Source organism: Strongylocentrotus purpuratus, unplaced genomic scaffold (genome assembly GCF_000002235.5).
Source record: "Strongylocentrotus purpuratus isolate Spur 01 unplaced genomic scaffold, Spur_5.0 spur5_scaffold_6, whole genome shotgun sequence".
Taxonomy (NCBI): domain Eukaryota; kingdom Metazoa; phylum Echinodermata; class Echinoidea; order Camarodonta; family Strongylocentrotidae; genus Strongylocentrotus; species Strongylocentrotus purpuratus.
The window spans coordinates 38,059,768-38,131,856 of record NW_022145612.1 but is presented as its reverse complement, the minus strand read 5'-3'; the positions used below and the strand labels follow the sequence as shown (position 1 = coordinate 38,131,856).

The window sequence follows — 72,089 nt, the reverse complement described above, 5'->3', positions numbered from 1 at the left end:
TGCAGTATTGCAAACGCACTTCTTCGCAAATTATGATTCAAATGCAATTATGAATTCCCCTTTTGCATGTCATTGATGTATATTATGTCAGGGACGTCTCAATCATTAATGAAAAGGACGAGGAGAATGCAAAATAATGTAGATGGAGCATTGTTACCCCCTCCCTCAAATAAGAGAACAAGAAGGAAGGCAAATTGGAGGAAATTATGCAAATGAATGCAGTGTTTGACAGGAATACTAGAAACTAATGCTGCACTGACTATGAGTTGGATATATTTAGATATCGGTACAGATTGGAAACAAACCATGTTACCGTTACCAGTGTACATTACGAGACACGTCGAAACCATGACTTGTGATGGACAACATTGGACAAAAATGTCGTAAAAACTCGAGATAACGGGTAACTATCACGGGGCGGCTTCTCTTTGCTTCCACCTGCATTATCGCAAGGTCACTGAAAATAGAGTAAACACGAGGAGAGGAACTCGAGGAAATCCGCTTCGATTTTTACTGCATCGTCACAGTCATGTTAATAATGTAACGGTACTAATGTTATATCGGATCACTACAGACACTGTCTACTTCAGTGCAGTAGGGAACTCCCTGTTCGGGGAGTGATAGTGGTACATGAATGTTTTCATGGTGGTCTTCTCTCATACGAAAGGATATCTAGATCAGTCATGTTATTGAATACAGTCCTACCTGTAATGTTACATCAATATTTTAGATTTTGTTAAATAGCATAATTTATTCTTCCTTTTTTATTCCTTAATGAAGAAAACTTTTTCAGTAATAATGTAATTTGAGTTGATTCTCAAATAAATCCAAAAAAATACAAAAAGGAACACAAAAAACTGAAATCGGTCCATTCGCCAAATATAGATTCGTCCCTCTTAAAGTCTAAAGTATTTTTTTGTTTCAAGATGTAAATACATACGCCTATTTGTTGTATTCAAACTTCCTAATTCAATTTTGCATTAAGTTTGTTTATTTATTTACTTTTTCAAATCTACATCTACTTTCGTTTCTTTCTTTTTTGTCTGGGAGGGAGGAGGGAGGGGGGGGGGCGGCGACCAGAATTTAAAAAAAATACTTTTATTTACGTACATGTAGATTTTTTTTGTTATGTCATTGTATCACGGAATTTGTATGCATTCCTTTAATGTGCTTTCTCTCTCTCAGTCGGAGAGTGCAATTGTTGAATTACGACCAAAATGCCAGCAACAAATTGCATAAGCTTTCTTTGGTCGCAAAGTTGTTCGATGAACACAAGAATGAGCCGACTGGCCTCGTGTAGGCCTACTACCTAGCGATTGCTTTTATTATCTTCTTCTCCTATTTCTCCTTCTTCTTCTTCTTCTTCTTCTTTTTCTTCTTCTCCTTCTCCTTCTTCTTCTTCTTCTTCTTCTTCTTCTTCAATTATTTATTTTTCTTCTCCATCATTATCATCATTATCATCGGCGTCGTCGTCGTCATCCGTCGTCATCTCCACTTCCTCGTCCTTCTTCTTCTCTTCCTTCTTCTTTTACTTCAACTCTTCTTTTTTAAATTTATCACGTTGTTTTGTCCTGTGTTTCGTTTTGTTTCGTTAGTTTATTTCATTTGTTATGTTGTTATTACCACCCCTCCCCCTCAAAAAGGAGTCTACGGCATTTGGATTAAATCGGTTGATAATCAGAGCTGAAACAAAAGTCAGCCATTTTCTATGGTGCGTTTCTAATGATCTATTAGGCCTTGAAATTATATCATTTCTTTCTTGGCTTTTCCAATGTCCAGTATGAAATGCTTTGATTTAGCTATTGGCAATATTCCATTTTCTATACAGAATTCGACATAGGCCTGCATAGTTGCGGTTGTTATTCTATGAAAACAAAAACGAGCCCGTGTTTTGTCCAGGAAAAGGTATTATATTCGCTATTCACGACTGTCGGCCGCAGTCTAGCAAAGTTTTGACGAGAGTCTCAACTTTGACAAGTGCGTGCGCCGTCTGCGCTCGTAAAACCGACTTTACGATGCTCCCCGAATTGTAACAACCGCTCGGCGAGGCCGCTTTGATCTTCGCCGCCTCGAGCTCTGATTGGCTGAACCCGCGGACAGCGCCAATAACTTTTTGACCGTATAAGGAAACACAGAGACCAGACCGCTTGTCTTTTTACAGTTGGTCGATTTTATGTGCGTCTGAGTGCGTTGCTGAGGAATAGTAAGCGACGGGGATCTAAACTTGGGGACACAGAGGTGACGCTCTGCGATGAAAAAGACTTTTGTCATGGTTGGAATGTATATAAATGAATAATTCGAACAGTCCGGATAATACACTGATTTCAATGTTGGCTCCGCCTGCTCGATACAAGCGCAGTGAACCAATTTGACACATGGTGAACCGCACTATGTCCAACAGAAATTAATCATCATAATCGAACAACAAACATTGATAATTACTGGGGAAGGGGGTGGTATTCTTTCTAGATAATTTGGCGCCTCTTTGAGATGACCGATCTACATCGCCCTTACACATCCATCAAAATAATTTGGCTTTCTCAATACCCCTGTTAATGTCTATGTATCTAGTTCACACCTGTCATTTTCACATTATCGTAGTTTGTTTTGGTGGTCGAAATTATTTCTTAGGAATACGAGGGAGAGAGAGAGAGAGAGAGAGAGATAAAAGAGAGAAAGAGAGAATGGGATATACACATCATGTATTGGGGGGGGGGGTATTCCTTGTGGCGTAATATGTAATTGAGAGGAAAGTACTAATCGGTCCATTTCTCTAAAGCATAATCATGATTATTGAATTTCGATGTGTAAACCAGAACCCTGAACATAATCAATGCTTCCATCAGTCTTTTACCATGTTTATGTCAGGGTCCATCTACAGGACAAGTGAAAATTGTAAATTGAACAGGATCACAAGCATGGCGAGTATTTAAGAAGAAGAATCGTTTATAAAATATCAATAAACATTACTGTATTGCCATAGACATTCGGATGCAGTTATGTAATAGGCAACAACAAAACGTATTTATAGATTTCAACTGTCAAAACGTTCACCGTCCCTGGTACATTTTTATCTTTTCAAGTTTTTGTCACACGCATTATGGCTACCTTTTTATATACGGACTTTAAAGTTTTATGTGGCAATTTAACAGCAAAGTTATTGCTCATTTCCACTTTAGTTTCAAATGTCCCTCAAAAAGTCAATAAAGTCCAATCTTTTCGACCATTAATTCTTCCTCATAATAGTCAGTTAAATCAGTAACAATATTCTGTTTACGTGTTGCAGGACGGGTTTTAAAATTCACTTCAACTGGAATATTCAAGCAGATGCAGTGGCCAAACTTTTCTCTAGTTGAAATGACCGCTTTGCCATCTTTTCTTGAGTCTGGCAAGGAGACATCGTAGTACTTTAAAGAGAAAAGCAAGAAAGGAAACAACGTTTCGAATTCTATAAACTTAACTGTATAAGGTAAGCCTTTCAATTACGTCCTTTCCATTCTTGTTCGCTCTGATCCAGCCTATATAATTATTTGATCGTAGATGTAGATGAATAGACATACATATAGATTTCAGATGTGTTCCAAGAGAATAATGGGATTTCATAAGTAAGGTTTGCACAAACTTGAATATTGAGTAAATTATTCTGCAAAAAGAGGGTGAGTTTATGTAACAAGTTAAGGTTTTTCATACTTATTGATTACAGAATATGGAATGCATTTAATTTCGTGTGTTTCTGTATTCAATCATGAAACAGGAAAGATGCCATGAACGTTGAATGATATTAATCATTGATGATAATGTTTACCGTATTTAATGAGATATGTTGTTCACTGTTATGCACAACATACTATAAGATGGGGACGAATTTTCACTAACGTTGCATCCCTACACAGTGGACGAGGTTTCGTAGTACAAACCTGGACCCTGTTTTGTTTCTCAACATATATATGTCTTGGGTTATCTATTAATATTATTTGTTATGATAACCTCAGAATGTGTTTGATGATGGTGATCTTATGAACATTCAGATAATTTACAATGGTTTAGTTCACTCGACCTGTCTGACAAGCCCGCGGTTACCGCTTTATTCTTATTTTTCGTACATCGATAGCTATAGAATATGTTACTTTGGGTGCAGCTCACGAGACCGATTGTGCTATGGTCTTTATGAAAATTTATCCGAAAGCTTAAGACCAACATGTCAGTCTTGTTGGCCATTTATACATTATTCAACAGGGTTAAATCATGCAAAATTAGGAATTTCTCTTGGCAAGGTTACCACAAAACGTAATTCCAGAACTCAAGATGGGCCTTACCATTGTCAAGGCACTCATTAAGGCCCGTCTGTCCTAGTTTGGCCAGGGGATTAGATCTCCCTGCGTGGTCACTGGCAGGTGGTTATCTCATCAAATCAGCTCTCAATTAACATTTAAAAAAGGGGACCATGGGGGATCAACGGGTACCGCTTAGGCATTGTTGGCTATATAGAGGGCGCAAGTAGCTACAAGTAGTGCAGTCCTGCATTAAAATTACTTACATGAGTCATTTATCGTATTTTGAGGTGAACCTTTCCCATCTTCAAGTTCCAACACGGATTCATGAGCTGGGTGGTCTTTCGCTGCCTTCATCACATTCTACCACCCTGACAAATCGCTTTTGTCACCTTTTTCAAGTTTTTATTGATTTCTGCAGGCTTCAACCGTAAACTTTATGACTCAAATTTTGTGCTGAAATATTAAAAAACGAACGACTTCTAAAGTTTGGACCATGAAAGTTATACCCAGGGTCGCTCAACACCAAGCCCCATTCTCACCGGGAACTGGTCACAGCTGCGTTAGTGTGCAGAAGGACTAATCAGTTTCATTATTGATTTTATTAATGAGTTTTCTTCTATTCAGTTGGCCAAGATATATCTCTTTAAAAAATGAGCCAATTTTTCATTCAAACCTGGACTAAAGATCTGTCTTTAAGTGGGAGGTTAAATTAGTGTGTATCATATAGGCCTACCTTGAAGAAAAAAGAGACACAAATAAAAATAAAAGATCATAAGATATCACTGATGCATTTTGCATAATGAATTGGTTTTATTTAATTGCCGCTAAAATATACCGAGCCATAATTTTGTATGATATCATTCACGCGGTTGTTCAAATAATCATCGGGAACATCAAACAAATTAGAAATTATAAATTGATAGATGTGCATTTAGGAATAAATACCGAATATCAGGGGAGAGCGAGAGAGAGAAAGAGAGAGAGAGTGAGAGAAGGAGAAAGAAATAGAGAGAAAGAGAAAGAGAGAGAGAGAGAAAGAGAGAGAGAGAGTGAAAGAAGGAGAGATAGATAGAGAGAGAGAGAGAGAGAGAGAGAGAGAGAGAGAGAGGGGGAATGGAATATAGCATTAAAACTTTACTTTTTCATAAATATGAAATAAATGGGCCTCTCCTTAGAAAACAAGTGTTTGTTTTGAAACACACGAAACAGGAGTGCAAGGTTGCATCATAACAATTAACCTTTCTTCATTTGTATCCAGTAGACAAGTCATACCTATTATGTTAATTAATTACTCTATGCCACATGGACCAAAGACATTATAGTGCCCTAAATTGCCTCATTTTTCATGATTAATGACTTTTAATCAAATTCATCCCCTCCACTTGAAGCCCGATTGCTTGGGCCCCGTCCCGGAGTTCTCCTAATAAGCAACGCATGACTAATAGGCACGGAATCTCGAGTAGCGCTGCTAAAATCTTGGGGTTTCCCTCTCTTAATAAAGCGACGATCCTCTTAATTAGGTAGATACAATGATTAACCGTCTTAGTATTCTCAGCTGTATTGAAGATGAGCTTTCCAAGATGGCGGTCGGCCAAGCGAGACGTTAGTCATGTTAGTCACCGCCGTGTATTGATCATGCACTTGAGTTTGATAAGAAATACCGGCTACCTCGTATTAACGCAGCCCGAGACATGGGCCTAGTAAACTGAGTCAACGGGGGTTTAATGCCTGTCACAATTTTTTAGTGTAGGACTTTTTCGTTTGAGAGCGAAATATGAACTCAATTGACTATTTGTTGTTGTTGTTATCTTGTACTTTTTCTTTTTAAATTCGTTTTTCTTTCTTCTTTGGTTTACTTTGATATATATTTTTTTATAGCAATGTTAGGTAATATTTCTAATCTCTCTCTTATTTCTAATCTCTCGAAATGGTTGAAAAGCTGATGGAAGTTTTATCATATTCAAAAAGAAGATGTAATGGATTAACAGAAAGGAGAAAGAAAATATATTGGCCTACAATGTAGACTCACAATAATATTCATAAAACTGTAAATGTGCTAGTGAAGAAGTGAAACAAAATCAATAGAATAGGGGTAAGCTAAAGATTTTTAATTGGCAAAAGCAGAATGAGAACTTAATGTCCCTCCCGCTATTGGGCATTAAAAAAAGAAAACATTTCTTGTAATCTGTATGGTGCAGCATAACTCATCGTAAAATTATTAAAGAAAGAAATATCAATGAACAAAAAATGACTACGATAACTGAAATATACACAAGCTGTTCAATGTTGTATGGCAAGATATAAAATATTAGTCAGGCTTTAAAGAAAAGATGTTGTATTGCCCTTTGCATCTTAAGATTTAAAGTTTCTTTTTCCTTTTTTTAGAAGAAAAAATGTTCAATGAACCAATAAATATGTTTTAAAGCATTTAAAATTGAAAAAAATATCAGCCCAAAAGAGGGGAAAAAAGCACCCCCAAAAAAATTAAAAATCGACCGACGGACCCATGCGCAGGCACTTCGTTAAATAGGCCTAAGCCGAAAATAAGTGTTGAAATCACTTTTAAATGATAATTTTCTTTTTCGCTTGAAAATTCACATTATTTTGAACAAAATATATGTTAATAACATTTACATGATAATTATATTATACCGACCTAACAACTGATTTATTTATACTACTTTTTTTTCCCCTCTTTGTGTGTGTGTGCTTTTCGTTACTCAAGAATGAAAGGTGGACTGGTTAAATTAGGGCCTTTGTTTACTATATACGAGTAATTCTTGATGTAAGCTTAAATATGCCACATTCTCTAGAAACATGAATCGGGAAAATCCACTTTTTTACATACACAAATAATTACAAAATTTAGCGAGGGTATGAATAATTTAGTTGTTAATTGTATTATGACGTCATAATAGTCTTTTCATAACATGTTTCATGTTGACTTGGAACACCTGACGTAAGTACCAACCGAATCTCCCAACATAGATTGTTTGTGAGACTTGATTCGTGACAATACCAAATCTCGAGGAAGTAGACATTTCGCAAAAATACCATACTTTCCTCACTATAACCTCAATTTTGACACCAATACACTACTTTAGACCTCAATAACCATTCCCCTTCCTTCCTTTGATTCTTGCAATTCAACGCTTGTATTCATTATTCCCGGATCTCGTATGAACCCAATATTAAGTAGGTCGTTTTATCATTTATATAATTGTCCGAAATATACCCTCCTATAGCATTATTGTGGTCAAACCGAATTCAAAGTAATACATCAGTGGTTCATTGTATGTATGCACGCATATTTAGATCGGTTACAAGTTGAGTTAGAGTTCTTCATAACCTTTCCCCCAGTAAACGTTTAACCTGCATCGGTTTCATACTGTTTATCAATATGCAGGCTACGAACTAGTTTACAAATCTGTAAACATTCATTAAAAAATATTCAGCGCATGGGAAGAGGAATATTATCCCTTGTAATGACCCCCATTATACAACTTATCTGTCAAATTGGCATGCTTATACCAGTACTTCTTAAAATATTATTTTCCCTTCCATTGATGTGTCAATGGTATACCTTTTATAATGGTATACCTTTTATATACCAATCCAATTTTGTTCATCTCACCCCCCCCCCCCCCTCCCCCACACTGTCCTCCCCTCTTTTTATACGATGTCTCAAAATATTCCTACCTTCTAGAATCTATAATTTTCAACGTTTAAACTGAAAACTGACCTCATCATATTATTTTATCCACACACTAAAAAGGATAACCATGAAACGTGCGAGATTGTATGCTGCTAATAGACGAGTTCGGCAGGTGAAGAGGGGTATTAATTATCTCACATGTTTACCCTGTAATCCACCGGCCCTAATGACAGATAAAAGTACATTTTGGTGTGACCCCCGAAGATTAAAACATTCACCTCGCCCCCAAAATGGCGAGGACAGAAGCATGATCCCCCTTTAAAACTCTTTTCATTTTTTTTTACGAGAGAGGTTTTATTATCGACCCATTGGCGCCTAATAAATCCAATTTTATTATTTTTCTCGACTGTTATTTCTGCTATTCAATGTGATACATTTATTTAGTTGAGACCCCGTTTTGTGACGTTTTGAACAAAAGAGGATGAGCAAAAATCCACCCCGGGAATGTAAGCCAAACAAATTCACTCCTTCGAGTTGAATTGTTCGCTCCCAGCGGAGATAATTATTGTTTGCTATTTTCCACAAAGAGAAAATAATACAAGATGGGTGCGGTCTGCTTGCGTTCTCATAATATTATTATTTGAATGAGAAAACAATGTTTTCACACGCTCCAGCCACCAATCAACCTTATTTATCTGATTATCTCTCACTCTCAAAAAGGAAAACTCGATTTGTCATTCTGGATATCATTCTGTACCATGTCCACTGATCATCATCATCATCATCATAATCGCCATCATCAACATACCAATCCTACAGGATGTATTTGTTCCGAATGATGAATGATACGGCTATTGTTTTACTGTTCTCAGGTATTCCAGGGATGTAGTGTCTTCCACAGTGGCTACTGTTTATCCAGCGGTTAACCACCGGCCGAGGTAAGTCCTTTTGCTAACCTGGTCTCTGTTGACGTTGCCACCTCGTAAACAAGTGTTGACAAAACGGGCCATTGTTTTTGTTTAGTTTACGGTTGCTATTGTCTTTGACAAGCACGTTATGTGTCATCCAATACATAGTGATAAGACATCCGTGTCAAGTGAAGTCCAAAGCTGACGTCATGCTGAACTTGAAATGAACTTTAGTTTTTGTATTAATTAATTGATAATCTGAAATGTTACTCATGCTATTGTTGATCGGATTCTTGTGTGTAACTTTGTATGCATAAGTGAAGAAAGAAGAATTATTGGAGGCAGAATAACACAGAGAAGAAGAACGAAACGTTCTTCTGAAGTCAGGTCCCTTTCCCCATATTTATACTATTGGTAAACTAGGCTAAAACCTTTTGTGAATAATTCATATATCTGTGGTGTTCAATTATTATATTCATTAACATTTTTGGGGGGATTTTGATAGATGTTTTTAATATCAATCGGAATGTGTTATGTGAAGAAAATAACCTGTAGTAGCTGTGCATCTAAAGGCAACATGTGCAATGTTGCCTTTAGTAGTGAAGATAATTATACGCACACTAGTCAAACAAAATTGTCACAACACGAAAGAAAGGTGGGGGAAAACAACAAAAGAAGAAGTAGAGATAATGAATACAAAATTGTTAGTTTAGGTTCAAAGTCATAATTTGTTCTAAAGTGGAATGGAGTAAAAACCCAAGCCCACCGGCTTAATTTATTGAGAACTATACTTCCTATGCTAGCAGTAACAAAAGACATATAACTTTATTCTCTGCGATTGAAAAGAAAGGAACGTACGTACGATTCTTCAAATTTATATTACAGTACTTCTTTAAATTGCGACCAAATAATTCTGACCAAAACAAACACTTGACTCTATTTAAGAGTCTATATAATCAGAAATGGATGCTCTATACTTTTTTTTTTTATCAACACAATATATTTGAAGGATTTAAAATACAATTGCTTTCCCCTCTCTCATCCACATAAAAAGGAAGAAAATAGACAACATTGCAATAAAGATGTACTGAATGGATATATGAAATTAGATATGTTACTCTACTTTTAAATCCTAAATCTTACGTCAATTATTCATATATTTAATGTGTAAATAGCAATAAAAAAAACAATCGAGAATACATTCCATCAACGCTTATCCAAAAGAAGAGAAAGGTCGTTGTTAATTTTAATTTTAACTGAAATCGGTACCGAGGTGGGGCTCGAGGTGAGATGTGAGGCCGGTGGGCGCGGCTTGACTGATCAGTAGAGTTCCGTTCGATCAACCTTATTTCCGTGTCGTGTTCAGCTTTTGGCGAGTCGGTTTACAGCTTTATAGAACAATATCTTATTCTTAATCGAACGAAAAATCCAGTCTTTTACAAAAATTATAATTTGTTCAATTTCCTAAAGTAACACGCATACATTAATTATCATACTGTAGGTTATGAAAACGCTACCGAAATATATGAATACGTTCTGATATATTCACTCTACATGACGTATATCAATTTTGCAGTTAATGTATCAATGTGATTCGATGTAACTGGAAAAAAAGATATAACCTAATTTTTTTTTATTAACACTGATATTTGTCAGTTTTTGTTTGTGTTTATTCCCCCGCATTTTTCTCGGCTTAATTATTGACGACGTAATATGGAGCACAATTGTGTTTTACAGTTTGATATACATGTACATGTAACCGAATTTCATCGTCACTTTTATTCTCTTTCAGATGATTTGCAATAATGAGGCAGGCTTATTCGATTTGGAATGTAATCGACTATTCTTATACCGTGCCGTTTTTTCTGAAAGCAAAATATTTTCCACGTTTTTCTGACATAATACAGGCTATGAAGAAATAATTTTAATAAAATGAAAGAGTATGGCTTCGCCTTTCCTTATCCCGACGACATGCTGCTAGCAAAATAATTTATCTTATAATATAACCTACCTAGACTATACTTCTCTTCAAATTGCAGATTTAAAAAAATGAAATAAAAGCAAAACATCTTGTGACAACAAAATATTAATACCACTTTCTGGTCGGTACTCCACATTCTATCTTTTGAAAATTCGTCGTTGGCCTATTTCATATCAAAGAATCTCTGTAGCTCGGTAGCCTTCCTTTGTTCAGGTAAAATTGTATTCACAGTCTCAGGATCGTTTTTGACCAATGCTTTACTTAAGTTTTCTGAAGTGTCTTATAAAGTATCTTTCAAAAATCTATTTATAATCTACAAGAATTAAAACAAATTATTCACTTTAATTTTTGGTAAGAAGTGCTAGATGTTGTTTGTATACACTCGTATTCGCAATCTACGAATTCAATATTAACTTTCTGGTCAATATTGATCATTATGAACAGAAAATAATCACATCATCTTGCAGTTTATTAATCTTATGCCAAAATTGAACTTTAATGTTGATAATTTTAATACTCTTTAAATCGTTTTGCTACTCTGTAGAAAAATCCTTCTGTCTCATGTTTTGGTCATTATCCTACATATTCACTTTGAAATATCACATTTAACATCTTAAGAATTTATGACAAATGCCTCATTTTAGAAAGTGAAGCATTAAAGTGAAGCATTACCAACAAACTTAAAAGGTTGTATTCACGATATTGAGACCTTTGTGGCCAATTCTTGACTTTGATTTCTCTTTAGTATATACCATTTTACCACTTGAAAATCGTTTTTACAATCCAGAAGACATATTTCTTGACCAAAACTTCTCCTTTATTATTCGTCCAGTCTTTTCTTTCGTCTTTTATTAACAAAAATGGTAATCTCAATCAACAAAACTTATGATAAATACTTTTTTTATTTTCGGTCGGCCGGGTAATTTACATTTTTATCTTTAAAAATCATGTTTACAGCCAAAAGAAGATTATTATAAAAGTTTCACTTTAATCTTTGGTTAGTAGTTTACAATTTGCCGCCCGTCCTTTTCTCTTGGATGAAAAAATAAACAAACGGGCTTAATTTATCATCATTTGATTTGCAATGACAAAGTTAAAACAATCAACTCGTACATTCATCTCGTGTTATTTTGGGATGGCGGGGGATAGATACATTGCTAAAGGGACACCGATCGTGCGTAATACATCAATGTTTTTGAGCCATCTTCAATAAACACGTCGTGTGGATTTACGATGGACTCTAGCATCGCTTCATTTCAATTTCTTCCCGAGTCGAATAACCCTCCTCCTCTCCCTCTCTCTTTCCAACGATGTATCTGAAAATAGAACAGAAATGTGTGCTTTCTTGTCACCAACGTAAGAAATATTGCATCTGAAGGTAGAAATAAGAAGCAAATATAAGATCCGCTGATCGAAATTTGTTGGGAGAATGTTAGAAAGGAACCCGAATATGCCTAATCCATTATGAGACGGTGTCTAAAATATGGTTTTCGAGAAGACGCCCCCGAGGTTTCGGCCGAGATGGCCTTGTGATTCCGAACAGAGCGCTCCTGAGTTGAAAAGACGGGCTGGCGTTTAAAATCGTCATTTTGTCTCTCAGCGGATTAACATATTTGACAGTATGAAATACAGGAAAATAAGGAACTAAACAACCAAAATCATTCACTGGGTTTTTATCGGTTATTTTTGTTGATATGGCATCTTTGCTACAAAACCAGCAACGTTGTTTGGGTTTGACCTTTTGCAAATAGTTTTGTGTTAATGGACTTGTTTAGACTATTCATTTAATGCGTTTGTTATAGTCAGTAAAACAACTTGATTGATGAAATATAACTTATATTTAACAATTAAATTATTCATGTACCCCTTGTAAATGTGATGCTTTTTGTGTTTCGTAAATCAAGATTGAAAGATAGACTGGTTGAATTGGGGCCTTTGTTGAATACCTTTAGATGTAAGATTTAATATGCCAGGCTGTGACATTCTCAACTCTCTAGTAACACAAATCGGGACAATTTAGTTTTTCACATACTTATAAAATCGCCAAACACGGTAAGGGTATAAATAATTTAGTTGTTAACTGGCATGACTATTTATAAACATTAACAAATAAAATATCTATCCTGATCAAATGATAATACATTTTAATATTGGTTTTATTGCTTTAATCCTCATCCTTCTTCTACTGACATACCTAATTAAATTAAATTCGTGGATTTCTTTTAATGGAAATGACTAAGGTATGGTTAATTTCTTTGTTACGAATAAATTACTTTGTTCTACATGTATTTGTATAATTGAACTATATACTGAACACCATTATAAATATATGGGTGTTTGCTTCTCTGTTATTAATACCTCCTCGTCCTTCTTCTTCATGTAAGTCAAATCAATCTTGCCATTTAGGCTTACGGCTGTTTAACAGCACTTTATTACAAACAAAATGTTATTTTATACCTGTCTTCCTCCTTTCCCACAATCCCTTCACTAAGTCTGAATACGTGCATTTCCCCCTCTTTTTTTGTATCCGTTATTATCAGTAATGCTGTCAAACATATGAATATATACAAAATGAGAAGAATATGTGAATGGTTGTCGATTTTTGTTGAACGGAAACACCCTTATTCACACTCAACTGCCTATCTGTATTGCGTTAGTGTTGATTACACTGACTTGGAGAACAGAATGTGGCGACTATAAAGAAGATAATTGCATTCCCAATTATCTGTCATCGCTGTGTATTGATATGAAATCAAATATTCATAATATATCAAAACTAAATCAGCTCTGAGTAGTGAATGTCTGAGAATGGCACGCATCCGGTGGCCCTTAAACTTTTTTTGTATCTTTTCAAAATAAATTTGAAGTCTCTTGTTAAAGGTCCCATTTGCAGGCCCAAAAATGAAAAATTTCAATTTCAACTGCAAAGGTGGGGCTTGAAAATTTCTTCAAGTGGGAAAATAACGACTATTAGTTGTCAAATCGACTTAGGGACTATAGAGCCAATAAGTAATAGTCTTGATTTTCAGACCATTGCACCGAATGGTCATACGTTTTATGCTGCGCAAAGATTCAGTTTAATTTTGGCCATCACAAGAAGTGGGTTATTGATGTAGACAAATGCTCATGTACCCTTTACAGCTCATGTTATGTATGTTATTACCAAAGAAGAAAAAAGCCAGTCAGTCACTCAATGGTGTCTGACAGTGAAGTCTAGCAAGTAAACGGGTTTCCTTGCATAATTTGAACATGAGGACATTGCTAACGTTTAAATTTCACAGATAGGACATACATGACATATTCATAATTCCTGCAAAGTTCTACATAATTTGAGGTTGGCTGCAAAAGGGACATAGTACCTTTAAAGGGAAAGTCCATACTGGTATATTATGTTGGTTTTAATAGAATGAGAGGAACATGTCAGTGAAAGTTAGAGCAAATTCCTATTACAAAAATAAAAATTGTGAATGAGATATCGAGGGGAGAATGTTTCTTCATAATTAATATTGATAATTATGTAAACGCTGTGTGCAATAACCGATAGGGTCTTACATGTTAAGCGAAATAAATGCTGGGACAAAAGGCGTATATAATTTGCAATGTCTTCTGGTCAGCTCTTTTTCTTTTCCAAATTTTTATTCGTACAAAGAGTGCTACCAGATCAGATCAAACAAAACTATTTCAGAATGGTTGTCTCTTGCACTTGTACTATTTAGGCTCCTAAATGTTTTTTACTTTATATATTTTCTGTCTTTATAATTTGCCTATGAGCAGTTTGTTTATATGGTAGTGCAAATATGTTTGTGTCAGGCATTTTCCGAAATGCGCAGTGCAAAGTATCTATATCAGACATATGAAACACGCTTAGATGCAATAAACAACCCAGTCTGTAGTACTAGTTCTCAGTTGTAAGCCTATATCTACCTTACCCGCAAAGAGAGAGAGAGAGAGAGGGGGGGGGGAGGGAGAAAGAGAAGAGGGTTGGGGTATAAGTAGCGATTGTAATATTGTGTATTGTCGGGGGATACATAATTGAAAGCCACATTGCTGAACAAAAATGAAAATTTATAGAATTAATAGTTAGTTAAAAGATTAAAAAAACTTGTATACCTCGATGTCATGTATTATACAAGAGGCCTATGTAATTATATTTTTTCCGCTACTGTGATTCAAGATTGTGCATTAATTTACTTTTACATGGCCTTAACTTTTCAAGTTCATTATGCATAATTATTACATAAAATAATGGCAAGACTCATGAATGCATTTATGAGGAAACTTCTCTGTCACGTTTGAATTTCAACGTTTTGATCTGTCAGTCAATGTAATGCAGAAAACAAAAACAAACAAAACTAAAAACAAACGAAAAAAAGAAGATAAATAACATATACAAAAATTAAAAAACGAAACCATTAGAACAAATTCAAATGACACAGAGCAGAAGCTAAATAAAAACAGCACAAACATGGCGCAAAGTTAATGTCACTAGATGGCGCTATTGAAAAACAACGAACAGTGCTTATCGTTCATGGCCATGGGTATCTCCTACTATCATAAATAACGATAATTTGGTTTACACCTCTCTCTCTCTCTCTCTCTCCCCCTCTCTCTCTCTCTCTATCCATTCGTATCTCTCGCCCTGTCACTATCTCTTAATTTCCCCTAATTATTTATTCATGTATTTCTCTCTCTCTCTCTGTTCCTTCCCCCCTTCCCCTCCGTTCCAATCGTGATCTCTCCGTTTCTACTCATTTATATTATCCTTTCTTTCTCTCACCCTCTTTCTCTTTCAACTCTCTCTCTCTCTCTCGCATTCCATTCTCCCTCCTTTCTTCCTCTTTTCAATTCACTTAAATTAAGCATTATGATAATTTTAAAATACTAGTAGCTAACCGTAACAAAACTGCAACACTGCACTTTGCATACACCGTTCTATGTCAGTAGATGGCGGTATTCAAACCTAGCTCATTCGCTACCTTTAGTGAATTGATGTAACTGTCTACGTAAAGGTTTTTTCCAATTGCGATTGCATAAATAAGAAGGCTAACATTCAATTTTTTTGAAAATTCTTTCGTATGAGCAGAACAATTCTCGAAAGTAAAATGGTAAATAATTTAATGAAACATCTTTAAATTATTACAAATTCCATAGTTTTGCATGCCCTGTGTAAATAGATATGATTACATGATACATAAGGGGAATAAGGGGAATACGGAGGGGGGGGGGGGGGGGTAAGATCACTTATATGGTACTACCTTTACGTGAGCGAGGAATTTATCTCAAGCTAAGGGATTGTTTGTATTGTCTCGCAGTGCCAAATAAGACATATTGTGTGTCTCTTGGTCGTAGGGATCTCAGCAGTTTAATAAGAGGTTGGAAAAATATAAAAGTAAAATGAAGAAGAAGAACAGAAGAAAAAAAAAATCGAACAAATAGAGGAGCTGCATATTAATGCCATACGGGCATTTAGATTTTAGACAGTTAAAAGGTTACATATTTTGTGACTTATTACACTTTCGACTTTCGGCATCAAATTATTTCTCTACACTTTTCTCTATACAGGTACACTGAATCTCTTGACGTGTACAGAATTGAGATAATTTTTTTTTCTCTCGACGTTACTATACACTTTTGATTTTCAACTGAGCCTCCAGCGACAAATTTTCAAACGAGAAGTCATCACTCAGCTCATTCCCTTGTACCTGTTCATGTCGAGTAATTCATGATTTCCACGAGGCCCCGAAAACATTACGCAGTAACAAATCATATTTCCAGACGTTACGCAATCTTCGGCAAACATCAGAGAGGGTAAGGTCCGGTGCCGCATCCTCGGGCGGATCAAAAGCTTGATCATGGTTTGACCGTCACACACGTGTGGTCAAGCCGTACTCGGAACCGTCCTCAACATTTTTATTCGGCGAGATAAAAGGAGCCGCCCCTAAACCAGGTCAACGACATTTTTTTCGGGGGCGGCAACACTGGTGGCCAGCGGCCTTCGCATTCTTTCATGTTGTAAAAAACTGAGGACCAATTAGTTATTTTGATAGTCGGAACATGACTTGTGTAGATGATTATATATATGTTTCCCAGTCGTATCGTACACTACACAGTAATACACGTACATTGGAACTGCATAGGTATGCCGTCACCGGCGGCGTAGCGTGGATTCAGCTAATGGGGAGGGGGGGGGGGCGCTGGTATCATGGGCACCTAATTCCGTGGTGGATGAATTGTGTTAAAACAAGGCCATCAAGTGAGGGGGAGAGTGAAACGGATCCTGTTTTCAAATTGGTTACCCTCTCCCTTACTTTCTCTCATTTATTAATCCCATAAAAGATAAGAAAGGTGGATTTAAATTTTAAATTTAATTTTTTTTTAGAGGGCTCGCAAACTAACAACCCAGTGATTGCCCTTGGGAGCAGCTCGTTGCTGAATCCCAAAGTTTACAAAATTTTTCATTATAATAAAGCGCTTTCTATACTTACATGTATACTGATAGACACATGTGTATATAAGCCTCTATCAAACCTCTGAAATTGATTTGTTTTTCTTCTTCTTCCTGCAATGACGACCAAAGGTATGATACTTTCACCATGTACAGGACTCTATACAGAACATGAGTATTTCTCGCTGTTGCCGATTTGTGATTTCATATCAATCTTATTTGGAAACGCCACCTCTCTCAAAAAATGAAATGGAAGCTCTTATTACTAATCATGTGAAAGAATATGTTTTGACTTTATACGTGATGATACAAAGTTTGTCGGGAAACCGCCTACTAATTTATATATTTGGTAAATTATTATATCTATTTGGACCAGATAGATATCACGCACGTGTCGCGTAGTCCCGTATACATCTTTCTGTATACAGTGCTTGTAACTTTACCAAGACTGGGCCAATCGGATTTCTTATCATTTTGATGATTCCAGAACCTTGCAGTACACACCAATACTTATATGCTAAATGATCGAATTTTCTGATCGAATCCACAACGTTTCTTTCACAATGCAATCGCATGACAAGAACTGGTCTTTATCTTTAACTGTAAACAAATAATATTTCTTTTTCGTTCATCGATTTTTTTTTCTTCTCACTTCTTAGTTTAGCTCCTTTGTTGTTTGTTTATTGATTTTTTACAAACATTTTTTTTAAGTGAGATGTTTTGTCGTGCGCACAATGATTTGTTTCCTCCAAGATAACTATTTCCTATGAATGCTTTTGGATGTACCCGAGTCCCGAGTAGCGACAAAATACGAAAAATTTAATTCATGTCATGTAGGCGCCTATGTAAAAAGAGATGCTAATTATTGCCATTATTTGTTTTGATTTATAACCAGTCAAAATATTGTTACCCGCTTTCAAACTGACTTCATCAATCATTTTAATCCACTTAAACTCTTAATCCACTTGAATCCTTATTACGATTGCGTGATAGATGTGTTGCTGGTGGTCATAATGTTAAATAGAACTTGGTGGTTGCTCACATTACCACTGTTTTTTTAATACATACAGGAGCAGTGATTGGAAATAAAGAATGTGATATGTACTTCAAAGTGCGTACAAGAGAACTTTCACACGCAACGCAGACTGAAGATGTAATTTGGGAATTTTGTATCCCGATTAATTTCCATGTCAGTATAACAAAAGCAACTTATTCAAGACCTACAAATTACATTTATAACGATTTCAATTTTGTGCTGGTATTGGCTTGGGCAGAGACTTATCCGCTGTCGAGTTCAAAAATATAATTAATTTCTTTTTCTGCCTTCTCCATTAAAGGCATCGTTAACAATGTTAAATCTGAGATGCACGGCCCTACGTGTTATCAGTGTTTGTGATATGGTGTAATATTGAAGCCCTAACAAAAAATGCGCTTCAAAATGATCAAAAAGAGCCTCAAAAAAGTAAAAAATCTTTGAGTGACCGGTTTTATCATACGCGTTTTCCCAATAGACTGTAGTGTTATGAAAACCGTTTGGCAAACGGTTTTCAAAATTTGTAATTCGAATCATAAATATATTGATAATCAGACAGGCGATAGGCTTGTAAAAGTCATGGGAGTTCCTGACTGACCTAAAGGTTTATAATTATCATTGCAGCATGAGCTAAACCCAGGATTTTGTTTCAGAATCTGAGACAAAGTTACCGGATCCCTTTAAGACACTTCTCAAAATATGTTATGTATAGCATATTAGTATAGGTCCTTTAAAGAGGAAATACCCTCCTCATTCATAAACGTTTGTAAAATTGAAATTCTAATAACTTAGTGTGTGGAAACAAGATTGGATAGCTGTCCGCCACTACACATCACACACAGCGACATTACCGATTCAGCCAATTTGAAGAGACAATATCTATAGTGTTTACAACTTTTTAAAAGTCTTAACTTTTTCCTTTTTTATCTATTCAATTCAAACTTTCGCCATTCTGTTACCTCATTATTACTTATCTAAGTTATCTTAACTGATTATCTTTTTAGCTATGAGGGGCCATAATTTGTCGACCCTTCTTTTGAACACATACAATCCACTACGGAAGAGTCTGGAGTTAAGATCCAGCTAAGATAAAATACAAGCTCTCTGCCAACTTGAATGCCAATACCAGCATAAAATCGAAATTGTTAAAAATGTAATTTGTAGGTCCAGAACGTATCTCTTTTATTATACTGACATGGGAGATTAATCGGGATACAAGATTCCCAAATCACATCTTCAGTCGGCATTTACGCACTTGGTAGTAAATCATAATTGTAATACCACACTCTTTATTCCCAATCACTGCTCATGTATGTTTTAAAGAAACAGTGGTAATGTGAGCAACCACCAAGTTCAATTTTATAACATATTCAATCTACTTAACATTATGACCACCAGCAACACAGCTATCATGCAATTGTAATAATGATTAAGTTTTGAGGATTAAAATGATTGATGAAGTAAGTTTAAAAGCGGGTAACAATATTTTGACTGGTTATGAATCAAAACAAAATAATGGCAATAATTAGCTCTTTTTTGTATACATGAAATGAGTTAAATGTTTGTTTTTGCCGTTACTCGGGACTCGGATATTTCCAAGAGCATTCATTGGAAATAATATTCTTGGGGGAACAAAAGACCTTAAAATTTGTTCTCACGAAAACATTATTTGATGTAAAAGAACAACAACAAATCAACAAACAAACAAACAACCAAACGAATTAAAAAGAAGATAAGCAAAGAAGTGACAGGTTTTAAAAATGTTGATGAACAATAAAAAGATGAATATATATATATATATATATACAGTGAAAATCGATGTGACATCACAAATCGGTAAAAGCGGGAACACACATGTTCTGTACAAAGTTCTGTACATGGTGACATTATCAATTTTCTGTTGTTTTAAGCAGAAACAAATCTATTACAGAGGATTAACGAGGCTGACACTTGTGTCTATCAGTAATACATGTGAGTACAGCTGAAATGGATGCCCTTCAATAAACGTGTCAAATATTTTCCATCAGCTAATAATTATGCAAATTTCTTTCATGAATTAAGTGAAGTTCATAATGCGAATAAAAGACAATGTGTCAGACGTGATCTTGTAATCCCTAAAAGCCTTATATACTGACTACTTGGTATCGAAAGCATTTATTATGCTATGACGGCCCTTTATTATGGAATAATTTACCTGTTGAAGTATGAACAAAACCAACAAAATTGACTCGTTCAAATCCTTAGAAAAGTTTCAATTTCATTTGTCTATATTGCAAAGACCACATAGCTTTTGATTCTATTTTTGTGAATTTCACTTGAATATATTTTCTTTCTTTCTGACTTTTTATTTTGATTATGATTTGATTTGATTTTCTTCTGCATTCATATAAGTACACAGTTTTTCGATAACAATAGGAATATAAAATACAAAATGTATTTTTCTGACAGTGAATCATAAATAAACAAATATACCTAACAGTCGTTATTTTCAAAAACGAAATGATAAACTGTCGTAGATACTAAATTTCATCAAACATTATACAATTATTTGCAGAAGAAGGACTGTTATTGTAAGCAGATTGCGTGAAAATAAGACAGGCCCAGACAAAACTCATGAAATAGTTTAATACATTTATTAAGCAGAATGGACAAGTCATTGAAAATACAAATTATACGGGTGATTATTGACAATGCATATGAGGATGATGCAGATGATTCTGCTGCTGTTGCTGCTGCTACTGCTGCTGCTGATGATGATGACGACGATGATGCTGATGATGATGACGATGATGATGATGATTAGAATGAAGAAAGAGATGACATTATGATAAAACTCATGAAATAGATAAACACATATATTAAGCAGAATGGATAAGTAATTGAAAATACAAATTATAAGGATCATGATATTAACAATGTAGATGACGATGATGCTGAGGATGATGATGACGATGATGATTCGAATGAAGGAAGAGATGAAATTATGATAAAGATTGAAGAGTTGACATAGAAATTTTACCTTGAATATTTGATTTGATTGCATGATTTTGTTGTTCAATTGGGTTGCTTTTCTCTCGTAGGGCCCCATGGGAGACCAGCTGATGCTGAATGGACTATACACAAACCCAATAATAAGTAGATGAATAAATGAATACAAATGAATAAAGATGAATAAATACAGAGACCGTTTTATTTTGAAAAATTCAAAATTGAATTTTGGAAATTTGTGATTCAGCGCAAAGCTGCCAGCTCGCAAGGGCTATCACTGTTATAAGCTGTCAATTTGCGATCGCTCTGTCAAAGCTTAAACACATTGTACACCTGCCGTATCTTTTATCAGATTGTTATCTAACTCACTCTCGTGCGTTCCTCTCATTGAAGGCATTTTTCTTAGTGGCAGATCCATTACTACCCGGCATTTTAGATTTCCGTACACGTAGTGATCTCATATTTAAAACATTCATAGGGCCTATAACTTTCTTATTATTGGTCCAATTTATTTCAAATTGTTTCCATTCTGTTTCATCATTATTATTAGCATTACTGGGTAACAATCCACTGTTCGATTGCAGTATTGAATTCAACCTTCCTCTTCTTCTCCTCCTCCTCCTTCCTCTTCTTCTTCTCTTCTTCTTCTTCTTCTTCTTCTTCTTCTTCTTCTTCTTCTTCTTCTTCTTCTTCTTCTTCTTCTTCATTATCTACTTCTTCTTCCCCTTGAAATCACATTCAAGAGTTAATGTGTATTTTTCCCCATAAGGAATAGGCGTATAAATATGTGGATTGACAGATAAGATAACATTCATGAGGTCCTTAATCATGAATCTTAAAAGAGGAAAAGCCTTGAATTCCCAAAGAAGATCAATATATTTAAGGAATAAGGAGGGCATGTCAGAAGAAAAGTGATTATCATGTTGGTATATGAATAATCCGATAACACCAATTAAATACATTTTCATGAAACCATGACTGACAAAAATACCGCGTTTTACCTTTAAGCCTTATCTTTTTTATCGACACGGAATAGAGCTACCGTTTTCGTTCAGTTTATTGAACGGACCGACCTTATATGGGTGTAGTTTGTGTACCAATACCATAAAAAACGAAGTTCTAATGACGGAGGGTGTTCAAAACCGTTGTCATAAATCGACTTTTAAAACAATCCTTTTTGAATATGATTATCTAGGCCTAATATTTTTCTCATAGTATAAACTTTTTAATTTTGTAATTGCGTGGTTTATCTATCCCATCCTAATACTATGATCAGAGGGATGATGCTAACAAAAACGTGTGTAATAACAATGAAAGAAATCTTGCTTTTGATACACATCTTTTTACTGAATATTCGCATCCAAGCATTTCGTTCATGGTTTGTCCCAACCCCCGCTGCATTTTGATTGATTTTATAATTTCTCATGTTAGATAGCATTTTTAAAAGACCAAACGAAACAATACGCGGTTTCATTACACATTTATATGTGCGTATAGTGGATTGATGTGCATTAGGTCTATATCTCGATTTCTGCACCTCCCCTTAAATATTGAAAAAAGAGTGATAGATGATAATTGTTTTACTTTTGTAATTTGTTTATGAAACAGTTTAGATATGACGAAATTATGTAAATATTTGCAGGAATTAAGAATATGTCATGTATGTCCTATCTGTGAAATTTAAACGTTAGCAGTGTCTATAGTATTCCAATTATGCAATGAAATCCGTTTACTTGCTAGATTTCCCTGTCAGACGCTATTAAGTGACTGACTGACTGACATCTTTTTTTCTGTGGTAATAACATACATAAAATGAGCTGTAACAGTAACGCACTACTTGTAATGGCCAATATTAAACTGATTAAATCTTTGTGCAGCACAAAACGTACGACCATTCGGTACAAGGGTCTGAAAATCAGACTATTACTTAGGTGATTGCACTCACTTATGTCGATTCGACAACTAATGCCTGGTCGTTATTTTCCTACAAAAAGCCATTTTGACCTGCAAATGGGACATAGAACATTTAATGAGTACTATCAAGCCTGATCAACGAAAGCTATAACCAGACAGAAATATAACCGGCCAGTTATACAGCTCTACCCCTCCCCCAAGAGCTTTGGGTAGACTACACCCTCCATCCCACCACCAACACCACCTCCTCCTCTTCCTCCTCCTCCTCTTCTAAGTTTGGGTCGGTTTGGTACACTACAGCTCGTGGAGTGAGGGTGGTGGGCTGCTTTTCTTCCCGGATATTCTCGGTCATGTCCTCATGTCTGTCAGTCCATAATAGTCATAAAAATCAGAATTCCTAGCCCAAATAATGAAAAGGAAATAATGGAAGCGGGGCCCACGCCATAGTGGTTGGATACCGCCACGAAATGAAGGGTTCTTTGTTTATATTGCCATATTTTTATTGAGCCTGATTGTTATTGTTTTAAAGGAAACACCGGGAGTTACGAGGCTAACCGGTGAAGCCTTTCTCATGTACGGAGATTGGTGTATCCAGATTTACGGCGTAGCGCCTGAATGGGGATGAATCACCCTCCTTCAAATTGCTCAAAACTAGAGAGAGAGAGAGAGAGAGAGAGAGAGAGAGAGAGAGAGAGAGAGAGAGAGAGAGAGAGAGAGAGAGAGAAAGGGCGGGGAGAGATTGGGAAGGGAGAGAGGGAGATGGGTTAGGGAGAAAAGGGGAATTTTATTTCAATAATTTGCATATCACTGAAAACGTTTATAAATAGTATTAAAATATTCTTCAATTTCCTTTGATTTAATCTATAACTAACTATTTTTTTCCTCGTATTATGATCAATTCCTTTGCTGGAGTTTACATGCGCGACTCGTACTAGATAATTATTACATGTCTCAAACCAGAGGCGTATCATGGGTCCAGGAATTCGGGGCATTGGCATAATAGGGGGAGGGGCGCTGGTCATTGGGCGGATTGAAGGCGCAATGGTACGACCATCGAACAGGAGAAGTTTGCGGGAGGGGGGGGGGGGGTGCCCTCTTCATTTTAAGTCCTCCTTCTCCCTTTTTAAAATAAATTTCCCCCTCCTCCCATTTTAAATCAACGTGCTCCTCGTAATTAGCAACGAAACTGTCCCATCAGATGGCGCTGACAACGTGCAGAGTTTTAGTAACCACTGTCGGATGTATATATCTTGTAGGCTGTTTTTCGCCATCAAACAGTATCAGTCAGTATTTGGGACATCGAAAGAGCGTTCTTTAAATTTACGGGTAAACCATGTTAAAACCACATTGGTTGTTAGTTATAAAATGGTCATAAAACGAAGCGAGTCGGCTTTTCTTTGAAGTATCTGCCCTTGTCCGGCTTTCGGTCACGGCGTCATAAAAATACAACTTTTGGACCAAACTCCATCCCAAATTGAGGAGCTAGTACACTCCAATCTAGATTGCACAGCATGATCTGCATGCAAGCAGAAATTGGCCTATAGATTTACCTTATCGAAAGGCTTCCTGTAAATATTGACACAATTTGCGAATTTCATCAATATTTCAGCATATCAAATTCTCGTTGAGGGTTCAACAAAGGTTTTTCCATGAGTACCCCATAGCAATAAACTGATAAATTTGGCTAAAAACTTGTCTGTTTTATGATGTTTACTTACGGTGGTATTATTTTGTTTGTTCTTTGCAGATCTACATGATAATTATTACAAATGTCGTCTGCTGGCAAATGTTTTAAAAAAGTACATATTCATATTCGTTGTATTTCGTTTTCTGAAACTTTATCACACTTTCGATTGATGTTACCAGAATATTCGAAATATGTGGTAACCTGGATAGGCCTACGTTTCATCAAAGTGCCCTCAATGCCCTCATGGTGTGCACAAATTTTGTATTTTCTTGTCCAACCAGAGAGAGAGAGAGAAAGAATATGGAGATTGTAAGATAAAGAAAGAGCAGAGATGATGGAAAACAGACAGACAGACATCCAGACAGACAGAGGAAAAGAGAGAGAGAGAGAGAGAGAGAAAGAGATAGATGCAGATGGACATTATATAGAGAAAGTGATTGGGTGATTATAACAAAAAAACAGCATATGCATTAACATTTTAAAATCACCTTTCCAATGGCTTCACCACTTCATGTCTGTTCATGTCTTACACCTTCCCATTAATTGAACGAAAGATGTACGGGTAGGTCATGATTATTATAAATCAAGATACAGATCGCAATATTAAAATAAAAGCAGTTAGGGTAATGGAAATAGTAAAACAAAAAATAAATTGCCAATATTTGTTTAAATCTATTTTGAAAGTTAATCTGCACGGACATAATTTCAATGGATTTCACACCAACACGGATTTGGGCATATGGGGTAAGGTATCGTTGATGAACGCTTGTGTTGTCGAGGATGATAATCTATGCTGTATTTATTGTATACTATAAATAAAGCAGTCTCAGACTATACTTTTTTCATTTGAAAATCAATAGCGGCAAGACGTTGAAACGACTTAACATCAGCAACAACTACAACAACACAAACATCAGCTGCATGGATATTTCTTTTTTTTACGCTTCCTTTGCATAATTAATAATGGGGATAGTAACAATTTGTTATCACAGATAATTACTTTTAAGATATTAAATTCGACACAAACTTTTCCCGTACGATTATAAATTCATTGATAAATGAAAAAACCCGATTACCCAGACTTTATTCAAATAATTCAAATAAATTAATATATGTATATATATATTTATGAATAAATAAATAAACAAATTAATAAATATAAATGAATAAACAAATAAACAAATAAGCCCTGCATTATAATGGGTTTGTGCGTCTCTTATCAAATATAGGAATATGATAATCCTAACCTGATTTCTATAGGCCATATCAAAAGGGTATTGATAGACTGGTCAGGTTTTAATTCACAACTCGACATTGATGCATAGTCCTCAGAGGGAAATTTTGAGGGAAATTCTGAATTTCTCGGTTCATGTAATTTTTTATAAAACATTGCAGCATTCAATATTTCTAAAGTAATATTCAAAATGACAGAATTTACTTGGATTGCCTTTGTCCGTGTCAATTAAATGCACGAAGAAAAGATTATACAATTATCTAATATAATTTTTGTGATTGGTTTATATTATGTAGGATACCAATTACCTATTTGCCCGACTCCTATACTCAAGCTTGCCATATGGCTATCATGTTTACTCAGTCTCTTCCTCAAAATTGGTTCGTGATACCCCTACTCTTGACATTTTTAATAAACAGGCAAAGGACCTACCTTTGTTTTTTAAAGATTCTTTTTATTGCCCTCATTTTCAAGATACCACAAAATGACAAGATGTGTAAAATGACAAAACAATCAAAACCACAATATATATGTGAACTTCAAGGGAAGTTTATACATTTAAAAAAAGAAAACAAAAAAGGAGGAAACAATCCTCCCTGTCCTCCCACTTCCTCCTGCCACCTTCTATTCTATGCATGTATTCCATACAGATAGGGAACTGAAAACAGGTATAGGAAAGATTACCTAATTATAAAATGATTACCTATTCAACATAATCGATCCAAAAAATATCGTATGGCTAAAAATGTAGTCTTTCAATGTAAATGTATTATGTTGTACATGTATGTTTATTCAGATTATTATTTATGTTTCTCTTTATAAGCTGTTTGTATATTTCATGGCACAGCATTTGAATATGAAGGATAAATTATGTAAAATTACTCGAAACAGTAAACTAGGCGCTAAATAAATGTTAGTTCTTGTTATTAATACAATAATGAGCTATAGCACGGTTAATATAACTGTCAGGGTTTACAAATGGGCCTAGTTGAAATCATAGGTTGAATACTGAAGACACAAGTAATATAAATACATATGATGGATTATAAGTTCACTGATATTAGAGTCAGTACAGTCGGCTCTGTCCTCGCTCACGAACCGACTCTCACGGATCCCGGTTCGGGACTGAGTCACGTCTTTCGAGCAGTGACGTTCAAGGTCGGTCCCCAGACGTAAATAATCATAAAACGATTTCATTACGTCTGTGAAAACCCAATTAAACACACACGCTACCCGAATGGGAACATTAATTCATTTATGCACGTATAGTATAGTTCAAGCAACGATCAACAAACATGACAATGTTATGATGAGTCTATTCAAATATAAAACCTACGTCGTTAAAAGAATGGCCTTGAAATGTATCTTACTATCTTTGATCTACAACAGTGACTTAAATATTTCAAATTGGCGAACAGGTTTAGCTATCATACATACCTAATCACAGTGGGACTGCCCCAAGCAGACTTTACACAAACCTGCTAAGCCTGCTCTAATGTTTCGAAGAGAGTGGTAATAAAAATATGTTCCCAAATAAGGTACACTGTATGTTTCGTTTGACTTCCTTCATATATAATTATAAATTTATTTCCGCACGTGATATTCTGCAGCATTCTACTTCCTACTAATTACCGAGGGCCCTGAATAAACGTTGTTGTTCCCAATTAAAGCACAGCATGTTACCTAACACCACATAATAGCAGTTAAATTAAGATATTTATCAAGCCCTTGATTAATTCACCAGTTGGCAGTGAAAATGTTAACGTTTATTGACAGGTCTTTTCATTTCGAACTTTTATACAAATGTTTAACTCTATGAAACAAGAATTCAACATTTAACATTTCCCTTCTCTTTTATACCTTGCTTGTTTTTGTTTAACTTTGTTTTGCGTCGTTCTGTTTGTAATATGTGATTATGCAAAACAAACAAAACAAAACACAACAAAACCGGAAATGAATGACTCACACATCTTTATTTTAAACTAAGGACACCCTTTTTAAAGATAATATGTGAAGATTTGGAAGAATGGCTGAATTTTCTACTTGAAGTTTTGTTTCTTTTTCATTTCATCGTTATTTCATTGGACTGTTTGCCTCACAGTACTGTGGTCGGAAAGACCTTCTCAGTTATTCAATTACTGCAAGTTCGACTACTGTGCAACTCCTCGATGACGTAACCCATTGCGACCGTTTTAATTCTACATGTAGTTTATGGTTATTACTGCTTAATGGTGACAGCAACGTCAGAGTCATTAAACGCATTGACCCTCGTCACCCGCCATTAAGCTAGATATATCAATTTTATTACCCACATGACTCAAATAATTAATACCTTTTTCTCCCCTCTCCAAATGAAAGAAATAGAAGAAAAAAAAAACCTTTGTCGAATTTCATTGTCAAGCTGTCTCTCCATAAAACGAACACAATGCCACATGGAATTCCCGTTGGGCCACTGTTGGCGAGATAAAAACCTTCATATTTCTACTACTCGAAGATTAAAGCTCTCTCGTTTTACGATATATCGTATAGTTCTCTATACGAGCGGATGCCATTTTACAACTGTTTGGGCCGTTAAAAATATATATAAAGTTTTACAAGGTGTTCCAACTGGCAATGATACTGTTGAAAACAGATCGAGGTAGTATAAATCCAGCTGCTAGTGAGCAGGATTGTGTTTCTGGAAGGAAATATTCGACGGACTAACATCCTGAACATGTACGAGAGAGCTAAGCAGGTAAATTATTCAATTTGTTCTAGAAATGAGGATTGAAATTGAAATTTATTCAGTTCTTTTAATTCCTGGTTTATAATTGTACATTATTTTGATTTGTATATTTAATGATATAAACTGTGTTCCTTGATTTATTGGTAGCATTAACTGGTTTCCTGTTACAAATGGTGTATACCTTTTATTTAAATCATACAGAGTATTATGAGTGAATTGGTAACGTTAACTTTTACACGTGTATACATCCGGGTAATGAGAATGGCATGATTGCTGAGTTAAAGATATAGGTGTGTTCTGGTAAAAAAAAAATGAATTCTCTCAGAATCAAACGAAACTTACACTGAATGTTCAAGATTACAAATAAATGTCATTTGCCAAACAATTTTGGTAGAAAATGTATACTGGCTGAGTAATGAGCATAGAAAGATTAGGAAATCAAGGTTAGTAGCCCCGACACCATTTGTGTAGTCCCATATACATCTTTCTGTGTACAGTGCTTGTTACTTTACCAAGACTGGGCCAAATTTATTATGATTTTGATGACTCCAGAACTTTGCAGTACACACCAATACTTACATGCTACATGATCAACTTTTTCTGATCCATTCCACACCTTATCTTTCACAATGCAATCAGATGACCAGAACTCACCTTTATCTTTAAAAGCATTTAAAGACCTAACCGAAATTAGTACACACTAATCAACACATGTGACTGTTGGTCAAAGCTGAAGTTTGTATTCTTCAAAATTTTAAATCTTCCTAAATTTGCCTACGTAATATTATTGACCATATATCTAGAACCATCTCTATTCAATATCAATAGAATAAGAATTTGAGCGGGGTAATGATTAGTTAATATATCAAGTCGCTTGAAAATCTTCTAGGACGTGAGGCTGTGGCCTGCAGCGAATTTGTCTCCTTGTAATTTGTATAGGGTACCTAGTATATGTAACGTACTAATTGAAACTGATATTAAAATGTGAACCAACACTGGATGTCACTTTAAACAAAAGTTTCAAAATATTTGCTTGCGTCAGCGTCCCCCCCCCCCCCCCCCCCCCAGCGACATAATGCTCAAACGTAAATTCAGATATCGGTCTCAACCGCTATACAAACATAATTATTATTGTTGTTCTTAATAATATCCTTTTAATAGTCTTCAGTATCAATAATGAACACGAAGTGGCCTAAACAACGTACAGTAAAATTGTACATGTTTTCATACTACAACCGGTATTTCTTAATTATCATAACTATTAACGGAGTTAAAATAAAAGACAAACAATCTAACGAGAAAAAAATAGCAAAAAAAGAAAACGAATGACATCGTGTTCAACATTATAATCATGGTTCTTAGTGAGCCCATAATTCACATAGTCAGTTGATATATATATATTACATGTACTTTGAAAGTAGTTAAATGAATCGAATGGAACAATGTATGACATGAATTTAACGAAAAGCGAGAGTGTATATGTGACTGCTGATAAACAAGAAAACTATATTTTGTATTTGTATATATTATGTGTACATAAATGTTTCGTATATTAGCTGTTACTTTCTATTATTTTACAATTTTTGCAATGCATTACAATATGTACACATAAGAAGAGTGAGTCAACAGCAGAACAGGGCATTTTTTGCATATAACACATTCATTTATACAATCACACGATCATTTGTTTGTCCTGAAAATTCATACAGAAATTTGACAACTGATAGTTGAGCCCTGGACCTTTTTTTAACGGCAAAAACACGCAATATGTTAAATAAATAATTTACCGCATGTAGCTGAAAAAGTAACTTGATTAAATTTGTTCCTAAATTCTAACAACTGTTGTTTATTATTAAAGAGAGTATTTGTTAATTATTCATTGCTTGATGTGAATAATTATCCCTGAATTTGACCAATTTGAAATTGAAGTAAATACCATTACTTTTGAAAATCAATAAACAAGTCTTGTTATTCCAGTGATTGACATTCATTTTTTTGTTCGATGATTTTAATTTTACGAAAATTGAACAAAGTGATGCAGTGTAGTCGATTGGATTATCCAAAAAAACAAAGACAAATCCATTACATTTTCAGAAAACAGCAATTCAATGTCAATCAACACACTTATAAAAAAAAATCCCCTTCACAAACATGGCGTAACTTACAATGTTGGCGAAAGAAGAATATACTTCGTTTGGGATGCATACAGTAATGTTTCGTTTGTTTCATTTAGCTTTTGCGAAACTGGTGTGTTTAAATATGGCGCAAAATTTGGAGTATCTATTTCACTTTTTCAATGAAATTTATCCGGGAATGTTTCCAACGTTTCCTACTTTTATCGTACCAACACCTTATTCTGAGCTTATTTCTTTATGTGTCCTTTTTGGTAGTTTATTTCGTACAATACTTATATCTCGAGCCAGTTCGCCAAATAAGATAAAATGTATAGGCCTACACTAATCTGAAAATTATTTTCCCTAAAAAATACAATTTATAATTTTATGATAGGAACAATGCTCCTATGCAACCTTATCTTATGATTTAAAACTTAGTTTGAGATAATTGACTGGTTGACCAATTGGTGTCGATGCTTTTCTCTTGGTGTTTTTAGCCATTTATATGACAAAGATACAGTTTTCATCTTTAGGTCATCCTCAAATTCTAACCTACAGTTTCAAGAGAGAGTCTTTGTGCACGGAAGTGTCATTCTTTTTCAGAAGAAAATAAGAAATCTCAGAAGTTTATGCTTAAAAAAAAAGGGTAGCCATTAATTGTGTTATTAGCCATTTATACGAAAAAATGATACAATTGCCATCTTGAAGCCATCCTCAAAACTAACCTGTGCGTTTCGATCGAGAGCCAAGGGGAGCCAATCTCTCTACAGAGAAGTGGTCAGTTAATGCTGTCGTAAAATTAATTAATGACGCCAACTATGTCATTGGTCGGTTACATTTCTCGCAGGTGCACCGCTATTTTGATTTATTGTAATCCTTGAAACATAATGACCAACACAAGAAAATGGCGGCCAAACCGTGTCTTATCATCTACGCCACCTTACTGGAAGCATGCACTACATGTATGTCCAAGGAAATACTGAAAAGAATTCGAATTTTTCACCGTACCACTAAAGGCTGTCGCGTCCGATTCTTTCATTAATGTTAACTACCTAGCAATGACAACACGCTAGTAGGTTGGATATAAAGGGCTTAGAATTTGTCATAACCTGGCAGTAAAATAACTATATTTTTGGATTGATTGACGTCTACGTCAGCTAATTTAAAGTGACTCGGAACATTGTCTCAGATCCTGAAACAAAATCCTGGATTTAGCTCATGGTGCAATGATAATTTTATCCTTTAGGTCAGTCAGTAACCCCATGACTTTTACAAGCCGATCAAGATATTTATGATTGGAAATCGAAATCAAATTATGCGTTTTCCTAACGGTTTTATAACACTACAGTCTATTGGGGAAAATGAGTATTAAAACCGGTCACTCAAAGATTTTTACTTTTTTGAGGCACTTCATGATCATTTTGAAGCGCAATTTTTATTAGGGCTTCAATATTACACCATATCACAGACACTGATAACACGAAGGGCCATGCATCTCAGATTTAACATTGTTAAATAAACATTTATAGTCAATAAGCTTTATGAAGCGTAAAATTATACTTGCTTTTGGCTGGTATTTTTTCTCCTTCATATGTTGTTATATACCTCATCATGAGAATACAGAGGCATTTACTAAATTCATGTATTTCGGCTCCCAAAGTTTGGAGAAAAAGATCAAATTTTAACTTAATTAATTTGTTTAACAAAAAGGAAAAGGCGCCTTGGTTCTTCCAAATAATGCTCACGATCAGCTGTCATTCTCTAAGACCAGTCTAGCAAAAAGCCATGTTCATCTAATCTGGAAAGGTATTATTTAATTTACGAAGATATCATCTAAATAGCGAAGATATCGTCGAAAGTGTGAAGATGTTATTGGACTTGGTTTTAAACAATGACAGTTACTGAATTTAATTGAATGTCCCCGTTGCTTTCGAGGTAAGCTCCAGTCAAAATTATGATTCTGCATGTTTACTATTTTCCCTTTTCGAATTTTTACTTTTTCACATGTCAAGTTCATTTATACCACCATCAAGTAAAGATAGACCTAATAATTATTGATGGCTAATCTCCAGCCTAATAATGAATTCTAACTCGTAACTCGTAACTGAACAATTCGTCACTGTTTTCACGAAGTGACGGTAGTGAGGAAAATCCGCACACAAAGTGAATGCGATTTTCATTCACTACCGTCACTTCGTGAAAATAGGGACGAATTGTTGGAAGTCATCATTATTTGTATCACGCATAGGTAGAGCCACACCGTAAGAATATGGAGCCGACAAATGCATTTTGAGCTAAACTTTCATCCAGATATGTAAAAACAGAACTTTGATTCACAAACATAACAAACTATTGTCTTTTCGTGTCACTATATTTCGCTAAGTTACCTTATATACATGTATGCATCATGTACGTATAACAGCGCGCACTTGTAGAGTATAATAATTAGGAGGAAAGGTACCACGTACTTCAAATTAAAAGAAATAATAATGAACGAGTAAAGTAATGACGTTGACTTCTTTTCTTCCTAAAGCGGTTTCCAAAATTTGAACTAAATATTGTATTTTAATGTGACCTCAAAATGCGATCAACAATGGATGCTGCACAGTGCATCCCTAGCAAAATCAGTTTATGTACCCATCATGCAACCCTTTTCAAGAATAAGAAGAATACATCTGTCATCTGAAAGTAATGTGCAGGCAGTTTACTGGTCCCGAGGGGTTCGTTTGATAACTTCCTATTACTCTACCTCGTCTTTATTGTCTTCATCCCACAATAGATCATCTTATAATGAGCGCTTGAGGGTACTACATATCGTTCACAACCTCGGAAGGATACAACATACCCTATTAATAAAACTTTAATACCTACATGTAACTCGTGTAAACAGAAACGGAAACTACTCATTTTAGAAGTACAGGGGATAATGTGGTTTCAGTGAAAAAACGGAATTCACGAAATTGATATTTAAACAGGCTGATGGTAGCAATAAAGTAGCCGAAGGGTAAAGTTAGAACAATTCTCAAAAGTTCGAAAGTCCTTTCCCATAGTTGAATCGGTATGTGTCTAATTGAACTGTTGGGAAAAAATTTAACGAAAATTTTCAAGGAAATTAGTACTTATCATCAGAGTTTCGCCTTTGTTATATTTTGTTCAACTATTTGAAAACCTGAAAATGAAGATGTATGGCATCATAAACGTGAGCCGAAACCTTTCATCGATTTGTAGAATAAATTGTTCATGCAATTTCGCTGCCAAGACATTCGCCCATATAAAAATAAATATGAATAATGAGAAATGTCAAGAATTCTACTTTATCTTCCATAGAATTCAAACCTGCCTTTAACTTTAAATGTCTCATTAACGAAATAATTTTCACTTGCTGTATTACAATGTTTTTTGGAATGTGCATAATGGTAGAAGATCTCAATTTTTCAATACATTATTCATTCAATTATCATTCTAATTATAATCATGCTCATTATCATTAAAAGCAAGACGAAAATCACATCGATGGCAATCATGCTCACTAAATCGACAAATTATAAGAGAAATGAGTTTGTACAGTGTACGTAATACAGACTTATCTTGCTGGAGGGTAAATTCGATTTACATAACTAATTCATAATTCTTGGATGAACCCGCTCATCGACATAAAGGAAAACCAATTTTTAAATCAGAAATAGACAGAATTAAAGGGGAAAATTAAAATAATTCCTTTCCTCTTCCTTCGCAATACCTTTATTTTGTCTAAAAAACCGTAAGCTTTCTTTAAAAATTAATGAAAACAATCAGAAAGCAATGCATTTATATCATGCAGTAAAGTAAAACGTGAACCATCATTTTCTCCGCATCTTCAAAAAGTTGTTACCTTCTTCTCTCTCTCTCTCTCTCTCTCTCTCTCTCTCTCTCTCTTTCTCTCTCTTACTAATTATAATTAATAATTGTTATGTTATATAATTAGAAAAAAATTCTTACTTGACACTTTCATGTACGGTCTACGCCGTACAATGTCCTTAGATCATTTATATCACATCTTGTGCAGTTCTCATCCATACATTTTTAGAGCTATATCGCAATGGGGCAAGGGTTATTTTATTAAATAATTTAGGCTATCTGTTATTATACTCATAATTTCAAAAATCTACCTTGCTGTCAAAAAGAAAATATATTTAAGTTTGGTCGAAGAGCTTAGACACAGTCCTACCTTCTTGCTTTAGTTTGATACATTTCTTATAAAATGTTTATAAGTCCTGCAAATTATCATTTATTTGTCAATCGGGTTTCAGCATTAAGATGCAGTAATTTCTGTTGAATTGGTATCATCTTTAGTTTATTTTTTTTAAAATTATACTTCAATTAGTGGTAATTTTAGTGAACAAGTGCATAGTTGTACGAAGCACCTACCGAACTAAAACACAATCAATCTGATTATAATTGTGTATATAAGTTAAAAATACAAACAGATAACGTTCTATATACTTCTACCCTCTATCTCTCTCTCTCTCTCTCTCTCTCTCTCTCTCTCTCCCCCTGGCTCTCTCTCAAGAAAAAAAGGTGATAAAATTGCGGATGAATTATAGAGGTATGGATCTATTTTTTACCGTTAATGCAAGTTGAAAATACAAAAAAATATTGATATTGTATTACTCTATACCTTAACCATTTACACCCAAAGTCGAAATCAATATCCCTCTTTATCCTTGGAAAATTACTGAATTATAGATTTTAGAATTTCTTGTGACTGTGCAGATTGTGTAACAATGTAATGATCAATCAAACCAGCTTAGTGAAGAAAAAAGAACAATATGTAGGTAACTATGATGGACCAATGAATTTTATCTTGCGTTTACATTTTGCCCCGTGCTCCAACGTTAGCGCGTCGTTGGTCAGATTCCATCCAGAGGTGTCGGCCTGGAAGACGTTAGATTTTAGAGGAGGATACCTGCGACTTCATGACCTTGCTTGGTGCAGACGAAAGCTGGAAAGAGAACCATGAAAACGTTCTTTATAATTACTTTCATTCCTTCCTATAACAACATATTTGTAGATTCAGGTAGCTTGTTCACTCTAAGGAAAAACTAGAATATGATCAATAATAGAATGTATGCACCAGTTACACTTTGTTGCCATACAATGGCAGTGATATTGTTGCTGTGAAAGCGTGAATGAAATCGGTGAACCGAGTCGCAAAGACTTTCGAGAAAAAGCAATATAAAGCAGTTTCAAAAGCTTTTTCCACCACTCATTGAATTGTGCAAACATTAAAATGGGATATACAAAACGATATTTTAATTTACCTAAAGTTGGTTATTTTAAAGTCCATGGAATCGTATGGAAACTGTTTTTTATGTGTGTCTTTATATAAAAAAAAATCTGTTTCAAAAGCTGTGATTAAAAGGCAAATTAAGTGAAGTTCCTTCTGTTCTATATAAATATATACAGCACCGTGTGTTATCATATTTCTTACGTTGCTAACGCTGTCATAATTATGGGATGAGTATGATTCGTCAGATTTGGGGAAAATAAAATAATGATTGAATATGAATGTTAAAAGATGTAGTTATTTATTTAATGATATATAATGAAAGGATAATGTTGAAAACTAAAGAGAATGTTTAGTTCTGGAAAAGGAGAAGACAAGTTTGTGTTTCTTTCTATTGTTGATGGTCATGTGGAAGATAATTGTACAAAATGTTCTCTGAAAAGGATGACTATTCGGCGTGTTCATATGCCTTCATATTTGAAATATGACGAGAATAGCTGATATATTTGGACCAAATTGCCATGCAAAATGCATATACATTTCTGTGTAGAATCCGTATGACTTTCGGCAAGACAGCGTAAATTTCGTATCACTTTAATGATTCCGAAACACCAATTCTTGTACTAAATAATCATCATTTTTTCAGATTGCTTCCTGACAATTTCTTTCACTTTAAAATCGCATGACAAGAACTTAACTTTATTTTCGAGCCTTTCAATTCCCCTAAAATCTTAAGAGTTGAATATGTCAAATCATATCATGCACATCTAAAAGAGAAACTGTTGGGATTGCAAAAGGTTTCCTTCTATTTTTACGAAATATGAAATAAACCTCCATTCGCTTTATAGAATAGCCGAGGGCTAAATGTAAAAGGGAGATCAGAGAATGCAACTTGTGGATAAAATTGGGACACCGAAATCAAACGAATTTGATAACATTTATTGAATGGCGCCTAATATAATTTCATAGACGACACTTGGCATAAATATAATGTAGAACGCTCTGTTAAAAAGAATCATATGCCTATATACCTTTATCGATTTAGTAGATTTTTTGTTAATATGAGCATCATATTTTCTTTCTTACGAAAAAGTATTACGACGAAATTATGAGAAGTTCAGGTGAACTGCGAGACACATGCTTATCCTTAAACTTAGATATACATTTCAATTTTAGAGTATAAAGTTTAACCCTTATAAAATTATTTTTATAGAAAGCTTATAGAATAATAAACGGTTTACTTCGAAAGGAATTAAATTTGGTGGTTTATGGTCGGGGGAGGTTAATAGTATTTACTTAAAATTTTGACAAAGTCATAAAGCTAGTTAAATATTTATTAATTTGAGCAAGACTAATGTGTGAGGCGGGGGGGGGGGGGGGTAATAATCGTATGCGTACCGCGGTATACGGGTAATTTCATAATATCCTAGATATCATCATAAATAGAGAAATAATTTGAAAGAGGTCCCATACCATTGTTTTGATTTAACAAAATCAAATGCGATCTTTAATAAAGAATATGTTTTATCAATTTTTGGTTTAAATACTGTATAAAAATAGAGCATCAGTGTCCCATTAGGAAAAGGGATACAATTCCAAGCAGTTGGGCAAAGTAAGAGATTATTGAAACATGAAGAAAAGAGTGTTATGTATAGACAAAGATATCAATATTAAAATAGTATTGAGATGGAAAGGGATGGGGAGGGGGGTGTCAGATGAATAAAGAAAGAGAAGATATAGAAAGAGATAAGGATAAAGACAGAAATAAATTTGAGAGGTTTCTCCAGACAAGGAAAGTTAGATGCTTCGCAGACGCAAGGCTCCGGAACGAGAAAGAAAACATGATTGAGAAGTTTTATGGCGTGTGCAAATTGATAATTAATGATGCTTTGGAATTATATCACCTCTGGGAATTTCAATTACACATTTTCGGATCATCGGACATACTCATACCTCCACTATTACCAAAACACATCATCGTTTCAAACATGGTACCTCGTATAGCGATGTGTGTCTAGCAGACATCTATATATGAATCACCCTTTCCTACTCTCATAAAGCATAATGGTTGGGGAAAAGAGATCATGAACAACTTGATCGTTATCAATTAAACACATTACCTGTCTGGCAATGTCGTTGTTTTGAGAGCCCCCCGAGGTACTGGACCAGCTTGCTCTCGCTTGTCGTCACGAGCGGGCAAGCCCAGGCGTCGACGACAAACTCGAACAGATGAGACCATCCCTACAGCGCAAAAATCGTAATTATTACTCACAAATTCGTGAGGAATCTATTATTCCTATAAGGAGTTGACACAATAGGAGAGGAGAGCCGTGTTCGATTATGTGATGCCGCTTTCCTTCTCTTTCATCCTAAGGAGTGTGATAGTTGTATTTTTTCGCGGAGGAATTCATGAGTTGAGGGCAGTCATTAGTCGAACGTGCCGATCGTAGGATTTGGAGCGACGGAGGAAGGCTAGAGCGGATATTGGTGATTAGGTTCGGAGGGAGAACCTCGGTTGGTCATCGGGGAGCTCCCGGGCTCAAACTCGGTTCAGGCCACTCCCGGTGCAACGAATCTTTAAGAAATTTCTGTCGTTTTTTGTCGTTTGCTTTGTTTTAATGATATAAATTGATTGTTAATTACACAATATATAAACAGATGAGCAGCATGTACTATTCAAACATATTCACACACTATTTATAGCTTACATAGCCAAATAATATACCGTTCAACAACATGGGCATGCAACATTCAAATTCATATTCATATTCATATCACGCCCAACTTTGTATTATTACAATTATTATTAGTTAATACAACATTATCATGACTGTATGAAACCTTTGCCATATTGTTACTTTTCCTGGTGAAATGCTAAAAATACTGAAAAACGTTCATAACATGTTCCACTGTTCAAATAAATAAAACTAGACAAACAAGCTAGACAACAAAGAAACATGTACATTTTCCATTTCTTACCAGCCTAATTTTGCAGAGGTCGTACAACGTGTTGGGAATCATGTTAAAGATAAACTTGAGTTCTGGTCATGCGATTGCATTGTGAAAGAAAAGGTGTGGAATGGATCAGAAAAGTTGATCATATAGCATGTAAGTAATGGTGTGTAATGCAAGGTTTCTGGAGTCATCAAAATCATCATAACTTTGGCAGAGTCTTAGTAAAGTAACAATCACTTACACAGAAAGATGTATATGGGACAACACACATGGTGTCGGGGCTAGTACTACCCTGATTTCCTGATCTTTCTATGCCCATTACTCAGCCAGTATACATTTTTTTTCTAAAAGTGTTTGGCACATGACATTTATTTGTAAACTTGAACATTCAGTGTAAGTTTCGTTAGATTCTGTGAGAATTCATTTTCTTTTATTACCAGAACTCAAGTTTATCTTTAAAGTGGACTATGTGCTTTAGCAAAGTATTCTGAGGATAAAGCAGTTGAAATGTCCTATTTTATTCAGAAGAGCAAAAAGAGATCGTGAGCACGGTTTCAAGAAATTGGCTTGTAACATCTTCTACAAACATTTTGGGCTACACATCTGAATGGAATTCGTTTTGATTATATACACATTCCCAGCTATCATGCAAATATTCGATGATGCCTGGATACAAGCGTGCCCTTATGCAAAGGGGGCAAAAGCGGTACTAATCTTATCGTTATTATTGGGTGATTCATTCAGCTATGATAGCATATGAACCTCCAACAAAGAAGTGTTTCCATTGACTGAAAATATGTATTCAACATTGAAATTTATGTTTATCAGGAACAACCCAGAAAAAGCTGCAAATACACCTAATATTTTGAAAGGTGAATTGATGACATGATAAGAAAGAAAAGAACAAAAGGATGAGCTCAGATTGAATGAGGCAATACGGATACCATGCGAATAAGAACATAGGAATGCATGGACGGAAAAACAGAGAGGGAGAGAGATAGATAAAGAGAGAAAGAGAGACAGAGAGAGACAGAGAGAAATAGGGGCGGAGGCAGACAAACATACAAACCAACAGCCCGACAGACAAAGACATGGAGAGGGTAATAAGAACAGGCAGATAATTATAGAGAGAGACAGATACATGAATCGTATCACCAAGAAAAAGAGGGGCGGTTACATTTCAAGAAATCAAGAGAAAGATAAACATTGATAGAACATATAACAACTATTATCACAACCTTCACTAAACACCAAAATGAAGACACATTTCTACTCGATCACAACAATAATATTGAATATCAAATAATGGTCCATTATATTTTGTATAAATCTTAAGCTCATGTTTGTTTGTTTTTCCAAACCATACAGCCAGCTCATCCATTTCCTGGTAATGTTCTTTGTCGGCAACACCATTACACCATGAACTCTGTCACGTGATGCTGGTAATGTCGCATGCTCCCTAAGCTCACCACGAGCGCCATGTTTTCGATCAAAGTAAGTATACTAACAGGGCATGATTTATCCAGGCCGTCTAATTGTAGTACTCCCATCATATCCCTAACCATCTTTAACCGATAAAATGCTTTTTCGAGACTTCATCAGGGCATGAATGTCTCAAGTTTTAAAATAAATTGACGATGATACGTTTGGAGATATTGCTTGAAAAGAGAGACGAAACGTTTACAGCCGAGTTGTCCTTGAATAAGTTTTTACTCTCACATGGGCGGACCTTCTGATTGGTCCAACATTTGCCACGTGATGTTATGTTTTGAGTTTTTATCTCCTCTCGTTTCATTCACCATTATCGATTCGGAAATGTTCGTCGTGTGACTAATCAAATCTCAAACAAAGACCTTCAGATCGTTAGATCATTATTACCTGGAATTAGAGTCACTAAAACCGTTTAAACTTTAAATCTTTAGAAGAATGAAAACGGGGTTTTATCGATTATGACCTTTCACCTCCATACTCATCTGATATTGCGGGTCATATTGGTGTGTTGTATTTAGTAGGTGAACCCAAAGGCTTTATGGTAGCCTGCCTGCCTTCCTTGGCCCAATATCAACGCATGAGGTGTGTGTTGTCTGCTACCGTTTACACCCATATGAGGACGCACTTTGTGTCAATCGTGGCTGTCCTGGGGGAAACGATAATAACTGTGTCGTCTGCCTAAATAGATACACGCATTGAAGATGAGCTACTCTTATACGTCTTTATGACTTTTCTTGTAATTACCGAAGCATAAACAATTCGGACGTCTTCGATAATATGCTAGACCGAGCACAAACTCAATAAAAGTATACTGGAGATTTTGATGAGTATATGGGTATTGGAGAGAGGTATTTTGAGGGTGAAATAGGATTATTTTGTGAATTTAGAAGGATGGAAGGATTACAAGCTCCCCGTGCCTTCCCACACAATATTGGAACATTTTATGACACGGTTGCAAATGGTCATAACAATGGTTATAACCTTTCTCATGACGGTAGTTATGTGGGTTTAATGAGCAGATTCTCTTACCACAGCAGCACGAACTGTTTGCGAGGATATCCAAGTCCAGCGGGCGGAGGCGGCGGCGGTGGAGGAGGTGGCGGCGTCGACGCCGAGTCCAGCTCGGCGGGTTGCTGCTCGTCGACGGCGGCCATCACGCCGACGAACTGTGCCAATAACGGTGGTCATTCATGGACATCGCCTCCTCCTAATCATGGTGATAAGCCAGCTGGACATTTTCCTTTCTTCTACCAAGAGGTTTATACACCGGGCGTTCACCATAGTCCGCCGACATCGTTAGGCCATCATGTCTTGTCAACTCACGGAAAACACGGGTATTCCAGCGGGTCTGCCAACCCTCATCCCGCCTGTGGGAACGGGGACGACGACCCGTCAAGACCAGAGAGTGATTCAGGTCAGTACCACGAATTTAGGATATAAAACCAACTTTTTTGCATTTAATAGCACATCTTTAGTTTATCCAATCAGATGCGTTTTGTTGTTGTAATTATAATAGTATTAAAGTATTTAAAACGATGATAAACTTTAAAGAAACCAATATTTCAGTCATTTGTTGTGTATGACGATCATTTTCGTTTCCTAGTAACGCTTAAATGGCGTGCTATGACGATTTTGCCTCAACATTTAATTTTATATGTCATCAAAGTAGTTTGTCTTTTAAAACATAAAGTTAGTTATTCTTGTACATCATCTCAATTTATGAATGATTTTATCAATTCACATGTTTGTATGCAATTGATAACGATGGAAATGAGTCTGGCGTGAGTATAAACGAATCGATGGTTTTAGCTCGCTTTCGTTTTTCCGAATAACCATATGAGGCGTGATAAAAATGTACAACTTCAAATTGAAAACTGTAAAGAAACACAATGAGGGAGGAAATTAAATATTTCCAAACCGTCTCATTATTTCTAAGAACTTTGTTAATAGACGGGATTCCCTCTGAGACGTTTTCAATAATTTAAGGCCCCTGATTATCATCTTAGGGGTTCAAGTATTATTCAAAATGTTGATTACGTCGTCATATGCTTTCTTCAAGTTTTGATGCTCGTTATCGTCAACAGAATGACAAATACGACTTTCATCCTACCATCAGACTGCGTACGGTTTTACTTTTTTCATTTCATGTAAATATACATGTATTTGCATAGATTGGCTTTTTTTGAAAAACAATGTCTTAAATATCTTTCAACTAGGAGGTTTGATATCCAAGATTACTCTCTAAAAGCGGTAAAGCATTTTTTTTTCTTGACAAACGTTCATTTTTTGATGGAGTGATGTCACAAAATTGAGATTTAAGATAGTATTTATTCGTTACATACCTTCAAATTTATATTAAATCATGGTATATATATATATATATAATCCCATCATGTTTTCGATCTGATCCTTCTGGTAGGTATTTGTAATATTTGTATGGGAAAAAAAATTGGTCCATCTCTGCCGTTTGCATGAAAGTGTTCCCGTGAAGGATCGGGGTGAGGAGAGGTTATTGTACGACAAATATCTAGCATGAAATAGTATAGTACATGCAAGAATAAAAGATAGAGACAGAAATTTAAGACAGACAGACAGATAGAGAGAGAGAGAGAGAGAGAGAGAGAGAGAAGATGTTATACAATACCAAGCAGTTGGACGGTTGATGTACATGAAACAGGACATTTTACTTCTTCAGAAACTATATATCTATTTTTTTTAAAGGGGGGGGGGGAGCGTTGATCAAACCTTGATTTCTTCATTTTTTAAAATAATTTTTAAAACTTTTCCACTAAATTGGGATCTTTTGCTATAAACATTTTGTATAGGTAAGTATCTCAACTCATGGGTATTATATTTGTGCCATTAACCAAAACATTTTGTTTTGACGCTGACATTTTGTTTAAATTACATTTTTAATTTATATATATTAATTTCTTCAATCAATAGTAGTATTATTTATCATCTATTCTATCTCTTTACAGTTTCTTGCTTATATTTCTTTACTTATAATGCAACATCCTGTTCGGCCTCGGACTGTGTTACATGTGATTCTGCACATTAGATAAATGTCATTGATTCTATTATCTGTTGACAAGCATAAATGAGATCACATGGTTGTGTTTTTATGTGTGTCGACTTTGAGCTATTTCCGATTCATTCTATTTCTTGTTTAAACATGCTCAACCCAAGATGGGTTCCTGGTAAAATTTAGTCTGTTTAAAATGGTAAATAGCCTCTTTAGCTCAGACAGAAACTCCAAAGTAAGCATGGATTTAAGAAAAAGAAAGTATTTAAACTCTAGCATGTTTAAGAAATCTAGATTTTTGTAAAATAGAAAGTGTAGATGAAAATTAAACCAGCTTTTGAATATAAATCATGTAAAATATCCTCCATTGCAGCAGGGGTTGCAGCATGAATTTAAGAAAATATGTGAAAGATAATGGTATAAAGTGCAGGGTTTGTTTTTTCTCTTCAGGATAGCCACCAAAATTATTATTTGAATATTTCCACACTTAATTAGCTTAAAGACAAAAATAATTTTAAAATTAACGATAATCAAAAGTAAGAAATCTTAATTATTTCCACCAGACTTATATGATTTCTCTGCTTTATGAGCCTGCGAAATTGACATGCATACCGGTGCATTGGTCACTTTAAGCTTTTTATGAATGTGGCAAATAGGAAGTTTGGACAATGTAGTCATAAGACACAGTGAACAAAATTTATTATTGTATGTGCTTTGAATTGCAGTGTGACATGAAATAGGGCATAGGACATTTCTTTGCCATTTTCTCAACACATTGCCTTTGAAAATTCATGTTGCGTGACGGATTTTACGTTGCATACTATAACATTTTTATGATAATTTCGTGTCACATCATTGACATCAACACACACATGCATCCACTGTTGACCCATTATTAAGTTTAAAAAGGACAAAAATGGCAAACTGGTTCGAGACTAACATGCGTAGAACTTCTTTGCTTGGTCAATCACTCGTTTCTAATCGGATCAAATCAAACGGAAATAGGAAGAGTTTCTTTTAATTGAGAATGTTTTAGAAAATAGGGATTTATACAAACAAGAAACTCACACCAGTTGTGAATTATTGAAGCAAAGCTACAAGGTCTAAGGGCCAACCTTTTCTTTGTGTAATTGTAATACTGAAGAGAAGGAAAAACGAAGAGAAATTCTTACAACGTTTGGTATTCTTTAAATGTGTTTGCTCGCGTAGGCTTCCAGGGGGGTGTTTCACAAAGATACTAAGTCGAACTTAACTCTAAGTTGGACTTAAATATTATGGAGAGCCATTTGTAGCCTTAAAATAAAATATAGTCAAAAGCAAAAATTCAAGTATTTTAGATTTTTCATAAATTCCACATCAAGTACATGAAATCTCCTTGATAATAGAAAATATGAATTATTTGAATCAACATTTTATGCCTTTTAAAACAAATTTTACAAAACATTTTCAAAAACGCTAACGGCTTTCCATAATTTTTAAGTCTAACTTAGAGATAAGTTCAACTTAGGATCTTTGTGAAACACCCCCCCGGCATAATTCGCCATGGGGCTAATAGTCAAAGCCCGCCGTATATCCATCTCCCGGTTTTAAAGCGAGCGAAGCAAGTGAGACACACTCTAAAATAGTTTGGGAAAAAATACCCAAGGGGAAAATTCATGTTTGATGGGTAAAACTTTTAAAACTCAATGTCGGGTAAAACGTCCTCAAATTGACTAAATAAAAAAACTAACCCAACAAAACATACTAGGCTATGTTCCCTTGTTGCTCAATACTTTTTTTTAGAGTGCAACAGTTCACGCTTCATGAGAGCGACAATGTATACTTCAATAATACAATATACAAGGTAAAATCAGAAAATTATAAATAACCACCTTACTGGTTGTCCACAAAATAGTGATTTGAAACTGACATTATCAGGGGGCAGTAGCTCCCACTTCTTAACCCTCCGTTTGCAAACGATAAAACTTAAAGAATGAATAAAAACCTAGAATGGGGCTAAGCTGTGAGAAGAGATCTTTTATTTTAGTAGAAGAAAAACACAGCGGCAATTATATGATTTTACTTGATGGCAACATTTGGTACATTGGGTATTTAAACTGAACAAATTATTTAGTAGTTAAAAAAGGACTTTTCTCGAAACTTTTGTTCAAGATATAATACATTTATTTAAAAAAAAATGATTGTTTCAGTTTCACCTTTAACCATCGGCAACTCGCTTTATAAAAGATGAAGAACAAAACATAAAATGTGTGACAAAATGGAAAAGAAAGGCAATGCAATTATGACGTATCGACTGGGTAGCCCATTGCTGCATTCTTCTAATGCAGCAGCCATACCTTCATAAGATAGATTGTGAAGTCCATTATTTCTTCGCTTTGGATTCATGTTAATTGAACAAAATAGTTCCAAACCCTTGCGTAAATCAAAATAAAACTGATTTCTGATGACCATTATAGTCCCATATATTGATTTTCGACGAAGGATATAAATTTTGAAGAACAAAACTAAAAGCGCAATATCTTCAGCATGTTCAGTTTATACACCAATGGCAATTATTAAACTGAAGGAAATCATATTTATCACACGAGGCAAATTATAACAGTTTTAAACGAAATGCTCGATTTACATGGAGAACTATTTATACAATTTAAATCTTCATGAAACACAGGTTTTATGACGATGCTTTAGATAGAATTTCATACAAGGAATATGTTAAGTGTATTTTCGGTACAATAAATAACGCGTAGGTGCAAACAAATAAATGATAATAGGGAATTTGAAATAACGGTTAGATTAAACATTTTGTATTTTTTCATTTATTTATTTATTTTAACATGGGCGGAACATCCTAGTCAGCACATCTTATTGTATGCGCGAAATCAATTATTATGGTGTATAATTTTGTTTATATCACATTATATTAGAGCCATACAGCAGTTAAAAAAGAAAGAAAGTTAGCTATCGATAAGTATGCTTAACTAATTATCTATATTATTATCTTTTTATGATGTAAACAAAGTTTATTAGCTGACGAATTTCGCCATAATGATAATAATAATAATCCGTTTTTTTTATATAGCGCTCAATACACCGATCCAACGATGTGTCTAAGCGCTTTACAGATATATTATATAGGTTCTCATGTTAAGTAAATGTATTTAGAAATAATACAAATCATTTTTTTTGCAAAGAGTGTATAAAATCCTGACATGTTTTACAATTTTGTTGCCTTTGACATGTTGAGACGAAAGTTCAATGAAAATAAAATAGTCTCAGATTGATATGGCTCAGAAAATAAATACTGTGTATATTGATAATTCGTTTAACACTTCTTGTTATCTCTGATAGTCATATCTTATAAGTGAAATATTTGGGTTTTATGGTGAACAAAAAGTATTTATTGGACAGTTTTATCAATGCCAAAGAAAAGTGGGCTGTTTTATTGCTCCCTTAGTTGTATGCTATATCAATATATATGTATTAGACTATTATTGAGGAACTCTATAATTTATCTAAATTTTACGACAAAGTACATTCACGTTAGCGTCAAGAGATTGACATGGAATTCTGTTATCTCACAGGGGTTACTTTAAAGGCATCGTTTAACAATGTTTCCAGTTTTACAAAGCTGAGATGCTTGGCCCTACATGTTAAACGTGTCTGAGATATGGTGTATTATTGAAGTCCTAAAATAATTGCGCTTCAAAAAGATCATGCAGTGCCTTAAAAAATAAAAATCTTTGAGTGACCGGTTTTACCATACTCATTTTCCCCAATAGACTGTAGTTTTATAAAAACCGTCGGGAAAACGGTTTTGACATTTCTATTTCCAATCATAAATATCTTGATATTCAGACAGGCGATCGGCTTATAAAAGTCATGGGATTCATTACTGACCTTAAGGTTTATAATTATGATTGCAGCATGAGCTAAATCCAGAATTTAGTTTAGAATCCGAGGCAAAGATATACCCAATCCCTTTAATTGACTCTGATGTGAGGTTTACAAACGTTAGGAGGAATGAAAAGAAAATGAATTTGTTTCCTTGACTAAAAAAGAAGATATTGAATCTAAGTGTAAATGAAGGTTATGAATTACTGTGGCGTATTCAACACATTACTGATCGGGTGTGTACCCCAAATTGCAGGCACAGGGCCGAACAAAATATGGAAATCCCCCCCCCCCCCCTCCCAGGAAATACCTAGCGCTGGATTGCTTCCGGAATCCCGCTTGTCATAGGCAGATAATTATCGGCTCTCTGTTTTTATCATGATTGTCAACTGATTTTGATTTGATTCGAAATTTACATTTATTTCATTCACATTGAAAAAAGGGTGAATTCAGAGAGAATTAGGAGGGTAAACAATACACAAATAGAACAGAACACTAAATAAATTTAGAAAGTAGTAGGAGGCGTAAACGAGTAAAGCAAATGTTTATGTTGGCAACGCCCATTTCTAAATTTGCCATTGGAGGTTCTATGAGATTGTGGAAGGGAAACGGTATAACGAGGATGGAGGGGGGGGGGGGTTGCTTCTTTTGTTGCCCTATACCATTCTGAATGGAGAATTGAAACCGCAGCCAAGAACTAATTATTGTAAAAGAACTTTTGTGTACAGAGCTTCTTTTCAATATAATAAATTATCCCTTGATTTGCGTCAACTACCCACTTTTGCCACCTTTAAGACTAACCTAAACAGACTATAATCACCTTGTTGTAGTACCTCTTTATGTATGTTTATATGATGTTTGTTTTGTTTGTTTGTTTGTTTGTTTGTTTTTTGTTTTTTTCCTTTAAGTATTTGTATCAAGTTTTCGACTGATACTTTGTAATTATTTATTTTTTTAATTTGTAATAATATGTATATTTTGTATATTGTAAACTGGCAACAATTATCGTTGCAGCTGAATATGGGCAACCAGCCGTATATTTGTATTTGTATATGATTATTTTTTATACGGAAATAAAAACAACAACATCCAAGGTACATAATCGTCTCTCTGTTTATCATCATTATCAATGTATAGAAACCATTATAAGGAAAATAGTCACTGGGCTTTGTATGAGATTTTCAACTGGAAGGGGCGGCGGAAAAAGATATGAAGGGGGAACGGTTTCTTCTCCTTATGCTGTCCTATACCCCTCTTGAGATCAGCGCTAGGGCCCTAATGCAACACCTGTTTAACCTATAGAACAGCTCCTTAAGGGGGTTGCAATAGAGGGGAAAGTTTATTGTGCCTCTCTCTATACGACTGCCCATCTTTAATATTCATTTTCGATTTATGACGAAAGTGGCTTAGATGATGACAGTTAATGTTCATCGAAAATGTGCGAATCCTTGAAACATGAAAGGAATAATGACATTTTAGACAGTGAAGGTTGTTTTATTTATATTTTTACTGCATTTAATAGCTTGTTTCGATTTTGATGCAATATGAAAGGATTATCTACAATGCACTAAAAGTCAAACAATTTATACTCCAATTAACTAATGGGCATTGTTTGAATTTTATTAATACCTTTAAAACATACTAAAAAAAAAGGAACTTCATATGCTAATACTGAAAATGACTCCTTGTTGCTTGAAATATGAACAACATATAAAGATAAAACTGACGTGTATCTAAACCTGAAACTTCAAACACTATAAACAATTATAGAAGACAAAGAAGGAGAGAAGACAAAGTATGTGTAAGAAATAGTTGGGGAGAGGCATAGAGAGCGAGAGAAGGGGAAGAGAAACGGAGGATAAGAAAGAGAGAGAGAGCGAGAGAGAGAGAGAGAGAGAGAGAGAGAGAGAGAGAGAGAGATGAGGTGGAGAAGGGGCAAGGAATTCAAAAAATAAAATATTGAATTTGTCTCTATTTTTTCGGGTGGGTGTACATAAATCATGTACATATTTCGGTTGGGGGTAGGAGAAAGAGTAATAGAAGGTCTTCACATCAACTTATAATATAGCTTTGCCTACAATGTAGTTGTTATTTGTTCTTTGTTATGTTATAAATTATTCCCAGTGTAGTTAGCAAACCTCAACCAATATATATATTTTCAATCAATTATTCTTAAAAACACATGTATCATGCATTTTAAGTTTATACTTGGAAGAGCATGGGACATGTACCATGGATTTTTCACAACTTTAAATAAACTGCCGACTCAATGAAGTGGTTATGAAATAATGTGATGTGATGTGATCACTTACTAATCATGTATACATAAAATCATCCTATGTACATTATGTTTGAAGAAGAACAATATCTACATGTTCGCACTTGCCCCCCCCCCACGTTTCTCTTTCTCTCTCTCTATCTCTCTCTCTCTCTCTCTCCCTCTCTTTCTCAATCTCACTCTCATTCCCTCTCCTTTATCTTCAACTCATTTTTTTCTAGATCTACTGACCTTAAAAGTTATGTCCTATTTCGACTTCTAGTTCTACATCTTCCTTTTTTTCTAATTCTACTTTGTTGCTAATTTCACTTCTAACTTTACTCCAATTTATATTATCTTAACTTTGATGCTAAATCAGTCCTTCTCTGTCAATGTTGATTCAATATGCAGTCAAACCTCTCTTAGGAGCAACCTCTCTATATAGGCCACTTGTCTATAGTGATCACCTAGGAAGAAACATGTGATGTTGAACCTGTTTACAGAAGCCACCTGTCTACAGTGGACTGTACATAAATTGTGTTATATTTTTTTGAGAAGCGTTTAAAGAATGTATACCGTTTATACTGCTAACACTGATCGACAATGTATTGATATGTCCGATTTCGTGGGAAATTGTAGCTATGCATTTAATTTGTAGATGCTCTCAAACACATAAAGAAAAGGTTAAATCTCTAATCGCTATGTTTAACTCTCAATATAGTTTGCAAGACCCATGCCCGACGACACCATCCTTTACCAAACGAATAGATCTACTTCCACCCTGGAACAAATACTGAATCCTAAACCTAACCCGGTATCTTTGACTCAAGAAGTCCAGGATAAAAAATGTCGCTAGAGCATTATGTCAGGGCACCTTAAACAAATACACTTCATATTACGGTTTATACTAAAGGTTCAACATGAAAAAGTTAGCGCCAATCTTTCGTTGCCCTGGTTTCCACTGAATATGCTGAAGGGGAACGTAACTAGCAAATTAATCTGAATATAAAGCGGATAATAAGAGAGGCAGTCTGGTGAAATTTTTAACGAACTCGGACAAATAACAACAATTGGCTCAACTGATAATGTCACTGTAATACAGAACCGGTTAATGATCTTCCAATACACAATAACTAAAATGTCAACTTTTCACTCCAGAGCATCTCTTATTTATGGAGGGTTTATAACAACATGCTTTCTATAACCATTTTTAGTAGAGCCCGAAGAAAGAAAAAATAGGAGAAATCAGATATAAATTATATTTCAGTACACGACATACGAGGGAACTGACCATGAATACATCCAACCTTATTGACGAAATTATCATTTTGGAATTTCGCATAGAATTAGAGATTTCATATTTCAAACATTCATAACTGTCTCATTCATTGGTGCAATTTATACCAAACTCTTACCCTTCAAGCTCTGATGTGTGTTTGAATTTAAGATTTTAGTTGGCCATTATCAAAATCATCTTCATCCCTCTTTTGATCCCTCTAACATGCGACATTTTGTGCAAATCGTTCAAATCATATATAGGGGGGGGGGGGACATCTTTTTGACATCGCCATCCCCTCTCCATTTTCCTCTCTCTCTTTTTCTTTTCTTTTTTCTTTCAAATTTGTATTTGTTCCTTTTTCACCATATAGTTGGGGGTATGAGCGAACTGGACGTGTCCCCATGCACCTACAAAATTGAGTATGCTGAGTGTATAATCGTTTCCAACGTTTGTGCACTTGTCATAATTATATGGCTGCATTGCTAGTAACACTTGGAAAGGTTTAAACAGATATTAGCTGTGTTTAATAAAGTATATACTATATCAAAGAGAATTTAAGGTCGTGTTATGGTAAAAGTAGTTTTGGAGCTTTGCTTATCTTCTTAAGATCATTTTGGAGGAAAGCCACAATAGAAATTCCCTCTAAAAAGAATAACTCTTCAAATGCTCTCATGTTCAAAATATTTTAAGAAATAACTGAAATGTTAATAAACCAGTCATGACATGTAGTCCCAAAGACACATTTCTGTGTACAGTGCATGAGACATTCGGCAAGACTGCGTCAGTTTCTTCTCTTCTTCATTATTGCAAAACCTCACATTATACACTAATTCCTTTTCACAATTTACCTTTCCAATCGTTTCCAAAACATTGTCTTGCTCAATGCAAACCCTTGACCAGAACTAAATTTCAAATTTAATTTTGTTAATTTTTAAGATGACGTAGTAAAGGGAACCTTTTAAAGTCCGCTTAAATGCATCATCTAAAACATGTTTGTGATCGTTTACCTTCTCAGATTTGTTTTTCTGGCACGTGTTTCAATAATCCAAATTGGGGGTGGACACGCCATGAGCTTAATGGGTACGGTTCATTGCTTATCCCATTTATCTGACCGACCAACAATGGATTAGAGAGGTGTGTCTTGCTCCCTTCTTTATCCACATCGCCCCTGTGATACTGCTTTCACATTTTTGGTCCTAAGTTCCGCGTTAATCAGTGTTTTTTTTATTTTTTTTATAATGAATAGATAGAATTTCCCTGAAGATAAAAACATATTGCATGAATGAGTATATTTATAAAGCAGAATATATGCAATTCTATGTGAGCCTGACATGTCTGCATGAATATATGAGGGAGAGAGAAGTAGGGGATACATGAAACTAAATACACCTTTTGTTTAAAATGAGATCATATTATATTCCATTTGATAGCATTACATATGTTCTGCTTTGTTTTCCTTTTAAATTTTAAAGTGTATTATTTTTATCTGTAAGAATAGGTCCTATATGAAATATGAGATACGCATGTGTATTATTTTTCAATGATGATTTTTTCTTTTCTTCATAGATTAATGAATATGTGTAGGCCTATACTGTTCAATTAAAAAGAGAAAGGACAAACGCATTGTAAGCATTATGTACAGTGGGTGGGTATACTACACCAAGCAAGGCTTGGGCGAGGTCCGTATGACATTATAATCCTTATCCTCCAAACAAATGAAGAAAGAAAAAAATCACTTGTGTCCTTACTGACCTTTGCGAGTACATTGTTATAAATTATATGAAACTAGTGTATTTCAGAGACTCTACATCATCGCACTATGAATACGTGGAAACCTGAGGATTGCAGGAAACTGGGGGCGCTTTTCTACAAACCTAATTCAACAAAGAATATTGTTTCTTGTTGTTGATCTTCTCAATTAAGAATTCAGTACAGGTACGGATAACTTTCTATGGGGGTATGGGGCATATAAACCTGTAGAATCCTGGAGTCATTTGAAATACGCCTAATGACCGTAACATTCGTATTACTTCTTGCTATTGTATTTCACATTAAACATTAAATGGGCCCTTTGAATCCGGCTTTGAATATACCTCGAAATTAATGCTTGTACGACATGATCGCAACTCGTTTGAAAAACAAAAAACGATGCTCAAGATTGTAGCTTTGAGATGATGTAGAGTGGCAATTATTTCTATTAGGCATTGTATTGCATTGTATGTTAGGCATTGTATGAAATGGAAGGGGCTTCTCAAGAAGTTTGTAAGGGAATTTTTTCCTGGATTAAGGGGGCGTTTCAAGATTTAAACCAGAGCATAAGTAAAATATGCATTATTTGGTGTAAAGAAACTATCGTGGAACTTATGGCTATGTCTACTCTCCCGAGGTTCTACCGTCCTTAAAAAAGTATTATAACTTGTGATGCAATCACATTTTCCCCATGTTGTATTTAATAATCTCACAGTTAGGATTGTGAGGGAGGTCATTTTCGACCACTTACTTTTAACCTTCCACTAATTAAGTCACGTCTGCAAAACACAGGTAGTGGAAGTAAGCTGTCTGCAGCATACACTCGTATTAATAATCGTTTGGGGATTCCCCTAACATGTGAGGTGTTCTACCGGACATTCCTAATGTTCCTAATGGTTGGTTCATTGGTCAGACATCCCCCGACCCCGGCAACCTGTACCCGTATCGTCAGGGGAGTGGTCCCAAAAGGGGTGTCAATATCAATCTTCGTTTGTATAACAGGGGTGTCGCATTACCTCTTGTTGTCAGGTAAAACTCCTGAATAGTATCATCGCTAATCACTCTTGACATGATCCTCATCCTTTCATTGAAGATCATGGGGGATAATTAATCGTGACAGATAATTTCTCGGATCTATTTTCTACGTTAATTGGCCGACTGGGGGCCGAGTGACCTGAGAAGCGGATTTGACGAATACGGTGGTTGACCTATTTCATTTCCCAAGACTGTATGGTCTAATTCTCGTGTAATACACACCACTAAGTCTGGTTTCATTGTGGTTTAATTATGGATCGAAAAGGTGACCAAATCTTGTCAATGGAACTTTTATCTGGTTTCCGATTTAAGCATTGGTGACAAAATTTTGTTTTGAGGGACTGCTCACGCGACAGTCTGTGGCTATTATGACAGGTAATATCAGTGAAAAGGAAATTTTAAAATGCGCTGTGACATTGGTACACTTGATCGTTAAATCGTCAGAATTGATTTCCATTTAATTATTTAAATAGGACAAAGTTGTGAAAGACTCTAGCTACTGACAGGGACACATTTAGGATTGTATCTGGACTGCTACCCCTTTCCCGGACTACCATTTCCAGACAACCTTCCCACAGAACTACGTGCCGGAAAAGTACCGTCATTCCCTATAACCAGTCCCTATAACAACTGCACCTCTCATATAATGACACCCTCGTCCCCATCCTGTGACAACTTAACATCGCGAGATTTACCCTCGGATCGTCATACCATGCCATCATACCAGGGAAATGTTATTGGGTGTAATTATCCTACAGGGTAGACGTCCGAAAAATATATGTCCGGTTTGTTGGTAGTTGTCCAGGACGGGCGTATTCAATTAGAGGTGGAAGTCCCGGGCCTCGTCTTAAAAGAGTTGATATCAATCGCAAATATGTACGTCAGAGATAGGAGACTGCAAACTTGCGATTGATTGGAGGACTTGCGATTGATTTGGATCAATCACAACTATTTGTAAGACTGGGGTGGGGGGCTAGTGTCGTTGATATTGAATCTTTGAGGTTAAGACTTTGGGAGACGAAGCAATTTAACAGATGAACGGCTTCATTCATATTCCGAAGTCCGTCATGTGTCAGGTATTTGTGACGCAAGCTTGATGATGCAGATCATTATGTAAACAATATTCATTGTTCAGTTTACAATTAATCATTTGTACTGTTTACCACATATTACAGCATTTGTTTTACAACCTGAAAGATTTCAATGATTTTGTGTTTTCATTTCATTCTAGATCGTTAATCAGTTCCATGCTATCAATTTATAAGAAAATGTGTAACTATAAGGCCCAAATTCACAAAGGAGGTTTGTAGACGAACCTAGGTTTATGTGCGTCATACGACGCGTTTTGACGCGTTTCTACAAACCAAAACGCGTCATAAGACGCACATATACCTAGGTTTGTCGACATACCACCTTTGTGAATTCGGGCCTAAGGGTTTGAGCAGGGATTGCGTTACTAGTCCCTGATTATTTAATTGACTGGCCTATCTACCTCCTGCATGGTATATTAGAATTTTATTCATTTATGACAAAATTCTATTTTGATGTGGGATTTTTCCATAAACAGTAAACGCTCTTTCCCTATTAAGATGTAAAACATCGGACCTATAATGACCGTTGTTTTAAATCTAAATTGCAGCTTTCAGTTTCGCATATTATGAGGAAGGAGCAGCACATTTGTTAGCACATTTTTCTACCATGCCTACGTTTAGTAGGTTGTCACAGCCGTTCTGTATCGTTAACGATGAAGGAATTATAAATCTGAATTCGAATGTTTAAATCACAATTCTTATTTATTCATCTATTTCACAATTCCTAGATCACAGTGTGAGTCACCAGGCTGTATCCGCCAGCTACACCTGGATGGCGCCACCTTCTAACGTCCGCACGCGCAAGAAACGCAAACCCTACACCAAGTTCCAGACCTTCGAACTGGAGAAGGAGTTCCTCTACAACATGTACCTCACAAGGGACCGCCGCTCCCACATCTCCAGGGCGCTCAGCCTCACCGAGAGACAGGTCAAGATCTGGTTCCAGAACAGGAGAATGAAACTGAAGAAGATGCGGGCGAGGGAGGAGAACGAGAGGAAAAACCATTCGCATCATCCCGCCGGACAACATCACCCACAACACCATCATCATCTCGAGTCGAAGGGCGGTGACCACTGCTCCATCGGAGGCGGTGGCGCCACGGAGCTGATACACAAACCCAGCGCTATTCACCATGCCTATGTTGGGGGCGGTGGCGGAGGCGGGGGCACACACGAATCGAACCCGCTGGCTGAGTTACAGCAACATGGTGTGTTGCAGCATCATGGCGTTTCATCCATCTAATCATCGAACATATTTGACCAAAGATGGACCAAAAGAACATGACAAGTAAACAAAGGAAAACTCGAGCTGAATAGGAACTATGCCGGTGCAAATAAAAAGTGTTTATGGTATCTAATGCACTGAAACTCGCTTCTGTCTCAACAAAACCACAGCTCTTATGAAGGTGGATACTTTATGGAATCTTCTTGACCAAATAAGTTGAATTCCATAAATAGCCTAATAATTCAGCGAAAGTTTCTGTTACACAACAAACATAGTATACTCTCAGTCATGTCTGTTACCACATTCATTAGGACGATAAGTATTAGGGGCTGTGGTAGCATTATAATTATGCAGTTTGTAAGCATGATATAATGATAACAAAATGAATTTTATGTTTGTTTAGATTTGTACAAAAGGACCCTTTTTATCCAGGCGTTGCTAAAGGGTTGGTGGTACCTTCCCTTATAGTTTCACGATTAAATTCTACTATAACTCCAAGAGCTTTGATCTTGAGGAAGGGGTACAAGCTTGAGTTTGGGGTACCTGCACCCCTACGACAATTAAAACATAGGTATAATGCTGAAGTGAAATCGATGATTATTTAATAAGTGTTGGTTTTGTTCCTCGTTTTCATTCAGGTAATGCTGAACCCAAATATATCTTATATGGTTATCTAGGTGATTATATATATTATATATGACGACACGATTCTTTCTTTCGAATGCATTTTAATGATTCGTTTGCTTTCTTCGCTTCTCTATATAGTCGCTCGTTGCCACAGGTGCAATTTTGCACTAAAACAATAGGCAACAATAGTCCAACATAGAGAAGTTGCAAAATGACCCATGTCCGGTCTTGATTAGCTCCATGACAATCATTTTAACAACGGTATATATTAAATATTGCACTGGAAACAGTTAAATAATCTTGAAGCCTTTGGTATATGTATATATCTATCCCATGATAAATGTCATGAATACCACGTGACAAAGGAACATTAATTGTGTTAAATATAAAGAAATAGTTAAATGGACAGCATTCACAAAGCTTTCATGATGAAAATTAATACTATGGATATTGTTTTTGGTAATGTAGAAATGTGAGCAATACACTTGAAATGTTGAAAAATGAATAATTCCTTTTTTTCTGTCACTCTAAGTCTACCTCACAGCAGAAGGTCCATGCTCAAAATAAGGATAAACAACTTGGCGGAATGTTGATGTTCATCCTTTAGTTCTTGTTCTCCTTTTGCATCGGTGAAACGGAATATAAAACTGCTTGACAGTCTGAACGTGCATTGTATACATGATATATAACTGGTAATATTTGCTATAAAATTAGTAGATAGATGTTGGGTAATGCAAGACCAATATGGATGCAGCGTGAAACAAAAAACCCATGTTCCCTCAGGGAATAATGTAGTGACGTGTTCAGAGTGTGGGCATTTTACATGAGAAAATAATGGTAGCAATTGCACATTTACTATAATCTAATTTTAATTCAATCGTGTTTTTTTTAATTCAAGGAATAACTTTAACAAAACTTGTTGCTAATTGTTGGGATTGTTTCTAGATGCTTCTTTATTGATGCAAATTAATATTTAGTCACTGTTTTGGTAGACTACAAAGATTTCGTCATATTTCTTCATTTTGATCTGACAGACAGTATGCAAGTTATCATTATGTTTGTATATTACAAAAGCTAAATATTGGTATTCACGATATACAGCTAACATGAATAATTGTCAAGATAATTATTACATTGTGCTAATAGCGGGATTTCCCACTTGACTTTCAAATTGTCCGAAGGTTCACGGACCGACACAAATCTCATAACAAAATAAACCACGAGACAAAAGGTTTACGAGACTTTTGAAACGTTAATGAGACTAAATGACAAAGAGACCGACAAAATCGGTCTCATGAAAACATCAATAGGTATCGAAGGTATAGGAGATCTTAAGTCAATCGGCCTACGCATGCATCCACAATAGACCTAGCATCCATGTATTTAAAATGTATGCATAGGCCTACTTTTTAAACAAAGGTTGGTCTTGACAACCTGAATGCTTGCTCAATTAGGCGTATCCGACATAGCAACAAGTTATGTATGCAGACTGGATTCCGAGTATTATAATTCATTAATTAATAACAGGTTAATGGAATAACTCGTCACTAGGTCCCCAGGGAAGAAACATCCATATAATTAATTGACTATGTTAGTAATCCGTTCTATGCAGTTGTCATGGTTCATCACTCCAGTCAATGCTATAGGCTACCAGAATGGCGCTCAGAGCATTCAAGGAATTTCTCTTCTTAAAGGCCCGGTCACACAGCCCTCCACGGGCGTATCGCGGCCGAATCACGGCCAAAAATTTCTGCCCGTGAAGCAGACGCTGTTGGACGCTTTGAGGTCGCGATGAAGACGCGATACAGCCGTACTTTACCCGTCGTTACACGGGGTAAGAAATTCACACGCGGTTGGCCGCGCGAAAAAGTTTTGGGCTGCCCAAAAATTTAGACCGCGGGTAATCGCGGGCGGTACACGTGGTACACGTGGTACACACGCGGTAAAGACGCGGTACAGACGCGGAACGAACGTGCTAGGACGTGCTACGGCCGCGGTTAAGACGTGGTTACACGCGGAATTGGACGCGAAATTTTAGCGGGTAATCGCGGGTGGAGCACGGTCATAGCACGTTTGTTCCGCGTCTGTACCGCGTTGTTATCACGTGCATTAGCGTGTGTACCGCGTGTAAGCGTGGTAGGCCGCGGTACCGCCGCGCTTCACCCGCGATAAGGACGCGGAACAGTCGTCGGCGTCTGTTCCGCGGGCATACCACGGGTAAACCGCGGGTAAGCCAATTTTGCACATTTTCCACCACGGGCAACCGCGGGCAAAAAAAAATCGCGAAATTTTACCCGCGATACAGACGCGAAAGGCTGTGTGACCGGGCCTTAAGTACGCGTGTTACATCTGAGTCAGGAATAAGCACGGGTAAGGATTCGTACTCTCAACCTCTTCGTTGAAAGTTAAGTGGGCGAATCAAGGCAGTGAGTTAATAATGGTAATGTACGTCAAAATGATACATTCTATATTAAATTCAAAACTTATTTTATAATAGAAAACTATGATAATTGATTTTAAGTTTAAAGTAAAGAAAATATAAAATATTTTAATTCATAATTACGTCAGAGCAAGAGAAAACGCATAAATTAGAACTCGTCTTTTGCTTTCTAGAATGGTTCAAAGGAGAAAAATTGATCGGTTTATAAATTATATCTAATTATAGGTGGTATTCTACATTTCTACACCGATCCACTGTCATTCCTAACCCATTTGTTTAGTATGACGTATCCAGACTTAAATTCGCGCTCTGTCTTCTATTCTCTCTCTCTCTCTCTCTCTCTCTCATATCTCTCTCTCCCCCTCTCTCTCTGACCGTAGTACCTGAAATTAGTTAAATTCATGTTCTAAGTAATTAATAGATTTCCACCGTCCATAACGATTTAGAAGCCTGTCTTTTTGTTAGAGATGCTTTGATGGAGAGATGGTAAAAATCCCTCCACATGGACACATCCTTGCGAATTGATTTAGCATACTGCTATTTTACCCGCTACTGGGATTTTAAGATATTGTTGAATCACTTGTCTGTTCATTCTTGCCGAAATAATATTTTAATCCAAGCGATTAAATTTCATTATTTAGTAGAAGTTGCATAATATTTTTTTATAAAAATTCAATGTGCGTTAACGTTTGTGTGTGTGTCTTCTGTTCCCCCCTAAACAAAATAAAACATTCTTTAAAACGGCATTATGATAATTTTGTGTTACTTATGATAGCAATTGTGGATTTGTGGTGAAGTATATTATGTTTTATATCTTTTATGGTATTCTTGATATTCTTTTTTTCGAAATAAGCTCAAGGTTTAATAGTTGAAACGAGTTTCATGAATGGTCTCTCTAATAATGCACAATAAGTATATGTACCTTGGAAGAAAAAAAAATACTCTACGACATTGTGATAATTGTACAAATGTAACGTTTCTGCATCCAACGTTGCCACTTTAAAAAATAAAAATGGTTGTGAATACGGGTTACTTATTATTTTTGTTATTATGTGTCATTATAGTTACTTATAAAGTGGCTTTTTTCCAGAAGAAATACCCATTTTATCTATTAATTCATTTTTCATATAATGTAACAAATGCGATCCTGTGAATTTAAATATGTTAATGGTAGTGGCAAGAAAGTTATGTTGACTGTTCATCATTCTTCTTAAAATTATTAAAAATGACGACCAAAGTTGAACCACTGGATCTTACTTCGTATTGTCAGTCTAAAACAGACAAGCCAAAAGAAACTGATAGATCATGTACACATTATACCTTGTATGATAGCCGTACCAAAGACGTGTTCAGTTTGTATATTATTAGGTCTGTCTTGAATCCATTTTGTAACGAAGTTCATATTGTAAAGAGCCATGTAGTGTGTGAACACGTATCTTTTTTTTCCGTCGGGCACTGTATTGATGTATAAAGTTGAATGTGAACTATCTATTAAAGTTGTGATCACCATTACACAGTTCCGTGTGATTTTTAATTATTTTGAGGTCTTTCTTTACTTATCAATAGAAATTTCAAGTCACTAGCATTAGATATTTCAAACAAATATTATTGTCAATGAGCATCATTGTCAAAATAGATAACCACATATATCACCCAAATCAATTCAAATTTTAAAAATGGAATAAAAATGCCTTATTGAGAAAAGAAAATCATACCTCAGTATCTTACAGGCATCTAGTATTTTATTCAACGCTATTTTATTTATGACATTACAAAGAAGTAGGCCAACATGTGTTTGGTTTGATCTAAGAGGATATGTTACAAATTTGATTATCGTCAAATGGTTAATGATGGTGATAATATCGATAATAATGATGATGATGATGGTGGTGATGGTGGTGGTGGTGATGATGATGATGGTGGTGATGCATGGTGGTGGTGGTGATGATAATAGTAATGATAGTGGTGGTGATGATGACGACGATGAATATGATGGATAATAAAAATGATAATGATGGTGAAGGTGATTATGGTATGGTTATAAAGAAAAAGTAGAAGAAGAAGATGATGATGGTGATGTTGATGATGATATGATGATGATAATAGTGATGGTGATGTCCCCAGCGATGTTTCCCAGATGCAGGAAATGATGAAGAAAAAAAATAAGAATGTGGATCATATTGTTAATGGTGCTGATATATGCAATGGAGATCATAATTTTATCGCTGATAGTAACATTATGATGTTGTGATGATGATGGTGATTATGATGATGATGATGGTGGTGGTGGGAATGGTAAAGGTGATTCTGATGATTATAGGATCATATTGATGACGTTGTTGCTGCACTTGGTAATTGTGGTAGAGGAGCCAATCCTCAGACAGAATACGCATTAGGAACCAATCAATATTACATCATTCAATCAGAAAGCTGAGAATGAGAATGAAGCTCAATAATTATTAGAAATGTCAAAAAAACGTTACAAATTGAAATGACCCGAACATATCACGTTCCCTGCAATAGAAATATATTGATTAGTATGTCTTAGATTTTTCTTAATTTGTTACAGCTATTAATCAAACACAGTCATCCGTGCAACACGATAACTAGTGACAAATTCCATTACATTTAGCTTATAATCAATCACACACTAACTACATGCATAGCTCAGAACAGATCGCCAGAAAAGAAAATGCTCTACGCCCCCTCTTGACAGACGCTGTATAAGGAATGGTAAGGGTCAAAGTTCAGGTCATAAAACTGGTCGTTGACTCCTGTGGAAAGATGAATTTTTTACGATCCTGGACGTTAACCAAGAAATACTATGTGACCCCGGAACCAAAACATACCGACTATGTTTATATCGGGAGACTATACACGTATAAACAGATATTGCAACAGTTCCAATATCCGGGCAACAGATTTAAGGACTGAGTCTTCTAAAAATGGATGGTCGATCGAAGTGAAAAAAAAATGACAGTTCCTTGCATCCCGTATCAAATACTTTTCTTTTGATGTTTGACCATATTTTATGGAATAAAAGAAACTGCACGATCGAAGACACTGGTGCAGAAACGTAAATATTTTATGATAAAAATTAAAAGACGTAGTGATTTGATGTTATTAGAAATAAATTATATTGAATATATTATAAGAAAGTATAATATAAGTTGAGTAGGATGCCAAGATAAACAAACGGCTGAACCTGTTTCATGGATATAGAAAGAGTGAAGAGAGATATTGCGCCGGGGGGGGGGGGGGTGGAGGGAGGGAGGGAGGGAGAGATGGAAAAACTAAGAAAAACAATCAAAGACAGAGAGAAAGCAGGGGACAGGGATAGAGACACAGAATAGATAGAAATATAGATAGAGAGGGGGAGGGGTAAAGACAATGGGGTGAAGAGAAAGACTATACGTGTGATGACCGTATGAATGAAAAGGGGCATTCCATAAAGACAAACAATTTGACATTTAGCGGTAAATTGCGAGTGTGCAAGGGCTCCTCAGCAATTAGTCTTGCTGCATAAGGATTGCAATATTTTTCAAACTCCCTCAATGAAAAATGCAGGTCCTTATTCATTAACAGGTAACTAATTAATTACTAATTTAGCATCAATAAAATCACCCTCTCATTAAAACATATACATATGGGATATATGGGGTCAACGTGTTTCAACAAACTGAAGCTGCTGCCTGAAGCAAGGCGATCTTGTACTGCTCCCTCTGCGTCCAAACTGGGGAAAGGGTGATCGCGTTTTCGTAGAAGCATACCAATTGCAGCAAATATTTCCCAACAGAAACAAAACATGATCCTTGAAAGGGCAAAATATGTACATTTCGGTTGAAAATAAATCAAGCGGAATGCTTTTTAAATGTGAATAAATTAATTTGATTGGAAGTTTCAAATCATATATTACAATCGAAAGCAAATAAAGAGCAAAAACATCAATATACGATATGATGCGGCAAATAATATTTTTTTTAACCAAATGGTGAGAATCAGAATTCGAAATAAACATGCACATTATTCTGACAATTCATGTAATAAGAAAATGAAAAAAGTTTTAGATCCAACATTTCTTTGTCTTGTTTTTTTCTCTTATTATTTTTGTTTTGTTTTGTTATCCCCTTTGTCTTTTTTTTTTTTTGACTTTCGGAATACTTATAGGTTCGATTTTGTTGATCCTCTTTTTTGCTATATTCGCAACTTTCTGGCAATGTAAATAACTTCGACAATCCGCTAAACAGCCACAAATAATCGAGAAAAGAAATATGATTTGCATTAGGAGTAGGCCTAATGATATTATTAAAAGAGAACACGCTAAGTTAATTTAGTTATTTCTAATGGTAATTCCAAATGGTTTCTTCCAAATTGCTTAATTAGTTTCATTCACTTCATTAACTTGATGTTTTCACTTCTATGTTTTCATTCCATAGGATTTGGAAAGATGAATAGAGGGGAGGGGGTAATGAAAATGAAATGGATGTACTGTGTAGTTTACAGCGTGCATCACGCGAAGAAAAGTAATTACTCAGATAATCGGTGATACATTGGCACGAACGACATTTCATTGTACTAATTTTAAAATGCGTTTGATAATTATGAAAAATAGGTAATCATGGTATATAACATTGATGTCGATTCTTTAATTCTTTTGCGATGAATTGAGAATATTTGAGAGAAGACAAGTTTTAGACACTGTCTCCCACACTCTTCGTAATTCCTTACTATACATACATGTAACATCGCGTGTGGGCCTACATACATCATGTGCATGTCTATTCACGCGTAAGAAGGCATAATGGCTTCGCAGAAAGGGCAATAGTCTTCGCAAAATAGAAGGTCCAGGGTTTGAAAGTCGATCAATGCCGTTGGGTAAATAATTAGTTCACTTTTACCGAGTACCTAAATATATAAGTTCATTAGAAATTAATCTTAAATATGTAGGTTTTTAAGACATTAAAATTACTATTTGGACAGGAGCCTATCTGCAAATCTTCTTTATTTTTTTTACCAACATAGTTAAGATAAAATTTGTTTTGAAACGTTTTTTATAATGTTTTTAGTGTTATCGTGTGCTAAAAAACATTATTGAGGTAAATATTTATTCAAAATGTTAACCGTATAACATAGTATTGAATTGTACGTCGTTTTCCTTTAAAAGGTAGGCTACTCCTCATTAAACGAATATAGAAAATTGAATATTCTTTTCGTTTAATGAGAACTTTTAACAGGGTAATTTTTTGTATTAGTGACCCGCATTTCTTTTAGGATGGGGGGGGGGGGGGGGTGTTCATTGTACATTTTTATTTTCGATATCGTATAATCTATTTTTCTGGAAATTAAAATCATCATCATTAGGCGTTTTTTGTTTCTAAGATATAAAAATAAACTTCTTTACCTGACATTCAATTTTCACAGGGTTTAATTTTCTCTAATAGTATTCATTTCCCCGTATAATAATAATAAAAAAATGAGCAAAATAAATATTTCCCCTCGAATGATCTTTAATTATGTGGCATAAAACTTGCCAAAGTATACGCCAAAGTTGCCGTGTTTACAAAACGTCGTGATATCATATTTGTTTTTATTTTGCATTTTACATTTTTTTAAAAATAAATCTTTCTTTATGACCAGTAGTAATGTTATGTTGGTGGCTATTTAGGCATTATTAATCAAGCAACAAATCACCGTCATCAGACACGATAATGCTCCTACATGTAAATCAATCCACTCATACATGAACATTTCATTGTCAGGGTTCATTCTGGAAACAAATGTTTTAGCATTTCCTCTCACAAATCATGATGGGAACATAAATAAGAGCTATTTATGACAAACGTTGATTATCACGTCGTTAAATCGCACTCATAGTCACTCTGTGCCCATAAACCGTTTTAGAGTTTCAATGCTTTCTCCTTCCAGTGTCTCCAAAGAAAAATTACTGCCTGTCTATAAAAGATGGAGGATATAGCCGAACACGTGATGAGATTAATTCCCACGGTTCTTTTTATCTCCCTCTTGTTTTATATGAGATGGAGGCGAGTATGATAAGATTAACTATTTCAGTCACCACCGAGCAGATTGGAATATAGCTGGATATGCATTGAGGTGTTCGTCATCATACAGCCCGCTCAAGGAAAGTCCGCAATATCTATTTGGTAATACTGATGTCATCGGCCCTCATTGCTCAGGTAAGATTAAAAGATCGTATTCCACAAAATCAATTTCATACAATAGCTATGATAGATACATATAAAATATATAACATTAGTGAAAGTTCATGGCTTTTTTTTCTCTCGATTCAGTGTTTGAATAAATCAATTACCGGATATATCAGAACAAATAGACGAAATGTAGACTTGCTTGCTAATCAGATGTACAATTGAATCGGTAAGGTGGACTGAATCGTCCGACAGGTAGGATCTGTTCGTTCTACAGGCTGTCATTTTCGACCAACTGTTTCTTTAATTCACGGCTAACTGATCAATCGACTAAATTTCGAATGAAATTATTCAAAATGTAATTTGATATATTATATTGTTCCCTCTCATGTGTATCTCCTTTCTGATGCACAAATCTCCTTCCTCATCTGCTCTCAACCCCACATCCAGCTCATCTTGATGGCTTATTTTCTGTACCCCCGATCTCTCACTTCTATTGTGTCCGTGTTTCTCTATCTTTATCATGTACCCTCTTGTCCCGTTCTCGTCTCTGTTGACCTATCCCCTTTTTTCCTGTTTGTATTTCCTTGTTGTAGTTACGAACTTGTTAATTTAATTACTCATTATTCCTAACCATTATTTGAGGGGTCCGCAATTGTACAAGCTTTGCTTTTTAGTGAACCCGTTCTGTTTCCAATACATGTGTATGTATTCCTTAATTTTTGTAAATGGTTATAATTGATTTGTAATGTTTTGTTGGAAACAGAAATAAAATTGAAAAATGAAAAATTGAAAGTATTAAAGAGCTCTTTTACATTCATAATTATGTATATACCAATTCGGCTATATCATGACTATTGTTGTACTCATAGGTTGGATAACCTGCAATATGCACTGTTTTTGTTGTTGTTGCTCATATGTTGAGAAGTTGATACAAGTTCTTACGGCTTTGGTATGCAAACCTACATCCAGTCATTTCATTTCACTTCATTTATTTCGACAATAACAGCAAATCAAAAATACAAAGCTTGTCGTTTAACAAAGTCATTCCAATTAGAATATTAATAATGGAGAAAATATATGCATAATATTATGGTACGTGTAATGCAGTAGTATACAATTGAGACTAAGAAGACAATTATTGCTTGCTGTATTACGGAGGAAACCTTGGAAAGCATAGTTTTATAATTTAGGTTCCCTTACATAAAATATCAGAGTATCATAACGTAGAAAATGCAAGGAAAAGAAAAGATGGGAAAAATGGGACGATAAAAGACAAGACAAGCAAAACAACACAAGTCATCGATGTGTACACTAAATAATAATGTATATAGTACCGAGAAAACAAGCAGTATTATTTTATGGAAGTTATTTTCAATTTTTCATATATCTTGTGGGTTCACATGCTGCCAGTATCAAACAACCAAAACCATCAAATAGTTTTTTTTTTTTTTACATCAGTTTTTGTTTTGGGAAGAGGTTAACCTACTTGGTAATTACAAAGTTTAATTACCATTTCTTGTGTTTTTCTTCTCACGCTAGTCACATGAATTCCATTGTTTTAGTATTGAAGACAAATAGCAAAGTACCTACACGCCGAAGACGGAAATTAAGGCATCCTGCTAGAAACAAACAAGAAAACATATTACTACTCTTCTTTAAAATAATTACACTTTTAATATCTTCCTATTTTCTTTTAATTGGATAAAAGGTGTGCGCTAATTATGACTATAGGGATAAAACTATATAATTAAGGGTCAATGGAGGGTTCGAAGACAATTATATCGAAAGCGATATTGTTTCTTAAATAATGAATTCAAAAAAAGGGGGGGGGCTGAGTGAAAATAAAAATTGGTTATGAATTATATAAGAACGATTGCAAAGTCGAGTGTAATTAACAAATTGTTTCGCCCTTATAACGTATTCAAATCTACGATAAAGTATTCAAGAATCAATCAAAACCATTCGCAGTATTATGTTGTGTCTAAGAATGATAGAAGTGGCTTACTGGATCAATTATTGTTTGTATAATATTACTTTTCTTGATATTACCAAAAAAAAGAACGTTTCAGATCTTCCTAAAATTTAATTCATTATATGGTGCTATAATTTCGGAAAGAATGACAAGCTACCATCTCATTTTTTTTTCTTTCTTCGCGGACCGAGGGATTTTTAGAATATGAAAGATGATCATTATCATTTCATACCTTATATACAAATATGTTTTGCTCGCCGTCAATCTCCTTGTGTGTGCAGTATTTGTATGAACTATTTTAGGCATTGAGATATTGGACATTTTATCAACAAGTATTAGGAATTAACCCTCTTACAGTCCTTTTTCCTTTTGAGATTTCGAAATACGATTTCTAAATCTCCAAAGAGATTAAATTGTCAGACAATAATGCATATACAAATTTCAAGAATTTTCCATGCGGATATTTTATATCTTTTAGCGATAATGATTGCGAATTTATATACGCCTTTCACGTGAAATTCGTTCCATTACTGACTAAGATGGTATTTTTTTGGTTCAAATGTGGACATTCATTATTTCGTTTCAAAATGAGCACATTTAAAATGTTAAAGGCTATCAGTAAAACATGTGATGTAATGTATAATTTTTTGCCATCTAAATATAAATAGAGTTATAAATACACTAAATAAGTTAGATGACTTAAATGGGGTTCTTTTTGAGGGTGAGCGAAATGCCCGTTACTCTCATTTTTACAATTTGTGTTATTGTGATATTGTTTTAATAATTGCTCGGTATCATATTTAGCAGAAATAGTATTGATAATATTGTATTTTTTGTTTGTTCATGTAGATGTCCTTTTTTTTAAAATCTCAGATGAAAAGTGTCCTCTTTTTGAACCAACTGTTTTTTTTTTCTTCAAATCGAATATGAGAAGAATCATATTAAAAAAAAAAAAAACAGATATTTGTATCAAAATAACCAAACGAATTTATTATTTCACTATGGTTTCGATCGATGGACTATGCGCAATTTCCATTTGATTGATCATTTTAATTGATTATTTTACCAAAATTTTCGGACACAATATCTGCCACACAAAACGACCATATGATACTGACCAATACAGTAGCAAACACTTAAAATGGTGCGAAAAGTAAAATTATTGGTGAGCGATGCCAGATTTAAAGCCAGATTTATTTTCTAACTGAATATTATCACTCAATGAAATTCGGCCATTATTCTAGCGGAAGACTCGTAATTGTTAGAACTTGTTTCTGCTCTAAATCAGGCCATCAGACGTGTACAACGATAAATGACAATCAACGACGAATTATATCGTTTTGAAAGCTGTTAATAAAACCCTTTTTCGCGTTTGTTCGTTGATGCCGACTATAGGAAGACAGTAACCATCACACATAATGTCAGCTATGTGAGAAGGAAACATGGCCCTGTTTCATTTTTGTTGGGGGGGGGGGGTCCAATCAAATACAATTATTTCAGTAGCTTATAACGGTTATTGTACCTTGTCATTGATATTAAATCTTATAAAAACAGAGACCATACAACTCCTGGGTTTGAAACAAACTAGGGAGATTTCGATCCTTGGGGTTATTACATTTTCAGAGAGAGAGAGAAAGAGGGGGAGTGGAGGGGGGAGGGAAGGTTTTCGGAAGGGATGGAGGTGTTGATACAGAAAAACGCATATAAATATAGAAACAGTAACAAATATTGGGAAAGGGATAGAGAAAGAAAGAAAGAAAACACTTGTTAGGAAAAGTGTGAGAAGGCATTTCTTGAGATGTAGCTAGGCCGGTAGACTAGGGCCCCATCTCATGAAGAGTTGCAATTGATGCGAATCAATCGCAAGTTCTAAAATTAATCGCAAGTGTACAGCCTCCTATCTCTTATGTTTATATTTGCGATTGATGTCAATGAGATAGGTCCATGACAACTCCGCTTCAGACGTCCAGCCTATCCACCAATGCCCATCAACCCAAAACAATATAACAAAACAATATAACCTCCCGGTGTAATAGATGTATTTTTACATCGTATGTAGAACAGCCTGTATCATTTCACCATCGATATTTCCACCATATTCATCATCTTCTACTTCATGCTCTTTCAACTATATGTTACCATGTTTACCATCATCATCATCATCATCATCGTCGTCAGCATCTTCATCATCATCATCATCATTTTCCTCCCCCTCCTCCTTCTCCTCTTCATCATCCTCATTACCACAACCACCATCATCATCATCATCATCTTCATCATCATCATCATCATCATCATCATCATCATCATCATCTTCATCATCATCATCATCATCATCATCATCTTCCTCCTCCTCCTCATGATCATCACCCTCCGCCTCATGATCGTCATCCACAATCTTTCATTCCACTGTTGTTATGTTTATCATCGTTTCATCCTGCATCGATTCGTCATCAAATGGCAATATTTGTTTGATTGATCGCAACTTCAACAATTCATAACTTTCTTAATTTAAGTCGGATTTGGCTGAAACTTGTACCGACCTGTTCCTTTCATTTGTTCTATGAAAACCAAAGGTGGACTTTCCCTTTCGTTATTATTATTCGTTAATACTATTACTCTTCTTCATGCTCTTATGTGCGTAATGTGCATTTCCTGTCAAATTCAATTTCCACTATTATATGTATTACCACATCATCTCCATGAGAAGGATGTAAATATGATGGTGTTAGCTCTAGCACCGTAACTTTATCTTTGTTGGTAATCGTAATCATTATTTGATAAGCAACATCCTAATCATCATTGGTAGCTGCCTTATTCAAGTTTTAATCATTGTTTTACAAACTATCTGCACGTCTTTTACTTGCGATCATTCATTTTATTTTACAATTCTCCTCCGCCATTCTCTGCCTCGATCCATCATGCAATAATTACCGTCCTCATGAATGCGTCACCCTAATCATCATTTCCATCTGCATCACTTCGTCATCATCAGTATCTTGTTCATTTTCACCATCTTATCATGCAATCACCATTGGATATTCAACATACATTGCAAGCTTTCGTCCTCTCGTGCCCGTGTAACAACTGATTAGAATTACATTTTGAGAGCGAGCGAGGCGAGCGGTTAGACAAAGGAATGGTACATTTCTGTACATGCTTCCTGATTTAAAAAAAAACATAAGCCATAGCTAGCTCCAGCCCCACAGGCCTATGCCCTCCTCATATCCACCAGCATTATCATCGCCATTATCGACACCATCATCATCATCATCATCATCATCATCAACATAATCACCTTCATTACCATTATCGTCTTCACAATCATGATGTTCTTTAAATCGAAACGGACTTGTCATTATTCGTTAGGTTATTGACTCTTCGTTTCTTGTTTTCGAAATCCTAACGCCCGAACAGAGCTGAGGACTGATGGTTGAAATTCCTTTCAAATTATTTTCCTTCATTCTCGTTGCCATGGATTCAAGGGGCTATCGGTCACTCGAACACATTGACATGATTTGACCAGAGACATCATCCCTGATTTGACACAAATAGATGAGGACTAGCCATCGCTCACCGCTTGCCTTCGACCGAAAATCTTTTTGGAGTTTGCCGAATACTGTCGGTCCCCGTTGTGATTAACCGTAAAACAATGAAGGACGGTCGTAAAAACCCAGAATTCGGTCGTAAAAATGCTCTTTTCTCTTTTAAATCGGACCGTGGGACTCGTTGCGAGAAAGTGGCAAACATGAATACTGAATGTTATCAAGGGATAGCTTTCACTAGGGAGAAAGTGAATGTATTTCAATGTTCCTACATGTATGTTCTTATTTTTTCAAAAAATGTTGGTTTTTAGGAAAGATTGATTCAAGTGATATACAAACAAATTTCAGACTCTGGATTAGGAATTGGGAACCACTAGCAATATCAATCCCGATTATTTTTTCATCGTGAAAACATACAAGTTTCAGTGTATAAATATTGAGTTAGATAGAGCATTGGTTAGAGTAGGAAATGACAAAATGTAAGATTCTCGTACATACAAGCCCAACAAAATTATTACGCAAAGAAATACCGTTTTGCTCACGGAATCGAAGGAAAATGTATGTCTATAATGTAAGCACTGAATAAGCAATTTTGAGGCTCTTGGTCAGAACTACAAATGAAAACGTGATATTGCTTCATAATGATAATACTAACAATAATATAATAGGTCAATTTATATAGCGCAGCTACTACATGAATACACTCTACTGCGCTTAATACAATGTTATTGTTTAATCATATTATTACACCGGCTGTAGCTGAGCTGCAATAATAAGGCGCTAAAGCATTCAATGAACGTCTGCCTACCAGGTACGCATTTACTTCACCTGGGTGGAGAGTGGCAAATGTAGATTAATGTCTTGTCAAAGGACTTTAGTGTCGTCGCTGTACTCGAACGGCGAACCATGCGATCCACAGTCCGGTGACGTATCAGCTAGACCACGACACTTCTGTTTTCCAGCCAACTTTGTGGTATTATGTGGTATTTTTCAAATACAAGCTTCATTGTGGTTTGTTTTTAAAGTTAAACAGGAGATGTAACCTTTTCAGTCATGTATGTCTTATGGAAACCGCATATACTCAAATGTTTTTGATACAGCTATAGTTGAAATTAG

General features: G+C 35.4%; 1 protein-coding gene across 1 annotated transcript; it reads left to right on the top strand.

Annotated features, from left to right (window-relative positions):
- Positions 1-41,273: 41,273 nt before the first annotated feature.
- On the top strand, positions 41,274-58,535 carry LOC577924 (homeobox protein Hox-A10). The gene is made up of 2 exons (XM_030973092.1): positions 41,274-42,084; positions 55,726-58,535. The coding sequence occupies exons 1-2, from the start codon at positions 41,502-41,504 to the stop codon at positions 56,238-56,240; spliced, it is 1,098 nt and encodes a 365-aa protein (XP_030828952.1). The 5' UTR covers positions 41,274-41,501; the 3' UTR covers positions 56,241-58,535.
- The last annotated feature ends 13,554 nt before the right edge of the window (positions 58,536-72,089 follow it).

What these genes read in the sequence shown, in the direction of transcription:
- LOC577924 (XM_030973092.1), top strand. Translation starts at nt 41,502, where the DNA reads ATGGGTATTGGAGAGAGGTATTTTGAGGGTGAAATAGGATTATTTTGT. An exon ending in AAGACCAGAGAGTGATTCAG is followed by an intron (nt 42,085 to 55,725) that starts GTCAGTACCACG and finishes CACAATTCCTAG; the next exon opens with ATCACAGTGTGAGTCACCAG.